The sequence below is a fragment of the Sturnira hondurensis genome, unplaced genomic scaffold (genome assembly GCF_014824575.4).
Source record: "Sturnira hondurensis isolate 20B ecotype Veracruz unplaced genomic scaffold, ASM1482457v3 Scaffold0004136, whole genome shotgun sequence".
Taxonomy (NCBI): domain Eukaryota; kingdom Metazoa; phylum Chordata; class Mammalia; order Chiroptera; family Phyllostomidae; genus Sturnira; species Sturnira hondurensis.
Genome location: NW_028076767.1, coordinates 7,709,466 through 7,781,554, shown reverse-complemented (window position 1 = coordinate 7,781,554; position 72,089 = coordinate 7,709,466).

Genomic DNA, 72,089 nt, shown 5'->3' with positions numbered 1-72,089 from the left:
TTCCAGTAACATTTTTATTTCTGCATTTATCTAAGTTTTCTTTATGTCTTTCAGAAAGGTTGTGCACTTTTCTTCATGTGAGCTCTTTGTTGGGCTAAATATTCTGACTTTGTGTGTTTTTTTTCTGCTAGTCTGAAGAGTGAGAGATGAACATTTTGGCCTGGACTTTTGCTGCTACATACGAAAGAAATTCCCTGCATTATTATAATAGTATTTTATTTCATTTCCTAGCTTTTCTATTTATATAATTATAACAATTTTAAATACAAACCATTTTATTTATTTTCAAGAAATTTGTCTCATTTCTTTTTGGTTTGACCAGAACTTCCAAAACAATGTTAAATAAAAGTGGCATCAGACAGAACCTTTTGTTTTAGATTATTGTTTAATCACAATATATCTAGTATTTCCCCATTCAGCAATTAATTGTTAGTTTTATATTTTAAATATTTTTGTTAAATAATTATCAATCCAATTTGAGTCTGCATGATTTTTTTAATGAAATAATTTTTTTCTGAATACTTGTTTTGGTAACTTTGGAGATACTTATCTCTGTTTTTTCCCTTTCACATGGTGAAATAAAGATTTATGATGTGTGTAAGGGAGAAAGTAGGAGGAAACATGTAGTCTCATCTGTATATTATTTATTGTTTAAGCCCCTAGAGCTCATAAGATTTCAAAAGGATGTAAATGTCATTAGAGCCCAAAAATATTCACTAACATACTGAGCAGTTTTAAATTTACTTCCTTTCCCGATAACATATCACATAATCATATTAATTTTATATATTATAATATCAAATTTAGACAGTAAGCATCAGACAATGCAAATCGTAAAATGAAATAGCAGTTATAAAATATACATGATTTTTTGAAATGAAGAAAAAATAATGTTAAACAGTTGCTAAAATCATACTCAAATTTACTGCTATAAGAGGGTCTGAGAAATTTAAACAGTATTGTGCTTGAAGAAGAAAACATCAAAAACAGGCTGTAACATTAAATGCATTTAAGAGAGAACAGTTTGACTCTCCGTGGATCCAAAGGCCCTTGGAAAATGCATGGTGTCCTGCCGAAAGTTTGCCAGAAGGACCTTTTAACTGTAATTATAAAAATGGGATCATATAATTTTATTGGAGTAATACTTTAAAATTTTAGCATTTGACTTATTTTCACTTTATTCTAGAAACTAGTTCATAGGTTCAATTCCAAGCTACATATTGTTAGATATAAAAAAAGACATTCCACAAATTTATTTCTGTATTTGGGTAAATTCCCAATAAAGTTTTTCAATTTTTAAAAACATCTTACTATATAATTATGTTTCCTGTTTTAATTGAACTTACTTCTAAAGATCAGCTCGTAGGACCCTGAAATAAAGCACTCCTTAGACGCTAATTTTATAACATTGAAGCATCTCTATATTACTGAGATGCACCCTATTTACTCTTGGTATATGTTATTCTTTTAACACTCCTTAGGATACTAGTTGCTAGAAAAATTTTAGTATTTTAAAGGTATGTTAGCACTAAATAATTAATATAGAATATACTAGAATAGTGCATGTTTTAATAGGTATTATATATAGTGTAGCACATAAAGAATCCTTATTTCTTTATTAAAAATGAAATGGGTCTGTAGTTTTTGCTTGTGTGGTATCCTTGTCAAATTTCAGCATCAGGGCTGTCGTCCTGGCTTTGTCAGTTGAGAGGTTTATAACCTTTCGCAATATTTAAACAGCACAGATATTACCTTCGGCATAAAAAATTGGAAATAATTTCTCCAAGAAATCACTACAATCGTTACATTGTATTGCATAGTAAACTGTGCTAACTGTAAACTTTTTCATAATCATTAGATTATTTAAAAGTCTGCTTTCTTTACATCAGTTTTGGAAATTTGTTACCTTATTAAAATGTTACCTTAATGGAGATGAATAGTATTCTATTAAATTTCCAAAAAAATATGTCAGCGGTAAACTCTCTTGAGGCAAATTGTGTGTAATTGTGCTTTCACTAAATTTTTAGTGACTAGACATGTCAGTATGTCGTTTCTTCATGTTCATGTGAACTATCGAATGCATTAAACATACAATTTATGTTTTATACTTTATTTAAAAACATTACTTAGCATTTCTTTAAAAATATTTTAGCATTTGTGTTAGATTTACTATTTTTTAATTTATTTCTTTGTTTAATTCAGTATTCACAGAACCTTTCAAGAATACATTCTTAAGCTTTTAATTTTCCTTTACCTCTGAGTGCGTTGAATATGTCTTCCAAGATTTTTTGCAAAAGAGGACATGGATATTAAATTTGTTGGCTGTGAATTTATCTTACATTGCCTTTATTTAGCCTCCAGAGATTAAATACAGTTTTTTTTAAAAAAAAACAGATTAAATGCAAATGCATTGTGTAATTCCCTTTGGTAACTTTTTTCCCCGTTAAAACTGTTTTCTTGCATTTAGTGTTGCAGAAATGTCTGAAAATAACCTGATTTATTTACCCTCTAGATAATTTTTTTTCTTTCCCTTTGCTCTTGTCTTCTACCTGAATGCTTGAATCTTTTTAAATTGAGTCTCTTTCAACATCAACAACACAGCATTATCATGGCCTGTCTTGCGATGCAAGTGATCTTTCTTGCAAGAAGTCTTTCAAGAAGGATAGAGAGGCCGGGACAGTTTTTGTCCATTCAAACACGTATTGTTTTTGTTTGTTCGTTACCGGTAAATTGGCTTACATTGGTCATCCTTTCTATCACCCCTTGTCATCACTCAGGCCTTTCCTTTGTTTTCCCTGATTCCACACCCGGGCTGCTGAGAACACCGGCCAGGAAAGAGAGGGTAGTTTTCTGATGCCTTACAGTCCGGAATTGCGATGAATTCCTGGGTTCCAAACACAACTGTCTGAAACTTCTTTCTGTTTTCTGCTCATTTCTCTCCTTAACATACATTCCCAGGAATGATCAGCCTCCCAGTTCCCACAGAAAATACAAGCCACCCTATGAAATTCCTGACTTACACACGGCAACCTGATCGAAGAGGCCTTCCTCCTCGCCCCTTCCCGCCTTTGCTGCGGAGGCGTTGCACTTCTCCCCAGAGGCAGCTGCTCCTTTCATCCCCTCTCAGCCCACACCCTCCTTCTGCCTAACCACAGACACCGTGGTGCCTCCGCTTAGGGTCAATGTCATGCCGGCAGTTGTGGAATTTAGAAGACTTGCCCAGCGATCTCTCCAGAGCTTTAGATTCAGGTCTCCAAATACCTGTTAGACATTTCACAGAATATTCAAATTGCTCACATCATAAGTGTAACTCGGCCTCTCCTTACCACTCATCTGATCTTCAGTACCACCGCCACTGAGTTACCCACGCCCAAAAGCCCGAGTTGCCCCTGACTCACCCATCTTCCTCATCATGTATATTACACGATACAAAATATTTTTGCTTCCGCTTCCTGACCGTCAATAAATTCCATCTATTTCTCTCCATTTTTGTATCTCTTAGGCATTGTTTCAGGCCATCACCATTCCCGATGGTGACAACTTCCCTTTATTTGGTCTCTTTGTTCCCATCCTACCTGCCTCTAAATATTTCCTCACGCCTCAGTAGAATGATGGCGCCGAAGTGCCAAAATCCTGCTGCTCTCCTAACAAGTACCTGTGGCTTTAAATTGAGCTCAAGATAAATTATTTTTTTCTTAATGCGTCTCCTGAGGCCCTTCGCGTTGGGGTCCCAGTCGGTCGGTCTCGACTGGGACCTCTAGCACTGCCCCCTTGTCACGCCCACTCACTGCCACCACCCTGTCCACTCCCACTCTGCAAATCCTATCATCCAGACAGCCTGAACTACGGGATTTCCATGTTTTCCGTGTCCAGTCATTATCTTCCTGGATATCTATCCTCTTTTGCCACTTACCAAATTAACCCCTACTTACTCATTAGGTTCCAGTGTGAATGGCACTTTATCTAGGGCCTTATCCCCGACCAAATCATCAGACCTCCTTCATTTGCATTGTGCTTTTTCTGTGTGTTTCTGTAGTACTCTGCAATTCCCCTTTTATAAAATTTACTGCACATTACATAAATGCCTATTTATTTGGCAATATTTCCCCCTAAACTGAACGTTTACGGAGGCAGACATTATGTGGATCCTATTGTTTTTATTATACATCCCAGACATCGCTAATGCCTGATGTACTAGGCACATAATAAGTACTTGTTGAATCAATTAATTTGAACAATGAACTATTTTCCAAACATATACTCGTCCTCTGAGTATGCAAAATGATGTTTTCTTTTTCCTGTTCTACAATATTTTTTCAGAAAATGCATTCTTTCCTCTTTATGAATCTACAAATGAGGTGGGTCACAGCCAGGTGCATTTTGAAACAGAACGCGTAGCTGTCCCTTGCTTAGCTCACCGTCTGCTTAGATGACCCGCACTGTGTCTAGAGAGGAAGCTGCTGTACACTCCACAACTTCAAGTACAACTCCAGGTATCTGTTGGAAATGCTTGCACGCTTCTGATGGGCCAAGTTAGGATTCTCTCCTCCTCTCAGGCCTGGCTCTCTGAGGCCTTAATACACAGTAGGGAATATCAGACCACAGTTCCCTAAATATGTGACAGCCAGGGCTCCCCCCCCCCGAACATAGAACCTTACTTGAGGTGACAGCTTTTCACTCTTCTGCCCTCACTCCCACCTTCTGTCATATTTCCTGCAAGTTCCTGACTCTTTAAACAACATAGGAAAAAATAAGAGAGTTGTAAGGAGAATACATGCGGGCCAATAGCCTCAACTTTTACATGTTTGATAGAAAAACATCTGGAAAATGTCTAAAAAATTAATAAGAACATAGTTCTTTAAACCAAGAAGCCAGATTTCATGGATGGTGGTGTTTGTGGGGGGCGGAGGGGGGGGGAGCTTCTCTGCCTCCTTTTCAGGTAAACTGTGAAGAAAGGAAAGCTGCATGTGTTATCCAACATGTTAAATATGTATNACTTTTACATGTTTGATAGAAAAACATCTGGAAAATGTCTAAAAAATTAATAAGAACATAGTTCTTTAAACCAAGAAGCCAGATTTCACGGATGGTGGTGTTTGTGGGGGGCGGGGGGACGGGGAGCTTCTCTGCCTCCTTTTCAGGTAAACTGTGAAGAAAGGAAAGCTGCATGTGTTATCCAACATGTTAAATATGTATCGTTTCTTCCCCAGAATCCAGCTGCTTTAGTGTCATTTAGTTGAAGTCTGTGCCTGATTCTGGCACACAGCCACTCACCAGCCCTAATTTTTAGTGCTAAGGAAATTTCTCTTTTTCATTCCCTTCTCAATTATTTAATTTTGAAGGTTATGGCACCTAGACAGAAGCTTTTTAGGCTTTCTGTGATATCAGAACAGCATATTTCCTTAGAACACTGGAAGATAAAACTGCATTTAGTAACCTAAGTTTGTTGATAGAAAGAGCACGTCTCCTTTGGCTGTGCCTCTAGGCTCTGGAAGCAGGTTTTCAGGACTCAGAGCAGTGTTGCTGCCTTTTCACACTCCAGCCTCCAATATCAGATCCTCGCGGGCATTCCTTGTCTGAGCAAGCAGGGCACCTTTCCACCGCGACACTGCGGCGCAGCACACAAGGCCTCCTTCCTTTGCACAGTGCCCAACTTGCCGGCGGAAATAGCTAATATTTAGCAACTGACTCTGAATCTTCGAAGGGAGGGCTAGCTATCTGCAACACTGAGATATTATTTTCTTATGGGAAGAGACACCTATGGAGTCCATTTTGCTTCTGTGTCCTGCCATACTTGTATCAATCTACCACCCACAGACTTACTAAGTGTTTTAAACACTATTAAGATATTTCACACATATATAAATTCTTCTGGCCAAAACATTGTTGCCCAATTAAAAAGTAAGGCCATTAATCAATTTCCATGGGACTTGATTGCATTTATGTACCCCATCTTCTAAAATAACTACCCTCACAGACTAGTAAAATGGCCATTCAAGACTCTGCTAAGGTGTCAGATGAATAACCGCTGCCAATTTAAAATACTCTCTTAGAAATGCCAATCAAAGCACAATGAGAGACAACCTTACACCAATCAGAATGGCTACTATCGAATAAGTCAACAAAAAACATGTTTTCAAGAATGCGAAGAAAAGGGAACCCTCCTACAGTGTGGGTGGGACTGCAAATTTGTGCAGCCACCATATAAAACAATACGGAGATGCCTCAAAAACTAAGAATAGAGCTACCATGTGATTCAGCAATTTCACTGCAAGGCATTCTGAATATACTAATTCAAAGAGATATACGCACCTCCATGTGCATTGCAGAACTAGTTACAATAGCCATGAGACGGAAGTAACCTAGGTGTCTGTGAAGAGATGAATGAAGAAGATGTAGTACATGTTTACCAAATGTAATATTACACAGTGGTAAAAAAGATTTAAATTTTGCCATTTGTGATAACATGGATGGACCTAGAGGATATTATGTTGAGTGAAATATGTTAGGCAGAGAAAGACAAATGCAGCATTATTTCACTTATATGTGGAATGTAAACAAAAGAAAACAATACAGAAACAGACTCATATAAATAAGACCAAAGGGCTGGTTACCATAGGGGAGGGGGTAGAAGGATAGGTGAAAAAGTAAAGATGAGTAACCACATATCACAATAATATTGTGATAAGATTCCACAGTGACAGATGATTATTAGGATTAGTGAGGTGACCATATCATACAGTATAAAAATATTAAATTACTGTATTATACATCTAAAACTAATATAACTAATAAAATATTGCATACTAACTCTAAATAAAAAATGATTCTATCTATTGTTCTGAACAAATGTGTAATATGAACGAATATACATTTCTGTTTCTCCCCATACTCCAGAGGAATACCAGTAGAGTGGCATCTCTCATAGTTATAACTAATTATCTATTGACAAAATGTTTGCCTCTTTTTTTTTTGAAATTTTATTTATTTATTTTTAGAGAGAGGGGAAGGGAAGGAGAGAGACAGGGAGAGAAACATCAATGTATGGTTACCTCTCACAGGCCCCCTCCTGGGGACCAGGCCCGCAACCCAGGCATGTGCCCTAGACTGGGAATCGAACCAGCAACTCTTTGGTTTGCAGGCCCACGCTCAATCCACTGAGCTACACCAGCCAGGGCAAATGTTTGCTTCTTGATCTTGGCCAGGCAGGGGGTTGGATTTGACCAGTTCGTCCCACCCAGTAGCTACAGAGACAGCGAAGCTGTGGGGCCCGCAGCAGGACAGAGAGGGCTAGCTGTAGTGCCAGCGACATCTCTGGTGAGTGGCTCAGTGGCTGCAGTGCCGTTTCATCACACAAACTAGACAGTGCCTGTGGGGTGAACTGACGGATGCACTGCGTTCTTGCTGCCTGGCCTCCCTCAATTCTCTGGATTTCTTAGCCCAGCTCTCCAACCTTCTTATCAGTTCAGAAAACTGCCCGACATCCTTCTGATGAGTTATTTTCCTACATAAGTGAGCCAGAGCTGATGTCTCCTGTTTGCAGCCGGGAATCCAGTTTGATGCAAATGCTAAGCACGGGGCCTAGAAAGGATCAGAAAGGGCTCAGCCTGCAGAACCTAGCTGGCAGGAGGAAACTATGGAAGTGGGTTCCGTGTTTGTCACCAGAGTGCCTTCGAGAAAAGCAAACACGTGAATAAAAGCATAGTCACCTCAGGCCATCTCCACATGTTTGCAACCTCCAAAAAAGGCATGTTTCCTTCTCTCATCATACTCTTTCCAAAGGCTTAGCTTTTCTTAACTCTTCTTGTGAAAATCACCACTAGTTTTATGTGTGCTAAGAAGTTGTTCATGTAAACCTGAACTGCTTAAGAAGACCCATTTTGACAAAAAATTGTATGAGATAGTTATAACTGTGACTTTCGAAAAGAGCAGATTTGACTTATTGATTCTGTAAAAGCAAAAACTAGTCAAGAACTACACAACTAGGTGATTCATCTCCCGTAAAAAATATAAGACCCTAAACAAAGTGGGGTGTGTGTGTGTAGTGTTTTGGAAATAATTTAAATTTTCATCTTAAGCAAAGCATAGCCTGTCAGCTGTGATAATATGCAACAAACTTTCAAAAGAAAGGAAGAGTGAGGGGTATTTTCTAGTCATCATTTTATTACCTCTAGAGATAGAAATATGTGAAAATCTGCAAGCTGACTTTTTATAGATAATACAAAGAGCTCCTCATGCAATTTTAACACTTACAATTAGCCACCTTGGAAACTTTCTTTCATCTCCCAGTTCATTAAAGTGACATGTTTTTAAAATGACAAGTAAGTATTTAAAAAAATCTCTTCACCTAAAATATTTAGTTCAACATTTTTTTCAAATTTCTAGTGAAACTTTATTTTGCTCCTTTTTTTTCAAACACACATTATATTATCCCACCTTTTTACTCAGAGGGAAGTTGAAAAATGTATTTTGTATACAAAACTCATCCTGACTATTTTATAATTTTATCTTCATCTTAATTATTTATAATACAATATACAGAATAAGATGTATAAAGGGCATTTGACTAAATATTCAGTTTGGGAATATCTGGGTTCATTTGCTAATGCAATCAAAATATTGAAGCACCAAAGAACGGTCCATTACAATTCAATGACTGTGGTACTCAGGGGCCCCACCCCCACCCAACCTGCACCGTGGGGAATAATTTTGAGGGCTTCTCTGCACTTCATATCAATACACAGGAAGTGTCAGGGCAGCTCAGGGCAGGAAAACAGGCACGATAGTGGCTTGGTGGCAGATAACCTCGTTATACCTAACATTTTAAAGAAAGAATTATCCTGAACCTGGTCCAATATGTGGCACAGGCTTCAGGAATGCACTGCATGCCACCTAAGAGCAAAAGCAGCTGACACCCTCCGGGTAAAGACTGAAGCAGAGTTACAAACGCGTGACCTATGGACAGAGTTTACCTTGTAGGTGCACTTTGCATGGACTGCCCAGGGAGTAAAAACAAGTTAGGCAGTGGAAATACTCTGTAGGATACCATAATGATGGAGACTTATCATTACACGCTTGCCCAGACACACAGAATGTATACCACCAAGAGTAAACCCTAATGGAAACTTACAGACTTTGGGTGATTACAACGTGTAGGTTCATCTGCTGTAGCAAATGTCCCACTCTGGTGGGGATGCTGATAATGGGGGAGGCTATTCCTGTGTGGCGACAGAGGGTGCACAGAAAATCTCTGTCCCTCCTAGTTAGAAAGGATTGCTAACATTTTTAAATCTGCAACTTGTGTTATGGGTTGAATTATATCTCCCCAAAATGCATATGCTGAAGTTCTAGCTTCTAGTACCTGAGAATGTGATCTTATTGAGAAATACACGCAGATGTCTTCTCTTCCTACTCATTAAATCACTAAGATACCTGACTGGAGTGGGCCCCTAATCCGTGGTGATGGATGACGTTATAAAAAGGGGACATTGGGACATCAACATGTACAGAGTGCGAAGATGAAGCCAGAGACTGGGGTGATGCCAGCTTGGCCAGGAAACCAACAGAAGTTCCTTAAGAGTCACAGAACAGATTCTTTCTCACAGTCCTCAGCAGGCACCCTCATCTCCAACACCTGGATCTTAGATTGCAGCCTCCAGCACTGTGAGACACTAAGTATCCGTTGTTTAAGTCATTCAGCCACACAGCCCCAGGAAACTAACACGATTTGCATATAAAAGCTTCTTCGAAAAGTAGCCAGATTTGGCAGCACTCAGCTGATCAAACAGGGGGTAGCTGCCCTTGTCCCCTGGGCATGTCTGCAGCTCACCAGAGCCCCAGCCAGTTCCTGATAATAACTTACCTTATTTTTCAGACTATAAGACACACTCCCCTCCACCCCCCAAATTTGGAAGGAATAATGGTTGTTAATGCTGCCCTTGAGTTCTGTTTACATTTACATTAGTGAAATATTATGTTATTTATGCTATTAAATATTTCACCACATTTTTTGCTTCAAATTTTTTTTCCTATTTTCCTTTTCTAAAACCTAGGTGCATCTTATGGTCTGAAAAACTATGGTAAGTTCCCTGCTTGAGATGCCTGATACCACCTCAAAGGAAAATGGTCAGGAAGTTTGGAAGACCTTAAATAAACATATTGTGACAATACAACCTCTTGTGATCTTTGAAAGCAAACAAAGTAGCAGTGTTTGAGTGTAAAGAAAAGGAAGAAAATACAAGAAAACAAAAAAAAAGGCTATCCAGGGAGTTTTCTGATAACTTCAAGTTTTAAAGAATTCTTGTAAAGATAAAAGGAAAAATGTAAGATCAGAAACAAATATGGATAAGTTAAATGTAACTGTGATAATGATGCAGGGAGGGTCTGCAGACCCCTTAAACTGAAGATTTCTTGGAACAACAGGAAGATATAAAAGGAATCTTAGCTGTTTTGGGGAGTCATTAACACTGAGAAAAAGCTCTGGAAAAGGCACTACAGAGAGGACCCAGGAGAGACCTGCATCTGGTCAGAGGGACTGCTTCTCCACTTCGGCTCCACGTTCAACAAGTGAGCGCCATGAAGTCAAGACAAATTACATCCCCAGATTCTCAGAAATGTGGATTGCAGAGCTGCTGCGGACAGCCCTGGAGGGATAGTAGGGGGTAAGCGAGGTCCTGGAAGACCGGAAATGCACAATCACATCACAGTTTTCAAAGAAGGCAGCACGGAAAATCTCTAGAAAGTGTAGACAATTTGCCTGATAGTAATCCCTAGACAAAAATTAAAGTAATTATGATTCCAAATATGTTTTGGAAATTAAGAAAAAATGATCTGGATTTGGAATTATTTAGAAATAAGAAGTCAGATAATGAGAGGCACCAAGAAGGCGACACACCTCCTTCTACGCTGTACTCCTCTCACTTGTTGAAGGCACTTTGGGTTCTTGGTTGTTGCTGAACACAGCTAGCATGCTCCTGCTTAGCAGCCTCCACGCCATGTGCTCATTTGTTCTGGAATACTCCCCCGAAGGTATCTGCACACCTCTTCCCAGCTTCCTGTAAGGTTCTGTTCCAGCACAGCCTTCTTTGTGAGGCTTTCCAAGTGACCCGATGTAGGTTTGCAGCCCCCACTCACCCTCTCTATGTCCTACGCTGGCTCTGTTTTTCTTCATAGCACTTATCATTATTTTTAATTTATTTATTCAACATTACATGTACTCATTTGTACCAGTCACTGTTCTAGAGGCTTCTAAATACTGAGCCACTGAATCCTCTAATAGTACCGAAAGGGAAATACTAGTGTTATCCCCATTCTGCAGTCGGGAAAACAGAGGCATGTAGAAGTTGTAGTTGTGGTGGGTAAGCAGTGACATTGTGTGTGAACACGGGACGTCTGGCTTTACAACCTGCTCTTCACCGCTCTGTTACGCTGCCGCCCTATATCTTGCATTTATATATTCTATTTTGTCCCCACACAAAAATGGAAGCTCCTTGAAGGTAGGATTTTGCTTTCTTTCTATTTTACTCTTTCTCTTAGAAGAAAGTGTGGCATATGGTAGATGCTCAATAAATATTTTGCTAAGTGAATACAATGTAAATATGAGAAGTTGCAAATGTTAAGAGTCACCCTGTGGAGTAAGATTCTTCTGTTGTTGAGAATAGGTATGAAGGCTGATGATCTGCATGCCAGCCCCTGGCAGAGTGCCTGGTTTATGTAGTGAGAGAATCGAGGGAAGAGAGCTGAAAAGAAGTCGGGAAATGTGGGGTGGTTTGCAGAACATGAGCTGGAACAAGTCAGCATCCCAAAGGCCCAGAGAAAAGTGGTTCATTGGGAATGAGGGAGAAAGTTAAAGACAGGAAATGTCACTGAATTTTGCAGTCACCTATTCCATTTCTGAGCCACAAGAAAAAAACAAAACAGTCTGTCACCAAATATTTATGAAGACTTACCCGTATTTGAGCCACTTTTACCAAGAAGTTTGAGAACCTACCAGCTCTGAAAAGGCTTGCAAAGGAGAATCCAACAGTGAAAGTGGCATTGAGTAGAAAAGACAAAAACAGCAAAAGGGGACAACCCTAATACAAAATACCATCGGGCGCCACATGGTCAGTGTCGAAAGGTAAAGAAAACGCTTTCAGGGAGAGTCTGAGGCCACTGTAAGCTGACAAAATACATTTCCGTCTTCATCAGCACATGTGTGTCTCCATACGTAAAATCAGCTCGAGTCAATCAACAACAGACAGGATTCCTAAACCAAATGAGTGTAAGGAAAATATTAATGACCGGATAGCAATAGACATGGACAAAATCCTACCTAACACCACGACTGTTCGAAGGGAAAATGCTCAGTCCCTAATCTATTGGGGAATATTAGCAGAATGTGGTTTTGAAAATTTTAAAAAGACCTCATAATTAATTTAATCACCATTTTGCATAGCATTCCCACTTGTAATCTGCGTTTTTGCATTGAAACTCTTCCTATATAGCTGTCATTCTGATCTAACGAACGCCTCCTACTTAGGAAGAGAAGACGTTTTCCAGTGTGGAGGCGACAGGGAAGTGAAGGCTGACACACGTCCCTGTCGCTGCAGTTTCACCATGGCAGACAAATTCCAGAGGCCTGTGGGTACGGATTGATGTCGCTGAGTAGTCAGCCTTTACTGCCATCCCTTTCAGGGTAATTTGCATAGCATGGCTCATAGTGTTTTATGATTTTTCCTTTAAAAATAATCCTACTTGTTAGTCGCTAAATCTATTTAACTCTTCTGGTGCTGATGAGCACGTGAGGCACATCTGTAAAGCCGGGGCATGTATCTCTTGCTTGGTGAGTGCCAAGGGAGTTTGAAAAGCGTATCCCAGCTGGTGCTGTTTACATCTTGGGGGAGATTAGCGTGGTAGGTTGGGCCCCGCAGGAAGCAGACCCCATGAGGCAGAGGTGAGTGTTCAGAGGTTGATTGGGGGATGTGCATGGATCAACACCTGTGGAAGAGGAAGAAGCAGAATTAGACAGGGGGGAGTTGGTCTACAGGGCAGTCTCCATAGAAACCTAGACTAAACTCACGGCAATTCTGAAGATGGGACAGTGCCTCAGAGTTGACCCAAGCTGTGGCGAGAGGCCTGAGCTTTTGTAGCCCCTGCAATGATCAGCCACCGGAGGGGAGGGGAGGTGAGATGCTCTAAGAAGGGGACATGACCTTGTGGGATGCAGCCAGCTGAGGGAATCCTCAAAGATGGCTGATGATGGCTGAGGGCTGTCTACCAAGAACGCCCCCTGCAGCTGGGGAAATAAGTTCTTCTTTCCTGGAGGGGGTGGACCTGAGTGGCACAGCATAGTGTCCCCCATAATCATCGTATTTCTCGAAAAACAGACTCAATCAGACACCACCTAAGCAACAGGGTATGACCCTGACTTGTGAGAAGGTCTTTCTGTGGAATAGTTAAGAATCTGTTCTCCAGTGCCTAATAATTCAACGTAGCTGAATCATTGAGATACATTCTGTAACTATAATAATTTAAAGGAAACCTTTGCAAATCTTACTAATTCATCTCACATCTGAGAAAGGACCAGATTATGACTGCAAGTTTATATAGAAATACATAGATTTTTCTATTTCAACCAAACTTAAGTAGTGACGCTTAGTGTTTGCATGAACTTTTTTGATCAGAGACGATGGTTTTCTCGGGACTTACTGGGTCAGTGTATCTGAAGGTTTCCTGGTTATAATGCTTATTTTCCTGGACTGCACTAAAAGTAGTTTCTACAGTGTGAGGTACCTATCCCTGTATAATTTTAGAGTTCTTACTTTTTTAAAGCAATAAAATTACCATTTGCAGGAATTTCTGAAGAAAACAGTGGAAGGACAGTTTTGCGATGATGCACCGGCCGTACAGGCATCAAATCTATACCTGCTGTAGCACATAAAGAAAATCTTCTCACCACCTGGACTCTGCACTTGCGTCAGGGGGAGACACAGAAAGTTAGCTCAGTTGGAGGCTTAGAACATGGCTCAGATTTAAACACAAACAAAGGGTAATCTGGCCTGGCACAGTCTGGCCGCTGCAGCAGTGTATCTGAAGGTTATGTTTTATGTTTATTAGCTCCATCCAGATGGCGTTTTATGTCCTTAATAACTTTGTCCCTGACTAAGCCATGAACCTACCATTTGACAAACACAGTAGGAAATGTCTATCAGCAGAAAAGTCGTATAGTCAGAAACATCATGAACCATTCAGAATACATTTTAAAAAGTTTGATTGCTTTTCCATGTCAATGCCTATAGCTACTTGTTGACCAACACATACAGTTTTTTCAGACTGTACCTAAACTCCACAAGTACCTGGGATGCTTTTTGAAGTCGTACATATTTGTGCTAATATTTCATATGAGTAATAGCTTTCACTGTAGAAGCTCAAACTGCTTCGATGCATATTTATTCATCTTTATACATCCATAAAAATTAGTGTATAGTATGCATTGATATTCCAGTGTCACACACAGAGAGACTGAATGACAGAAGGTCCAAGGTCACCCAGTGAATTTCCTGTAATCCTGGTTTCTCCTGGCTCCCTGCTTGTTACTCGTTATTCTAGCCCAGCCTGCACGCCAAGTGTGCACTGCAGTTGGGAAAGTCATCAGTGGGCTTCTGTGTGACAGTCACGTATGTCACTGACTAAATTCTGCTTCCAAATTTCAAGCTCCATGAGGGGAGCTATTATATTTCATTTATCTGTATCTCTTTTAGAGCATCAGTTTTAGACATTTGATATATATATTCTGTGAATTTTGTTGAAGTAATTCATGCTTTCCTCTTTAAACTAAAGTCTTTAACTCCCTAGTAAAAAGTAAAAAAAAAATATTTTAATGTAAAATAGTTTTCTGAATTATTATATTGAGGATTTCTCAGCAGGAACAAAACTCTTAAATGAATGTATATCAGAAAGGTGGGAAAATAGTGTTATCTAGTTTTTAATTTAGTGTAATTAATGCTACTTAGTTTTTTATTTCAAATCCTTCCCTCCTCTCCTCTCTCCCTTTTTCTCTCCCTTTCTCCCCGTCCTCCTTTCTTTCTCCATTTTTTGACTCAATGAACATTTATTGAAGTCTCTAGTATATATCCAGAACCATGCTGTGTCTTGTGCAGGCATATAATCATTTAAGAAAACTGTGAGTGTCCAATATTTTCTTAAAGCATTTGTTTTTTTTAAAAAACATATATCACAATTGTAAGCATCTATGGCACACCAGACACTCTGATACCCATTCCTTACCTTATGCCTCATCCTCTTTTCTTAGCCTTGGAAGACTTTTTTGGTATATTCTTATATTCCTTCAAAAGGAATGTAAGACCCAATTAAACACTGTGATCACAATCCTGCTAGCTAAATTTCAAATTGAAACACAGTGCAAGGCAAGGGGACCTCAAAATAGGAGATATTCCCCACAGCCCATGGTTGGGGGAAAGGAAAAAGCAGATGAGAAGGCTTAAGATACTGGTCATAACAAAGGCAAGGTGATAGCCATGTGTTTCCTGAAGGGAAGTGGGCGACCACCCTGGGCAAAGGGTGTTGGTGACTTACAGAGAATATTCAGCAGGCGCAAGATAGGCATGGCAGTGGAGGCCTGTGTATCACTGAGTCACTCCTGCCCTGACTAACGATGGCAGCCAAATTAAGGTAAAAATATGGGGGAAATGGCTCATGGTGGGAGGAACTGGATAAGAGGTCACGCAGGAAGCTCCAGGATCTAAAATAAGAGTGGACTGAAAGAGAAGGAGATTCTGCCATGCTGCCTGTAGTGAGGGAGGAGCTATATGTGATCCTTTGAGGATTCGGCCATGCAGCCTGGACTAGTGGAGTAGCCACGAGGAAGGAATCTGAGCCGGGAGGGATGCGGCCATGAGACCTGAGTAAGGAAGCAACAAGCAGCTATGTAGTTTGTAGTCAGGATTCCACTGCGTGGCCTGGTGTAGTAAGGACACAGCCACCAAGAGGGAGGGAATGACCTGCTGCTGCTCTGATTGTGCCTGCTCTAGCTGATTCCCAAGCCACCAAGGATGTGACATGCTACCTCACAGGCCCGGACTCTATCTGGCCTCCCAGGAATGGGGACGTACAGAAAGGACACTCTCCTGGGAAGTGTGCCTTCCTGGACTCCACCATGATGCAGTGCAACACGGCACATGCTTTCTGGCACCGCTGCATGGAGGCCGAGGACAACGTACCCCATATTCTGAAGGAGAGAGCGGCTGTGAGAGGATGGCGACTCTGAATCGCAAGTGTATCTCCCAGAGGGGATGGAGAACGGTTTGTGCAGCCGGCTTAAGAACAGATGAGGAGCTGGGAACTATCGGGCTTGATTCTGGCTTATAGCATGGTGAGGAACAAGGGAAGTGCTGGGTCTTGTGGGAGAACAGAGCTCTGAGCAGGTGTGATCTCAGCCACCACCCCCCAGAGGTTTTACTTCTGTAAATAAAAACCTGTTTCCTCCAACACTATTTATTGGGTCATGTGTCAAGGCACCACATGCATGGGCCCTGCCTTGCTTGGTTACAAAATCATATGGATTCGTTCATTTAAAAATTGCAGAAAACTTGGCCTAGAACCTAAGGCACAAACTCAGAAATCATTTTAAGGGGTTATCATCCTCCTTAGAACAAAATAGAGAACTGTTCACACATTTAATTAGCACTAGCTAAGATGCATTTTTTAAGGGATTGAAGTTCAAGTCTAGAGAATAACTTTCTGCACCCAATTCCCATGCATGTGCGGTTTTTTCCTCACATCAACAAATTCTCTGAACTACAGTTCTGCTCAATTCTTATACTGCCTACCTAGAAGCAGCAGTAAATACCACAGGTGAAGGACTCAGTCCCCAAAGCTGCCTATCCTTCCCCACTTCAGTTGTCAATTGCAAATCCTGGGTTATTGCCGGAGCTTCCAATGACCTGCTGTGAATAGAAGGTTCCAGGGACTCCTTCCCTGTGTTCAGTTACTTTATCAGAGTGTCTCACAGAACTCAGAGAAACATTTTACTGACCATATCAACAGTGTATGATAAAACTTTCTAACTCAAGAACAGCCAGATGCAAGAGATGCACGGGACAAAGTATGGGGCAATGGCGTGGAACTCCCATGTCCTCTCTTCAGATCTGCATGTGCTCACCAACCTGGAAGCTTCTCTGAACCCTGTCTATTTGGGTTTTTATGGAAGCTTCCCTACATCAGAATGACTGAATCAATTCAGGGGTGCACAACCTGTGACCTGTGGGCCACATACAGCTCAAGATGACTATGAATGCAGGCCAACACAAAGTCGTAAATTTATTTAAAACATTCTGAGACCTTTTGGTGATTACATGTCACAGTGTATGTAATGTGTGTCCCAACACAACTCTCCTTCTTCTTCCAGTGTGGCCCAGAGATGCCAAAAGGTTGGTCCCCCTGGATTAAATCATTGGCCATTGGCAGTTGATTCAAACTGGAGGTCAGTAGGGTGAGACTGAAAGTTCCAACCCTCTAATCATGTTTGTTCTCCTGGCAAGGAGCCCCATCCTTCGGGGCAGTAAACGTAACCTCATAAACATAATCAAAGACTCCATTGTTACACTCATCATTCTGGAAATTCCAAGAATTTGAGGAGCTCTTTGTCAGTGAAGACCAAATAGGGATTTATTATTGTAAATTGAAACAACACAGTGATATGAAATAAATATCAAGTGGAATTTTTCTTAGTTAACAATATAGTATTTACACCAAGGTCATTATATCAAAGAACAGCTCAATCTGTCTTTTGAAAACCAGGAATCCTGCATCATAGAGAATAAATTTGATTTTACATACAACTCTGGCCTTATACAAATTACTTAATCCCTCTCCACCTCAGCCTGTACCCCTACAAGTATATGAGTATACCCACATGTCATAAGGTGTGGAGAAATCAAAGCAGATAAGGTCTGTTAGTCACCTGCTCAACATGTGACACAGAGTGAGACCACAAATATTGGTGTTTTCCATCCCTTTGAAAAGGAAGTGGCCTTTCTCCACATGATAAGACCTCTCTGCAGATTGTGGCGGTGGCAAAGTTTGTTACAACGGGTCCTACCAACTCAAACATCGCCTTTAAAGAATGATGCACAGAAAACATCAAGGACTAAAGAAGGGACCAATAAATGAATTGCTGAACCACACTAGTAAAGATATGAGATTATTTAAAAGATATTTTTCAGTTATAATTGATGTTAAGTATTACATTAGTTTCAAGTGTATAGCATAGTGGTTAGATGTTTATATAACCTACAAAGTGATTCCCCATAAGTCTGGTACCCCCTGATACCATACATTGTTATCATAATACTACCGACTATATTCTCTACACTGTATTTAACATCCCGGGACTGTTTTGTAACTATTAATGTGTATGTACATCTTAAGCCCTTCCCTTTTCATACACTCTCCCAAACCTCTTCCTGCCCAGCAATCATCAATTTATTTTCCAAGTTTGTTTCCGTTTTGTTTATATTACACCAAAAATTTCTTCACAGTGAAGAAAGGAAACCATCAACAAAATGAAAAGATAATCTACTGAATGGAAAACGATATTCACCAATGATGTATCTGATCCGAGTTAATATCTAAAACATATAAGGAACTCATACAACTCAACACCAAAAAGGCAAACGATCCAGTTAAAATATAGGCAGAGAACCTGAAAAAGACATTTCTCCAAAGAGGACATATAAAATGGCCAAAAGGCATATGACAAGATTCTAAAATTTCACTAATCATCAGAGAAATGCAAATTAAAACCTGCCATAATGGCTATAATAAGAAAAATCAACACACATCTGTTGGTAAGGATGTGGAGAAAACCCTCCTTTTCTGTTGGTGGAATTGCAAATTGGTACAGCCACTATGGAAAACAATATATAGTTAAAAATAGAATTACCATATGACCTGGCAAACCCACTTCTGGGTATTTACCTGAAGAAAGCCAAAACACTGACTTAAAAAGATGCATGTATTCCTACATTCACTGCAACATTACTTACAATGGCCAAGCTATGGAAGCAACTGTAAGTGTCCATTGGTAGATTGGATAAAGAAGGTGTGGTACACATATACAATTAGGAAATGAGTTTGTTAACAAAAAACACCAAAAAACCTGTAATAGCCCTAAACTTACAGGATCCATGCATCTGTTGAAAACAGGACCCCTGCATCATGTGTCTGTTTTCAGAAAACCATTTTGCAACCGAGTTTGTGTTTAGGTGGAACATAAAAGCAAACAAACAAAGAAAAAGATGAAATGTGAGCTGAGCCCAAACAAGCTGCAGAAAATGTTTGTTAGCTTGGATGCTAGAAATCCCAAAAGGAAGAAAGAAATGGGGGACAGGCAAAGGCCTTCTGCTTGATCTGGAGTTTCTTTCGCTTGAGGAAAATGGAAAAAGCTGGCCTCTCGTCACCCTCTCCCCCTCTCCTCCCGTCCATGCCTTGAACAACCATGAAATGGCAGCTCATTTGCTGTTGTCCAACTCCTTGCATGGAAGGTGAAACCATGAACTAGCTGCAATGAACTCAGCTCAGACTCTTGCTTCTCTGTTTTCTGAGAGACAGTTTGGAAGACAGATGCAGTTCTTATATAAAGAGGGCTGTTTTTATAAACAAAAACAAAAATACAAGGATATATTCTCTGCCCCAAAATAACTGCTCTGAGTCCTCAAAAAAAATGGATGAGAGAATGTGTTAGCATAATAACAGATTTGAACCCTTAAATCACTAATTTGGTCCAATACGCACTACAGAGTTTAATAATAAAGTGATAGCAGAACAACCAAATTATTATGAAGCCATTTGAGGCAGTGGCACAGAAAGATTTCTCACTATCCTCCAAATGAATTAGAATAGGAAAAAGATGTTGATGCCCCATCTGTGCTCTGCAAAGCTCACGTCATTTCCATGGTCCTTTAAGATGCAGATTAGACGAACTTCAAAAATACCCTGTTCAGTGGGGAATGGAGAAGGAGCCCTTTGCTTCTTACCGCTAAGTGTGTTTCCTTGGAGGAGTTAGGAAAACGGAAGTTTAATCTCTTGATGAAATGAACTCCATTCATTTTACATTTGTGGGTTTAAATAAGGAATGGTCTAAAGCTGTTTGGTCATTGCCTCATTATTAAGAAACGCTGTGTTAGACATTTACTGTCAATTTCAATGTAATACAGCTACTAGGAAAGCTATGTTTCCCCAAGAACAAATTATTGTTGAGTTTCTCCCTTTTCACCACCTCGTTGAAAGCAATTTTTTGTTTCTGGATAAAATGATGACCAATATGGATTTTTCCCATAGTATTTCAGTACATTGCATTTAAAAAAATGAATTGATCATACTTTTTTAATTATACATTTTCTGTTAAAATAGGATATGTATTTCATCATTCAACCCATCTAGTGAATTATACCTTATTTGGGATTTACTTTAAATATGATGATAATGAAGCTCTAATGAACTAAAGTTAGTGTGTTTCTGGCTAGATATATGCATTTTTAAATAATCAGAGGGAATAACTATTGAAACTAAAGTCATATTTCATCATAAATACTGTTTTTTTTTCTTGAAGGCTGGCATATAAGAAAGTTATAATGGTCTTTGAAAACCTTCTACTTTTAATTGTACCAATATACCAAAAGCTAACCTTATGGTTACTTAAAACCATTACCTTTGTTCATGCTAAAATATAAAATAAAATTCTGCATGGAATATTCAATAACTGCTGATAAAAACAACCCCCTACATATCACTTGCATATTCTTCCAGGCTTTAAGTTAAATATTTAAATAGAAATGTCACTATTAATTTATTAAGTTCTCAGACAGTGTTTACGTGCTTTTGATAAGGGAATGAAACTGTAAACTTGAAATCAACAAGTTAAGAGGTGAATATACTGTTATTTCATAACAATATAAATATATTATCTATGTATATAATGACAGTATAACTACATGTATGCATGGCATAATATTAAATGTAGAATGTGTAATGTGTATGGAATAATATATAATATATAGTATATAATGTATATTTTACTTAATGTGAATAAAATTTCACTTAAAAATAATGTATTTTTATTTATATACTATATATGTAAATTGTTTGGTAGTTCATATAATTAATTATAAATGCCATCTAATTAATGTTATATGACATTATACTTGGAATATTTAGCAAGTGTGTTAATAGCACTACACCATGACAACAGCCTACCACAGTTGTGATTATATATCCAGTTATCAAGTGTTGCTTAATTCTCAAGTGAAAACTACTGTTAAAATGATACCTTCTATTAAAGGAGAAAGAAATGTACATCAAATGATTTTAGGAGCCCTTAGCATTTCATAGTGCCAGGAATTCTTGGCTTTGTGCTAAACATCTATGACAGCTGAAAGGCAAATATCTCTGAATGATATTTACTCTTTTGTGTTTTATGCAAAGAATAAATTGCCTAAAATTATTAAACTTTCTAGGAGCATTCATCAGCTTTTGTCATGGATTAGAAACACATGAGATTGAAAACCAGATCCTCTCCCTCTGAATAATTCTCTCCACTCACAGGCGTAATAGACAGTACCAGTGCCAGAAGTACTGACATTTGAAGTATCCACCCTCTAATACTGAGCAACAGTTTTACTCTGATGTTGCTCTTTCCGGGGAATGCAAAGAGCTTTTGCATCAGACCCATCCCAGGAGGTCCTGCACCACATGGGCAAAGAGAACTGGTGATCAGTTAGCCAAACAATTTTGCTTCAGACCTGTCTGCCTGAGTCCTAGAGCAGCAGACCTGAGTTGCAGAAGGCACACCTTCACGAGCTGATCCAGGACACAGTGTGCCCCAGCAACTGTTTGTGAGACAAAGTAACCAGGAAGTTCAACTGCGGCTCAGCCCTGCAGAGTTGGCGGCGTGGCTTGTCACAGAGTTTCTTTCAACTTCTGTGATTGCTCGCTCCACATGCTGCCATTTACAGTACACCGTATACAGTAAATCTATTTTTTGTCAAGATGGGCTGGGTTTTCACAGCTCTGCACATGACATCCAGTCACTCTTCTTGGCTCTTAATGCCTAACATGGTGTAGTCTTGATTTTTGGCTGATTGCCTCCAATATGTTCAATTTTGGATGATTTTTAGTGTAGGTTTGTGAAATGATGCCCTAGAAATGTGAAAATGTATAGGTTTGCATAAAGGGCTTGCAGGAATCCGTCTGCCTTTGTGGGCATCGTGTGGAAATTATCATGTTTTCCCAAGCATTTGTAACTTGCCCTCAGTTGGCACTAGAGACCCTTCAGGAGGCAGACAAAAGTAGGTACAGGAAACACCAGTGGTTATTTCCGGGGAATGGAATTAGGCATTGAGGTGAATAGATGCTTAATTTTCATTATGCCATTTACTCATTTATGCAGTTTATTCATTTGTACTGTTTTCTTTTTTAACCTGGCACACACCTCATTTTTATAATTAAGAAGTTTAAGTAAGAGAAAGTGATATTGCCACTGCTATTGCCACTGTGAGAAGTATCTTCTGTCACTCATGGTACAGCACTAAGTCCCATACACACAAATTCCAGGGCAGTACACAGCGTCTCTTCCTGAGCTTTAACTTGCCAATCTCATTTCTAAACATTTTTGCTATTGCCACACAAACATTGTGTTTTAAATTTTACTACCCATTCCGATTGCCTCTTTCAACTGCAGAACTATTTCTTCCTGATATGTAAAATTTACCTGGGTACTATTAATGCACTTTGGGATGACGTAGACTGCTCAGGATAACGTCCCAGGACCCATTCCCAACCAATGCCTTATAGAACTTCCTGGGCAGAAGTGTAGGTCAACCAGTTATGAATCATCCTTGTAGGTGCCACTTTGTCCCTAAAGGAGAGTGACCGATAGTTCAGTTAAAGATGAAATATGGTGGGAACCCTCACAGAGGTATAGCAAGTTTGATGTTTTCATTTTTTTAATTATTTGAAACTACCTATTAAAAATATCTGAAAGAAACCAGAGAAGAGGCATGGGAAATATTCAATACTTAATGCTGGTTCTCTTTTCTCCTTCACCTTTCCACTTCTGTTTGCTTTGTACTTGAATATTTGTGAGGAAATTCTGCATAAAGGTTTAGCTTGGTTCTAGTAGTTCTCTGCCAGTTACTTGGTAGAAGCTATATAAGCATAGACTATTTTTAATGAGCCTAAAGGAAATAAATCCTCCAATTTAAAAAAATAAGTGACAAATCATATCTCAATTTGGGGGGACTTTCTGACTCCCCAGTTGACTAGTGGAACAGAGGCAGAGTGAGGATAGAAATAAAAGGAACCAGGCCAGCTGTACCTGCCCTGGGGTGTGACTAACCCTCATCTGAATGATTAAGGGGTTGGACCAAATGATCTTCAATGTTCTAATTCTCTGTCTGAGGACTGTCTGGGCTCTTAGAACACAGTGCCCAACACAATGGTATTTAATATGGTGCATTAGAAGAATAAACACAAAACAAGGTAAAAATACATTTTCCTCTTGAACAAACCCAGTGTCTGATCTCAGAGACCTTACAGTCTTTGGAGGAAGACAGATGATTCAAAAGAAGTAAAATACCCCAAAATCCTAGAAAAGGCAAAACTACAGTGAAAGCAGAGGAAGGAAATTAATTACAAATGGGCATGAAACTGTGGTGATATAAATGTTCTATACCCTTCCCTGGCTGGTGTAATTCAGTGGATTGAGCACAGGATGTGATCCAAAGTGTTGCCGGTTTGATTCCCAGTCAGGGCACATACCTGGGCTATGGGCCAGGTCCCAGCAGGGGACGCATGAGAGGCAACCATGCATTGATGTTTCTTTCCCTCTCTTTCTCCCTCCCTTCCCATCTCTGTAAAAAGAAATAAACAAAACTTAAATTAAATTTTAAAAAAATGTTCTATACCCTGATTGTTGTAGTGGTCATGAGAATCTAAGTAAATTTGTCAAAATATATAAAAATGTACACTTAAAATACTTAAATTTAATTGTACACAAATTATACTGCCATATAGCTGGCAAAATGTTGCTACCACCTTTGTAATTTTAATACTATTTTAAATTAAGAAGATTTAAAACTTCTAATTTGTTAAAATTTATCATATATACATGGCCATATAAACAGACAGACATACAAGTAATCTTAAAAAATATACCAAATATAAAAATATGTGTATGTAATTATATATGCATGTATATACCTTAAGGCATTTTAAATTTATTGGAAATTATACATAAAGAATTGTATGTATATATGTACATACATATGTATGTATATGCATTTCACATTTTGAACAAATGAAATGTAAAGCTAGAATTTAGGGGCTCTTGAAAAACAAGTTTAATGAGAGCAGTAAATCCCAAATGTATTATTCTTGGGAAAAAAAGCAATAATTACTAACATTTTTTGTTTTGCACTGAGCACTAAAATCATTTAAAGCAGGTTAACTAGTCTGACTTAGAAAACTGATTAGGATCAGCTGTCATGGAATATAACTAATTAAAATATTTAAACAAAGTTGAGAAAAACAAACAAATGAGAACATAATTATAAGTTTTGATAAATTATTTAAAAGGGAAAGACCACATGTCTTTCCTATGAAAGAGTGAAGTAAAGAAATCCAATAATTTATTTTTAAAAATAGAGTATTTTCAGTATCAATGCCTATTTACTTAATACAAGTAAGCTCTGAAAGGAAAATACAAAGTTATAAAGCAATGATTTAGAAATAATCAAATTTGTTTTCTGTGTTAACTTCAGAAGGCTTAAATGTTCTAATTTTGCTTATAATTGATTTCCCGGGAAGATGCTACTCATGTTTTTTTTTTCTCAATAAACTTCCTTTTTACTAAATCTCTTTAACTGGTGATCTCCAAAATACCAACAAATGACCACTTACACTAGCACTAATAATCACGAATATTTTCCACTAGGGTCTTTGTTCCTTGTTATAGAAAAAAATCAAGTTATTACATTTATTTTATAAGAGTTTCCATATTTAAAATAATGTGCTAATAACTATCACAGACGTGCTCAGAACGGTGGTAATGATATGAAGACTCTGGCTTCATCAGACAGTGACGTTTACTGTGGAGGGGACAAGTGCCAATGGCTCGAAAAAGGGTCATGCACCGTGAAAGAGAGCAAGGTGATACTGTGTGATTTTACAGAGAAAAACATTATAGGGTAAAAACATTGACATGTTCAGTTAAAAATAATCCTTCAAAAGGCCAAAGTTAACAGTTAAAACCACTTTTTATCTAGAAATTGGCAAAAGATTTATCTAAAATGTTTATATTTTTGCCACTCCATAAATCAAAATTAGTTTTCCATTAAAAAAATTGGATCAGAGATGATAATCCTCTTGCCAACTTTTAGCTAAATGCAAATGGAAACATCTGAGATTTTAAACTGAAAACTGAAGTTTATAGATATATAGTAAAACTACTGCCTGCGGGTCACATTGTGAGAGGTTATGAATTAGTGATAATTTCAGATACATAAAGGTTTTAATTTCCCTTTACTAAATATATAAACAAAAACACCAAAGCCTTCCTGTGTTATTAATGTCTACTCTATTATATTATTTCTACCCGTAATGTTGGTGGAATGATAATGTCACTTCCTCCTCTTCAATCCTGAGCTCAAAACCCTTCCCAGGATTTCCCAAACGAGGGCAGGGGCTTCCTGGTTACCTGCCCTCCCAACACTGTCTTGTATCTTTCTGTGGCAGGACTTGAATTTTTACCCATTTGACTAATACCTGTTGTATTCCCAAGTCTGCAAGCAGCACAACACATCACCTGCGGTTTTTATTTACCAATTCATCCCCGGGATCTAATAGGATGCTCACGGCCTCACTGACACTTAACAAACATTATTTAATAAATGAAATTTGATTGCCACAGAGTAATTTCTAAGATTTTCTAGAATATGACCATTGATGTATTAATTTCTGTGAACAGTAGGGGTTTTTTGGTGCATTTTCCTAATTTTATCTGTTTTGAATGTTCCGAACCAGCAAACTGCACTTTGTGCCTCAGGCTAGCTGTTTTGTTTTCCCCTCCTCTGCTTCCCATCCTCTTTCTCCAGCCTATGAATGTCACCGTGGGTGACTCAGTGCCAAGCAGTTTTGCCCCTTTTTCCCTATTGCACTGCACACACTTATGTCCAACTTGACTCCGTGACCAGAACCCTGTCCTCTACCTTTCCCAAAGACGTCGAAGTTTCTGGAAGAGGAAGCACCATTTTGAGAGCTTGGAATGCTTATGAAGTGCCCAGAAAACCTTAGATAAAAATGTTTTTGTTTCTCAAGAAACTCTATACTTTCAACATGAAATAGCTGCAGATCACCCTGGTGAACATCTATTAACGTCTATGCAAGCTACAAAAGACTTTCAGAGCAGAGATGGTGTTCTGCCTTTAAATAATTGGTCCTAGAATTGCATCCCTCCAATTAAAATCATCAACTCAGTGGATACACCATGTATGTATTAACATGGCAGGGTGTAACTGGACTGAAGACTGTAAAATAGTCACCAGGAACTAGTATCATAATGGTCAAACCATATTTTATGAGGTGGAAAGTCAATATACTTAGAAGAGATTATTGGCAACAGTGTAACAATGATGCGATTTTGCTCTCTTTACTCGAGAGAAATAGAACGCCAATATGGAAACCAAAATATAGCTTTACTTGGGGCCATAAAGAAGCACCCAGCAATAGAAAAGATTCATTCTTAATCAGTTTCATTTTCCTCATGTAGGACCATTGTGGTAAAAGTTGATTTTTTTAAACCAAAAGACAAACCTTGAACAAATGAGCTCATTTCCATTGTGTTGACAATGTATTAAGTCAAGAGATATGCTAAAGCATGTATCCCAAAACTTCATTATGGAATCATTAAGCTGATTTCCTCATCAAAATATATATTTTTTTCTGTTGAAATTTTAAGGGAGAAGACAGGTGGTTAAAGACTAATACATTTTAAAAGAACTGATGGTATCTAGCCAGCTCCCCCCTCATCACACAACTCTTTGAATGACTAGGGTACTGGCTGCCAAATGTGTTTAAAAACTCATTTGAATGAAGAAAGACTCAGAATAAACAAAAAAAGGAGGGAGAAAATGGATATTTTACTTTTCCATTTTTTCTTGCTTTATTTTTAAGATGAGAAATAAAATTGTTCTTTTATTTAAAAATAGCAAAAGTCGCAATGAGGTAGGCTGAAAACTCACGTTTCAAATCCAAAGTCTGAAGGAATTTTTAACTGTAACTATTGATCTAGAGATGTGAGGTTAGCAAGAGAATAAATGATGTGATTTTTAACATGTATAACATTATGAACTACTTTCTTATACGTTAAGATTTCTACCTAGATGTCTGCAAAAGCAATAGCTCTTAATAAAATTGTGTAAATAAAGTGTGATAGTACTGAAGTCTGAGAAAAGCAATGCTTTTATATGTTTAGTATAAAATATATGCATCAAAAATATATGTGTATTGAAATGTATAATATAAACATGCCAGTGGAGAGGTGAATTCACACACACAAACAAAACTATAGGTGTGTGCTAAAATGCATAATTTAAAAATCGCCTGTGTCTGTTCCAGTATTTTTACTGTCAGTTCAGTAATATCCCAGCTCAGAAGAAAGGGGGATATCTTTCAAGACAAGTTATAAAATATTTTAAAATGGTCAAATTCTTGAGTTTTCCAACAAAGTGAAAAAAATGCTGGTGCTAGGTAAAGGGTATTTTAAAATGGACCTGAGTGTTTACTATTGTTGCTAGTATACGGAGGCCTGTGCCCAAGAGTTACGGTCAAGAGTGTTCTCAGCATCCCAGTGCATAGGACCAAAATCTGTCAGGATTCATTCGAATGGTGGCACTCCTTAAAAAGTAAAGGATGCACTCTGCAATTACCAATCTGCCTGGGCATGTACATAAAGAGAGCTGACAAACGATAAAGGAAATTGGAAAGGTTGAGAGGACAAAGTCAATAATAGATTTATCTCCAGACATTTAGCACTTGAAGTGCATCTGTTATACAATATGTAGACATATTTTACAGCAAATTTGGAGATACTGTGAGCCCACTGGGCAGGGACAATATCTAATTTTATGTTCTATATAATTCTGAGCATAACTTGGTGCTTCATCAGTAGGAGGAGGAGGTACCCCCCGTGTCTACAAAAGGAAAAATGCATGAAAAGGCTGTGGGAACGTAACCCCGGTTTCCGTGTGCAGCGGGTGCAGAAGAGCAGGGAGAAAGAGAGCAAAGCCAAATACAGAATAAGAGAATGATATTTTATGTGAGTATGAGAAGACTGTACTCGGAAAGTTCCTTCCATCATTAAAACTCAGAATTTCTATTTTTCTCAAACTCAAAGCAAGTTATTATAAGTTTTTATTCTTAAAGAGTGCAAAAGTTTAGTAATAAATTGAAAACAACTTTTAACTAGATCTTACTGGAAAGTATTTAGGAAACAATTTCATGCCAGCTTGAACATCACTTTCCCCCAATAATTCATCTTGCTCTTTCGAAGAATTTATTTTCCTTTCATGAGTTCTGTAAATACTACTAAACACAGATATTGTAAAGTATTAGCTTTTATGTTTCCAGTATTTAAAATAGTATGGCCCATGTATAATATGCATGCAAAAGAAACAAATCATACCTATTTATTTATATAAATGTGATATGTATACACAATAAGAAATTTCTCTTTTACTATCCATGTTTTTTCTCCACCTATGATTTTTGTTTCCTCTACCACACACATTTGGAACATACATATCTTCAAAGTTTAATTTTGTGTAAATTAGTCTGCTATAGTTAAAAATCATGTAAAAAGACTAAAGAAAAAACAATACTGTTTTTAAGTATTTTTGCATCATTGCATATTGCCCTAAGGGCAAAAATATGTGTCGTAGCCCTATGGCTACTTTTTCTGTCGTACAAGGTGCTGAATCAACTGGCCGATTTAGCGAAGATATTTTTACCCAGGGAATTACTTATGGTTCTTTAACTGAAACAAGCAGTTGGCTGACTTTTGCTCCACCATCTCCATACACACTTCATTTTGTAGCCACTGTGTGAGTTTCTAAAGTCTCTGTGTTTGTTGTCAATTAAATAGTGGATCATTTCCCTTTGTTGTTGGAAAAGGTGACTTGACTGGTGTGAACAGGACCTGGTACCCAGACCCACATCGTGGGGCAGAGGGTTTTCTGCCACTTCTGAGAAGCCAATTCCTTACTGTTAAGCAGTGTGATATCTTTCTTCCCCCAAAGCACAAGACTCTCCTCTGTGTTGAGAGTTCAAGGATATGCATTTTAAAGGCATTTCACATCAGAATGATCTCTCTTAGATTGTGAGTAACCCCACGATGGAGTGTGGGCTGCAGAGCTTGCTATCTTACCATACTACCCATGGTACACGTGTATGAAAAGTTTCTGATAGGAAGAATGACAAAGTTACCATAACATGATGCATATAATTTAAAAACTTACCAAATTGTAATTATTTATTTTTAATGTTTCCATGAAGTTATATCAATGCATTTGTTTTTTCATACTTTCTTCTTCCAAAAAAATCGAATGTTGTCCATTGCCTAAACAACAAAGGAAAGGCTTAGGAATATTCATTATCTAAACTTTTCACTAAAAAAAAAAAACCCTCAATGTTTCTGATTTTAATATTTAAAATAAGTACATGATCTATAATTGTATTAACATAAATACCTTCTCTGACAAGAATTTTTTAAAAAGAAAACCACATTTTAGCATTATCTCAGCAAAGCTTAAGCTATATTATCGCATCCAGGTAATAATACAGAAGACAGAAAGGGTTGTCAACTTTTTTGTTCTGAAGGTGCATTGCAGCATTCCCTTTGGGACTTTCATGCTGATAAAATCCAGCTACGGTCTAGCACAGTTGTCTGAAAGAGGAGATGCATTGCACTCCGGTCACAGAAACATTTTCTGATGGACCAAGGGCATTCTCTCTTGCATGTAGAAGGGACCCAAGACAACAGTTCTGCCATAGATGAACTGTATTTAATTTGGCTTTCAGTAGCGAAATCATAGTCTTGTGCTTACACTCACACTGCACACGCTGACTCCACTCTGACTAGCTTCTTCTAACCAAGACAAGGACAGTTCCTAAAATTTCCCAGTGAATCATTCTTTGAAAATAGTGTGAAAAGACTAATTTGCAGTCAAAAGTACTATTAAGAAAATACAAGAACCAACAGAATCCTCTCAGATGTCTTTTAAAACGTAATAGATTGCTAATCTTGCTTTAAAAGAAATGTACATGACTTAAGAAACTGAACATAAAGAACAAAACAGTGAACTGAGGAAGATATAACATTCAATTGTCTCCTGAATACTGATGCTACAGCTCTCTACTATTATTTTTAAATAAAACATGAGGAAAAAGAGTCAAATACATACTAGTTCCTGAAAAAAAAATCTATGCAAATTCTATAAGCAGAGAATTTAGTGTGCTTAACATTCAATAAAAATACCCCACTGTGGTTTGGACATTGGGTGGGCAAAAGATTGTCATGTGCTCCCATACATTCAGAAACGGTGTCTAGATTCATTTGTTACAGGTCCCTGAAGTCCACTGGGTGCCTTCTCGTGTGAATATGAAGAAGTGTGAATCAGACACCGTGGGGGGTACCAAAATGGAATGCCTTTTGGATTTATCTGATAAACAAAAATTCAGTCAGAAAAAGCATCAATGTGAATTTTTGTTTTGGAATTGTGAAAGTAGATAAGGGAGAATGAGCCAAAATAGCCACTTCCAGCCTTTTTCACTGATCAATTTATGGTTGCAAATAAAAATGTTCCTCTAGATTTTCAAAATGGCGAAAATCTGTGTGGATATGTGCGTACACTTTGCGTATGTTTCCAACATCAGCAATCACCAAATTGTTTTGAACGTTGCTTCTTCTAAGAATGGAGCTCTACTCCTTTCACGACTAAATATGGGTTTATAACAATTTTCTCTGACCTTTATAAAGTGCTATGGCGGATCATATTGCAATATTTTATTCTTCTACATACAATGTGAAGGTCACTTCTGTTCCGTAATGAGTGAAGGCTCTATTTCACTAATGTTTTCCAGATCACATTTCCCACCTGACCCCCAGCTTCATCCCTACAGTCTGGAAGTCATTGGGTGAACCAATTTCTTGTCTAGGATTAAATGAAAACAATTTTAAGAAAAGGCTACAGTTGAGGAAAATAAGGATTAAGAGAATGATTTAACTTTAACACAAAAAAATCAAGTGTTTAGTTTCCTTTCCCCGTCTGGAGTGTGCATTGGACTATGTGAACCTTTCATAACTGTTTTCCGAGTTGACGATCAAAAAGTTTTTGCCTTTGCTGTTCTATAGTGCCCGTTTCTGTGTTCACTCTCTTCCGTCTCCTTCCAATGTATCCCCACCAGCACTTCTTTCTACTCCATGTATTTCCTTCACTCTTTTCCGCTGCTGTCTTTGATTTCTCTTCCCTTTTTTAAGACGCTCTCTTTGATTCTTCAGACTTCAGACGAATGGAAGAGGACTTCCAGGGTTGCGTGTTGCCCACCCCCAAGCCCAGACCTGCTCAGTGGTATGTCCGAGATGGCCGAGTTTCTCAGCAGATAGGTTTCTGTTCTTCCATATACTCTACTGCATCACTTGTGGAAAAAAAGGGGAGGGGGCAGGGAGGGAAGGGGAATATGTTTTGGAGAAGTTAACAAAACTGAACATGGTACAGTCACGTTTTATAAGAGAAGTTCATTATTGATGGTGTGGTAAATCTTTCAGGGTGGATATTTCATGGGTTCCGTCACAAGAGAATGAGAAAAGAATCTGCATGATTCGCATCATTGTGTAACCTCCTTGGCGTTTGAAATGAAGGAAGTCAGGTGTCCTTTAGAACATATGAGGAGAGTTTATGGTGCAAAATTCTTTTGAGGCTTTTCATTTCAGTTCCAAAACGTGCTTCGAGATATTTCAGAAATCCAGAAACAATGTATCATTTATATTTTGGCAGCCCTTTTTCTAATCAGAAACGAAGGACGACAAAAGCACAGTTACACCCGGGGGGAGGGGCATCCACTTTAGTGAATAACTTATATGCACAGATATGATGTTCATGCATACAACAGTATTTAAACCACATACATTGTACACTGTAGAATTTTCGCAGCAGAAGAGGAGGCTTGCGCAGTTTGGAAAGCTCCCTTAGGGAATATCTGGCCTCTGTGTTTGTGGCAGCTGCCACCAGGGGGCGGTTACTGTAGCTAAGCTTCATTCCACGCAGTTGGTTTCTTTATTCATATATTTATTTTGCACTGGTTGTCCAGTTCAACCACAAATGAAACATACTCACCTTCACATTTATAGTGATTGTGAGTTCATTTTCAGCTTCAAAGGGAAGGTAAATGTTGTTGATGTTAGAGAGAAAAAGAAGGGCATAAAAAAGCTGAAATTTCTTGTGAGCGGATTTGCTAGTAGATTTTTCTGTGACCCATTGCAAGAAGAAAGGAGTGCTGTAGCTGATGATTGGAACTCCAGTGGGCTTCCCCCCACCAGGAGACATTTATTTACTCTGTTTTACTCCCTGGTCTCCTTAGGAGTGACAGAGCAAGTTGTTGCCTATTGCCAGTGGCTTTAAAAGTCATTAATTTTTTTAGCACACTTCCCTTCTCCTTGCCAAGAGACATCTTAGTGAGATATTTTGGATTTGGTCCTAAACATCCTTTCCAGTTTTGTATATATTTTATCTTGGTCTGTACATCAGACTACATAAGCATTTAGCAGCATGGAATGTAACATAATGCAGGCTTTAATACCTGGAGTACAGTAGGCCAGTAGCTTTGAATTATATTACCCATCGTAAACTTCTTTAACCTGTGGCTCATTTTCAAAATAATAAACGTAACTATTCCATAAAAATATCTCAACACAGAAGAGCCAGAAAAGTGAAGGACATGAACAGATGGTACATCAATCTTCTGCATTTATACAATTTGTTTTTTAATGCAAATAGTGTGGGTTGCCTGCTCCTGCCTTGGATATTTGTTCCAAAGATAAGCACATTTTCTTATCTTTCTAGATCAATGTGACATTTGCAGTTATCATAAAGTGGGAGCCCATTTAATGATGTTAATGTTTCCTTAATGTAAAAATCAAATCACCTACTTTCTAAAAGCAAACAGATTAAAAGTCCCAAAGAGGCCATTGGGATCTGCAACATTTGCAGTTATTGGTAACTAGATGACTTGATTATATACAAGTAAAAACATTTTTGAAAGCATTGTTTATAATCATTAATCAGAACATTAAATATGGGTTGTAGGTTCCCCCATGAGCAAATGATTAAATAATATTTTATCGGTATAAAGAAACTAGCAAGTTAAAGACCTCTTTTTAAAAAAGAGCTATAACAGTAAAATGGTAAATTAATGAACATTTCTAAATTTTAAGATAGCTTGCAGATTTTATTCTTTGTGGATCTTTAAAAATAAGTGATAGTAATTCAGAGAGGTAATGTTTTTTTCTGAAACAGAAAACACTTCAAAATAGTAACAGTTTAGACAGTAATAGTAACACAGTTCAGGTGTGGCATTGGTGTTTTGAAATCATAATTCATAGAATGATTCCAGTGTATATCCTTTCCCCTCCTCCATAATGTCACCTTTCATGGAGAAAAGCCATTTACAGAAGAGGACAGTGATGTTTCTGAAGCTCATGCAGTTCCATCTGCAGAGCCCACTTGGCTATTTCATGGCGAGCCTGCTTTGGAAATTCATTTCTTTTCCGTATGTATTGTTGTGTCTGTTTTCGATGTTTCATACACATGCCCAGAGGCCGTCTGGCAGCATCTACACATTTTAAAGCCAATTTGAAAAAGGAAATAATTTTCCTTCCTGCTAAGACAGCTGGCTGTTGCGTACAGCCTTTTCCACCAGAAACGGGCTATGGTCACTAACTAATTCCAGAAGGTCCAAAGAGTTGGCATTTGATGAGAGCAAATTTTGATCACTATCAAATTGGCATGGACTCCACAAATGGACTAACATATGACATGCAGGGCACCGAGTGTCACATAAGAAATGTAAGTCATCCTGCTTAGCTCCTCAAAGAGCATGTGGAGGTGAATCAGCGATGCCACCTCAGGGATGTTCTCGGGAAATAAGTGGACGTATGTCTTATGTGTTTGTGACTTTACAGACCTCACTGCATGCGAATCACAATCAGCTCCCTTCACGGGTAGGCAGGGTCATGTTGGCAGAGGCAGTCTATACACACACTTAGTTTAAGAAATAGAGCTGAGGGAGTGAGGCAAGTTTCAATCTAAGAAACAGAAACTTTATTGCAGCAATGAGATATTTTTTCAGTCTGAGGCCTATGTGCTCAGGGTTAAAATAAAATCACAATGACTTGAAATAATGGAAATATATCTTGAAAAGAAAATAAACACACTAGCTGGGATTTTAGTCTCTGAAGAAGGCTGTTCATCCATTCACTCAGTCAATCATTTATTTACCAACCAATATTTATTTAATCCCTGTTTTGCAAGTCAGGTGGTTACTAAGCATGCAGTAATAAGTAATATGGACATACTTTCTGTCTTCACAGAGCTTATAGTCCAGTGGAGAAAACATGTTAGACCAGTAATAATAATAAAGATAATAAAGTTAATGGCAGATATAAGGTGTTTATGGAGGCATGGTGTTTGGGACATAATCTGGCCTAGAAATCAGAGAGGAGAGGAAAGAAAAGTGTTTCTGGAAGAGAGCATGCTAGCGGTGAGTGGCGGGTGGGTAATGGAGGAACTGAAGGATTTCAAGAAGGCTCCAATGGCTATAATGGAAAAGAGAGAGTGATGTGTAGTACAGATGAAGAGGCCAGCAAGATCCAGACAGTAGAGGGTCTTAAGAAGGAAGCTATTGAGGTGTTTTCAGTGACAATCAGAACAAAAGGAATGGAAAACTAATCACCAGGAATATCTGCAAGGATCTAGGAAAGACCGTAAAATGCTTGGCATGTCTGTAGCGGAAGATTAGGTGGTAAATCTTTACTTTTAGTAGCTAAAGCATGTTCTGAAGTAGCTAAGAGCTTCCTAAATTCTTACAGAACTGACTGAAGTCACATTCCCCTTCACATATTCATAAAACCTTTCACAATGCCAGCCTAGTAATTGGCATGCAGTAGTTGCTCGATAAAATGGTGTGCAATACAATCCTGAGGGTGTATTAGTACTTGTGACTGCCATACCAAATTACCACAAGCTTAATGGCTTAAAACAACAGAAATTATTCTCTCGCATTCTGGAGGCCATAAGTTTAAAATCAAGGTATTGGCAGGGCTGCACTCTCTCCAGAGACTCTAGGGGAGAATCCACACTTGGCTTCTATGAGTTTCTGGCACCTGCTGGCATCCCTTAATTTTGTGGTTGCATCACTCTACTCTCTGTCTGTATCTTTACATTGCCATCTCGTCTGTGTGTCTGTCTAATCCTCTGTTTCTCTCTTATAAATACCTCCATCATAGTATGGAGGATCTATCCCGATTATCCAGGATAACATTCCCATGTTAGGATTCTTGACTTCATCATGACTGCAAAGACTTTGCATATAAGAAGACATTTAAATGTTCCTGGGATTAGGATTTGCCTGATCCTTTAGGGGTTATTTTTTGGCCCATCACAGTACTTATAGTCCATAATGCGCTCAGTATTAAGAGATATACCTTAGCACGCAACTGTTCTTGGGCTGAAGCCTTAAGCTCCAAGTGGAAGGAGTTTAACTTGGTCTAGATGTGACTCTAGAACCATGACAATTCTGTGATGTAAGGGGACATAGGTCTCTGCAGGCTTCCTAGGGACAGGTCTTCATAAAGTGGCTGTGGGTAAGTTAGGGCTCACTGGCAGTGTTTCAGTGGATGGTAAGAAATGTGAGGGCAAAGCCAAAAGCTTTGTTGTGGATCCCACAGGGATTAAGTCCAAAGGCCTCTGGATTTTGTGGTCTCTGGAAGGCCTGGACTTAGAGCAGGGTAGTTCTACTGAGATGGGTTAAAACTTACAAAGTAGGGTCTTCATCTGAACCATAAACCCAGTGCTGGAAAAATAAAGATCCAGTAGAAGTATTTTCTATATGCCAGGCACTGTTCTAAGTTCTAGTTAGCAATTCATAGACCTGTTAGGGGAAGTTCCTAAGGTACGAGTAGCATTTAACACTCTTGGACCTGAAATGTGTGAGTTGCAATCAGGATGCACCCTTTCTAGGACCCGCAGCTTCTACTGCCTCTTGTTGGTTGGTGACCCCAGCCCTGCAGTCCAGACCTGGTATTGTTGGGGGTGTAGATAGGTGAATGAATGACTTCTGTTCTACACTTCATCTTAGCGCTATTGGTCTTCTACCAATAGTGTTATTAACTGTGAAGAAAAAGTAGAGCACAGAGTTATTCTGAGTTCTAGTTAGCAATTTGTAGCTCTATTAAGGGAAGTTCCACTCTAAAAAGAAATAAAATAAGTTCTAGATATTTTCTGGTCTAGCATTATATCATATCCAAATTATATCAGTAACCTGGGAATCATTCCTAGTGCAGAACATGGAAGAATAGAGATACAGAGTGTTTTGGACGCTTTGCATGTACCATAATACTTGATTCTTACAACAACTCTGTGAGATGATATTATCATATTCTTTTAACAAATAATAAATCATAGCTAAAGTATCTAATGTATTTATGAAGTCATCAGCTTATCTGGACTGGGTTTGTGGTTAGAGTTCAAATCAGTCTGACTCAATGCTTATGATTATTTCATCACGGAAATCGCAGTTCTCAAGGGCACAGTCAGAAGTCAGATGTCCTGGGACCCAGTGCAGGGTTTTGCCGTTGTGCTCCACACCCAAGAGCAGTCCTTTGAAAGAAGCCATTTTAGGATAAATTGGAGAATATGTCATTTTACCACTACATTTAAGGAGTTTATTTGCTTAAGGTGGAGTTGTTCCAAAACAACAACAACAACAACAAATAAGTTCAAGTAAACATCAAGAAAATGACCTACTATCTACCTTCTGAGGCTGCTGTCATAGAGAATGGCCATGATCTTACCCCAAATATCCTTGGAGACATCAATAAAGACAACCATCTTTCTGATTTCTTTTGTTTCAGATGAGACATGAGAAATTTGTGCTATTTTTGTCTCTTCTGAGTTTAAAGATAAGACTCGCTAGTATTAGCAGAGCTCAGAACATATTTTTTTCCTGTTTTTTATGGCTTTTGCATCAGTCAGAAGCACGACTACAAATAGTGACAAATTCTTATTAAGTGGTACAGAGTAAGTGTTCTGGGAATGCCAAGGACATGGCTACTGCCTGCCTTCTCTTCAACAATCCTTGGCATCCTAAGGATGTCATATGATTTCTTCCTACAGCGAAGGACAGATTCATGCTGTTACTCTTTTTTTTTTTTTTGAGAAATCTTGGTTGAAAGCACCAACAGTGATACAACTTGGTTCATTTTGTCATTTTTTTACTCCCTTGAATTACTACATAAATATTAATAGCTAAACACATTGCAAACAGGTGGAGCTCATTCTGTCTCTGGAGTGCTGCCACCGTTATGTGATATCTCAGATGGGTGACGAGATTTTCCATGTGGGGAGGGCGGTCTGTCATTCCATGCCAACCCCATTGGACACACCCTTGGCTTGGAGTTCTTTATTTCCTGTGATATCTCTATGACAGCCTTCTTGGTCTTTTAACAGTTCATTCAGTAGAGTAGGAAGAAGGAGCACACTCCATTTAAGAACCACATTCCCTCCACTGTGTCTCTGGTTCCTTTTCTCAGACAGTGGCTGTTACTGATAAGAACGTGGGGGAGAGGCCCCAATTTTTAAAGGTGCACATCAGCTTGTCATGCAATGTGGGTTTGCCACACAGCCATATTTATATATGCTTGATGGGCATTTTAAACTAAGGGAACCATCGATTTATTATGGTGGATGACATAATAAAGTCTCCCCTTTGTCCCCTAATTTTGAAATACAAAACTCAAACTTGTATCCATTCAAGGTAAAAGATGTGTTATCTTACAGTCATCAATATATAAGTGGCATGATTGTTTTCAAAGGCCTTTAGTATGTAGGCATAATATTTGTCTACCTTTTAATGCTAAATTATTTTCTTTATGTTTATTTACCTTCAATGTATAGAAATACTTCAAAGTATAATTCAGAAATCCAGCTGGGCATAATGCTAGATATGGCTAGAATATTTTTCTGGTATCAGTAAAATAATCCACTTAACTCTACTTGTTTTCATAGAAACCAAGCACATTTAGAATTGTTTGGATTATGTTATGTGTATGTGACTTGTTAGGACTAGAAAACGCATGAGGTTCAGTTTACTGGAATTCTTCAACTGGTTTATAACAAATAAATTATGTTCTATTTTGAAACTAATTCATAAGCCCAAATAGCCCATCTTTAAAACCTTATGCATTAGAAAAAACTTCTGCCCATTTTTCAATTGGATTGTTTATTTGGCTGGTGTTGAATTGTATGAGTTCTTTATGTATTTTTGGATATTAACCCTTTGTTGGAGCTGGTTTTTGCAAACTTCTTCTCCCATTTGGTGGGTTGCCTTTTTGTTTGTTGGCAGTTTCTTTTGCTGTGCAGAAGTTTTTCGGTTTGATATGGTCCCATTCATTTATTTCTGCTTTACTTTCCTAGCCTTTGGGGTCAAATTTATAAAATGTTTTCTATGACCCAGGTCCATAAATTTAGTACCTATGTTTTCTTTGATGTAGTTTATTATTTCAGATCTTATATTTAAGTCTTCATCCCATTTTGAATGAAGTTTTATACATTGTGACACACTGTAATCTAATTCCATTCTTTTGCATCTGTGGCTTTCCAATTTTCCCATCAGCTTTCTTTTCTCCATTGTGTGTTTTTGGCTCCTTTGCCAAAAATTATTTGCCCATATACATGTGAACTCTCAATTCTGTCCCATTTGTCTGTGTGTCTGTTCTTTTGTCAATACCATGCTGTTTTCATTACCGTAGCTTTTTAGTATAATTTGATACCTCTGGCTTTATTCTTTTTTTCTCAGAATTTAATTGGATATCCAGGATCTTTTGTGGTGCCACGAAAATCTGGTGATTTTTTGTTCTATTTCTTTAGAAAATGACACTAGAATTTTGATATGTAGTGCACTAAATCTGTATGTTGCTTGGGGTAATATGAACATTTTAACTATGTTGATTCTTCCAGTCCATGAACACAGAATATCTTTGTATTTCACTGTGTCTTTTTCAATCCATTTTAGTTATGCTTTGTGGTGTTCGGTATACAGGTCCTTTATATCTTTTGTTAAGTTTATTCCTAGGTATTTTGTTCTTTTGGTTGCAATAGCAGAGGAAATTTTTCTGCTTTCTTTTTCTTAAATTTTATTATTGTACTGGAAGACAGTGTGTTTTTTATTCTACAACTTTTACTACATTCGTTTACTGTTTGTGGTATATTTGTTGGGGTCTTTAAGGTTTTCTGTTTACAGAATTATATAACCTGCAAGAAGTAACACTTTACTTCTTCATTCCCAATTTGGATGCCTTTTATTAATTTCTCTTGTCTGATTGCTCTGGCTAGGACTTCCAGTACTGTTTTGAATGAGAGTGGTTACTTTGTCTTGTTTCTGATTTAGAGAAAATACTTTCAGGGTTTCACCATGGAACATGGTATTAGCTGAGGGTTTGTCATATATGGTCTTTATTATGTTGAGGTACTTTCCTTCACTCATTTTCTTGAGTGTTTTGATAATAAATGGAGGTTATATCTTATCAAATGAATTTTCTGCATCTATTGATAAAATCATAGGACTTTCATCATTTGTTTTGTTAATATGCTGTAATACATTGATCAATTTGTACATGTTGAAACATCCTTATGCCCCTAGAATGAACCCCACTTGATAGTGATGCATTGCTTTTTAATGTTTTTTAATATTCATTTACTAGTGTTTTATTTAGATTTTTTGCATCTGTATTCGGCAGAGATATTGCTTTGTAGTTTTCTTTTATTGTGTTATTGTTGCCAGGTTTTGGTGTCAGGGTTATGTTGGCCTCATAAAATATATTAGGAAGTATTGCCTCTTCTTCAATTTTTTTGAAGAGTCAAACAAGCAATTCAATTTAAAATGGGCAGAGGACTTGAACAAACACTTCGCCGAAGAAGACATACAAATGGCCAACAGACATATGAAAAGAATATCAACTTCCCTAGCTATTTAAAAGTACAAATCAAACTACAGTGATACACCACTTTATACCTGCTGAAATGGCTATTATCAACAAGACAGATACTAACAAGTGTCAGAGAGGTTGTGGAAAAAAAGCAACCCTTATTCACTGCTGGTGGGGATGAAAACTGGTACAGCCACTTTGGAAAACAGCATAGTGGTTACTCAAAATAATAAGAATAGAGTTTCCATCTGACCCAGCAATTCTTCTTCTGGCTACCTATCTGAAAAACTCAGGAACATTTATTCACAAAGACATGTATATCCCTGTGTTCACTGTAGCATTATTCATGGTGCCCAAGACATTGAGACAATAGAGGATTGGATAAGGAAGCTGTGGTCCACATATACAATGAAATACTACTCAGCCATAAGAAAGGAATGAAATACTGCCATTTGTTTCAACATGAATAGGCCTTGAGAATATTACACCAAGTGAAAAAAGTAGTTCAATAAAAGCTAAGAGCCACATGATTTCACTCATATGTGATATATAAAACCAAAACTCATAGTAAAGGGTAAAGGGAGCCAAATATAGGTGAAAGAAGTTGATTTGACTTTGGGTGATGGGCACATAATGTAATATACAAATCATGTACCATGGAAATGTACACTTGAGACCCATATGACCCTATTAACCAATGTCACTCCAATAAATTTAATAAAGTGTTTGTTGATTAAAAAAAGAAAAAAAAATCTGATTAAGCCCTACAGTTAGATAAAATTTAAATTCTTTAATCTTATAGAGGAGATTTAATCTGGTTCAAATCATGAAGCAAAATTCTATTCCTGATGACATCTCATTGGTTATTTATCGTATGTTAATGAAAATTAAAATGTGGTAAAATCACACCTTTTTTTAATGACGTAGTCAGCAGTAAACATCTTTGACATCAATATTTCTAGTACACATTTAAAATCTGTCTTAAAAATTACTGTTCTGTTAGAGTTGAAACACTTTGGCCAGTTTTTACAGTATTTTTTTTCTCTATTTTCATCTTAAACTCAGCACCGTCCCCCCATGTATCTCTACTTATATTGTTCATGGCCTTGGGCATGGGGCCTCTTCAAGGAGGTTTACATATGTGATTTACTTTAAATGGGGACAGAGCCTGCAACTTCCATCAGTTTGTGTAGGATTTTGAGACAATCTACTTTAGAATTCCCTGTACTTATATAATTCACACTGCAGTAGAAAGTGTGCAGAATGATGAAAAGCAAGTTATGGAAGGAGGGGGATGTAACTTTCATTTTTATCAGCTTTCATTCATAGAAGCTACATTGTTGTAGGGAAGCTGAAAGCATCATTGTGATTTAGAACTCACAGCTCTGAGCACTGCCTTTTGCTCAGGTTATTTATTATAAAGGCATGGGATTATGGAAGGGAAGCCTAACTTCTCCCCCTACTTACTGATATCTCTTAAAAACTGAGTTTTATATTTTAATTCAAGGGCTTGAGTCACAATTATTATACATGAATTTAATATCTGAAGGATAACAGAGAGGTCTCATTTTATGGACTGTTTTTCCATGTTAAAAATAAGATAAACCAGTGGAGAAGTAGGTATCTTCCTAACATAATTATCTGAAACTCCAATGCAAACCTTTTATATTTGTATATTCAAATATGATATACAATATCCATAACTAATAAATAATCAACTGGCCCACTAAAGCAACAATTGAAAAAAATTTTGAAGCAATGTTTCTAGTTTAGTCTTTCAGTTGCTACTTATTTGTTTTTCCAAATTTGCCTTTGAGTCTATAGAATATTAGGACAGTGTCTTATTCATCTTTGAACTTTCAGTTTAGTTAAATTACAAAGAATATATGGCAGTTGCAAAATACCTGCTGAATGTTGAATGAATAAATGTCTACACTTAGCACATGGTGTGTGTGTGTGTAGAAAGTGAAATCTTAGACAAATATAAAAATAATTCTTTTGAGAATTTTTGAATTTCCTTTTTAGATGCTCTGTTTCTAATGGATAGCCTTGACAAAATGTTGAGGGTTATTTTTATTATTAAACACTAAGGAGCCATAAATCACATGTAGTTGTTCACATCCCCTTATGTACCGAGGCCACATGATAAAGATTCAGAGATGTTGAAGCTGGACGAGACCTTGGAACACGTACAGTGTGAACATGGGTATTCTAATCAGGAACTTGGCATCGTTTATGTTGGCTTGAATCAATTGCCCAAGTGGACGAAGTGCTTAACCCTCTCACCTTTTAAAGAGCCTCTGACTGCCCTTTAGAACGCTAAGGAGCAGTAATGAATTTCGAAGCAATCACCCAAATGCCACTTAAGGGTTGGAGCTGGGGCTGGAGAAGCATCCCCTCCTCTCCCCTCACCGTTGAAGAAGCCATGCTGAAGCCACAGTGCAGCAGACCCAGAGTCGGACACTCCCTTGCCGCATGCTGATATCACGTTTCTTCAGAGAGCAAACCCCAGTGTCCGTGTATGTCAGGGGGGTAGGACGTGTAAAGGCGGGTTGGCGTTTTTCTCTCCTAGCGTTTTTCTCTCCCCTCTCTCACATACGCATAGGCTCCATAACAGCCCTCCCTGTTGTCCAGCCGTCACAATGCCATACATCCTTCTCTGAAAGTGACAGCAACATCAGTTGCATGGATACAGTAACGTTCCCCTTTGATTCACTTATTTGGCAGGAACAAGTTTCCATGCCACTATCTGGGCTCACCCATGTGATACCTCCTATACTGAAAAATGGGATACTTCATTGTACTTTTCTGGGAAGAAACTTGGAACAGCATTTTTTTCTTTTTTTTAGCAATATTTACAGAACAATGTGTGCCATTCAACAAGTATTTACTGAACATTTATGATGAGCTAGGCACTGTTCTAGGTTCTGGTAATGTTTAATATATTAAAAATAAAGATTAGAGAAAAGGGGAAGGAGGACATAAAGAGAAGAAGTTTAAAAAGTCATGTTATAATTTATTGAGTTATGGTTATTGGCAGCTCTGTTTCTCTCCCTGTCCTGCCTACTAACAGAAAACGATTTGGACATCTGAAAAACATCTGGAAAATGTTGTCCTTGCTGCTACAAATATATGTAATTTCTTCTATGCCATTGGCAGACCTATTTGAAGATAATAAAGTCCAACACAGGAGAGATGTTAAGCCTTCTGCGAGAAGAGTTTTATTAGATTTCATTTTTGGTATTTATAAAACACTGGCCAAATTCACTTCACTGAATTTTGTCAGCATTAACGAAACATCAGAGATCTGCAAATAGTTTGTCATATATTTAGGAGTATTTCAATTCTCCTTATTCTCATGAATACTGTTAAACTGATCTGATCCTAAATATAAGTTGAACAAAGTTACAGAACAAAACTTTCTCACTTAACACTTGCCCTGTAGCTTCATGGGAGGCCCTCTCAGAAGCAGTGGGTATGACACAGTACTGAATCATTTGTCAGGGAGCCTGGGGTCCAGCCCTAATTCTATTGTGGATTAACTGGTGACTCTGAATAAGTCACCTGTGGGGCCTCAGGTTCCTCATACATATTATGGAGAAGATACTACGAAGTCAGATGGACCTGGAGTCAAATTCAAGGCCTGTCACTTAATACTCTGTAAACTTGGGCAAGGTGCTTATCTTCTTGCTGCCTCAGTCTTCCCATCTGTTGGAAAATATATACAGAATGGGGTTATTTCAAGAATTAAATGAGGTGATGCAGATAATGCTTTAGCATAGGGCCTGATACATGGTAAATATTGCTATTCTTATCCATAAAGGATCATTTAATGGCAGCTCTTCAGAATTAAAGTTCTGTTTTCCTGAGTTATAGTTATCTCAACACTTTATTTTATTCATTAGCTCAAAAAAGGTTAAGAAGCAAAAAAAAAATACCCTTCACTTTTAGTAAGAGATGTTATATCCTTTTCTTTTACACATTGATTTTTCTCCTATTATGTGCAACCCCCCAAAGGGCACTTTCTAAATAAAAATAGACCATGGTCAGAAAAGTGTAAGGAGAACATGGAGTGAAGGGAAACCACGTTACAGGGCAAACGACTGGTAGGCAGATCTGGAGATGCTCAGCTTGAAGAGTCAGTGCCTCAGGGCAAACAGGAGGTTACCACTGAGTGTTTAAAATGATGTTTCACAGAAGTCTCGGGACATATTCCTATGATGCCCAGGGGTAGATGTGTGACAATGTGATTGGAAGCTACACGAGACCAGAATTTGGCACGATCACTTTCGATGTCAGAGCTCACCCAAGAAAGGAACAGATTCTCTCAGAAGCATCAAATGACTCAGGGGCACGCCACGATGCACTGGTGAGAGATCTCGGACCTTGGCCAAATGTTCACTAAAACATTTGTGTTTGGAAGAAAATTTTCTCCATATTTGAAACAAACTGTGTCTTTCTGTATTTTTCTATTCCTTCACTTTAAATTGTTTACCTCTATTTTCTAAGTTAACCACTTGCTTGACTCTTCCTTGCGGTGCCACCAATGACTTTGTGATTCTTGGATCTAAATCAGCAAACGTTCAGTCCCCTTACATATGTTACAGAGCATCATTGACAAAAGTAGCAGTCATGACCTTACTCTGTTCTTTAAGGCTGCAGTCTTGGCATAATTGATTTTTTCACTCAAAACTTAACTTGCGTTTTCACAAATTCATTTGTGAAATCAAGTTTCAAACATCTGGTCCAATCTTTTTTTGTTTGACTGTTCTGTGGTACCTTTGTGGGATTTTCTTTTCCTGACCCTGAAATATGGGAGAACACAGATTTTTCCCCTCACCCAAAGACATTTTTTCATTGCTTAGAGAGAGGGAAGAGAGAGAGAAACATTGATATGAGAGACACATTGATTGGTTGCCCCCTCTATATGCTCGGACCAGGGATCAAACCCACAATTTAGATGTGTGCCCTGACGAGGAATCGAATCTGCAACTCTGCTTATGGGATAATGCTCTAGGCAACTGAGACACACTGGCCAGGGTGGGAGGGCACGGTTTTTAACTCTGCTTCTCCCTCATCCCAGTTAAAGTAGGGCACACAGAGAGAATGAAACCCTGATGCCCTAATTATTCATTGTATGCAATGACTCGATTTTTCTTCTGTGAATCTGGAATGGTACCAGCTATGCACCATGCCTAGGAGAATGGAGAAAGTGGTCACTCAAAGCATTTTATGTAAGACTTAATTCCCTATGGAACTCTGATTGAGAAAGGAAACTTTCCAAAATTGCCTGTTTCCATTGAAAACTCCCATTCTCATAATCCCACTGGTCATTACCCGGGCAGACCAGGGTCTCTCAAACCCATCACTTTTCCCTCCAAGGCTTCTGTTCGTGTTCATGACAGACACCTGTCCAATCACTTGCCCCAGAAGCTCAGGAGGAGTGCTGAGCATGTTCCCCACTAAAACTGGAAGCAATCACATATTCAATGGGTCTTAAATCAGCTGCCTTTTTTTCTATCCCACTGACTAACTTTGTTTTTTTATTACACTTTTTTTGTGTTATTTGAACTAGTATCAGAGGAAAACAGCCCTGTATAAACATGAAATCTCACCTAACCACCATCACCACCACCTTCAAGCTGTCCTTCAGAACTATCAAAATGACCTCTTTCGAACATAAAGAAATTTTTTTGTTCTTTTTGCTCAATCTTGGGATGGCATAGCACCCAGAATTTTGTGTCTTCCAGCCCAGGTTAATGTTCCAGCCCTTCAATACAGTGGCTTCTCTTTATGTACACTACAAGAAGTTCTTCGAATGCACAACATTAAAAAAAATAAACTTAGTTTTTATCTTTGCCATTGCCCTTTCCTAAATACTATTCACTTCTTTATCTAGCTTCTGAACTTTCTCCTTCTTTTACCATTCAAGTAAAGTTCACAATTCCCAGTACAATTATTTAATCCCACAGTTGATTAAAATCTATAGAGTATCTGCAACATACAAATGTTGCCAGAGAAAATAGGATTTTTTCACACTGTCGCAGGAAATGCACTTCAGAGATACATGCATAGGAGAATTTGAGGAATAGTGCAAGACTTGTTGGCTCAGTAACAGAGGACTGCCTCCAGGCCCACCTTGTCCCATGTCTCATCCACAACTATGTGGCTTAGCTACTTCTCACTGTGGAAGAAGACAGCCTCTGGGGCTGCAGGCCTGCACTTGTCCCCAGCAAGCCCAGGAGGAGGGCCGGGACCCACAGCTTCCATGTCATTAGCCCATGTCATTCAATGATGCTGAAAAGAGGGAGTGAGAGACTCTGGCTTTCGTTAAGCTTTGATTGTATTCCCTTGGGCTTTGGAGAGAGGCGGTTTTCTTTCAGACTGTGTGAGCTCTCTCCTAGGCCTCCCTGAGGCTACGCAGGTGCCTCCCTCATCCAATGCCTGTCCGAGATCTTCCAGGTTCTGTGCCCTTCTCCTATCGGGTCTCTTTCCAAGATTTTCCCGAGTTACCCTCCTCCCCGTAAATTCTCTAATTTGGCTCCTACTGCCTGGTCATCTAGCTCCTACTGCACATGCGTATAGTAGAGGGACTTCCCCTTGTACCAGCTTGGCTTCTACTGTGCCTGTGCCCGGCAAAGAAATCGCCCCTGTTTATCCCTCCCTCCGGTTACTGAAACTATCAGGGCGGTGGTTTCCCAGGGAGATTGGAAAGCCAGTCTTTCCTGCCTACTCAGGATTAACATCCGTGCATCTCTCAGTCCGTTTGGTGGAGGAAGCTGGTGTTGTCGGGGTGTCCGTGACGTTGTTTCCTCTTTAATCTGGCTTAATCAGACCTGGATCCCTTCTCTTTTGTTAACATCTAACTAGCTGCCCACCTAAACACAAATAATTAGGAAGTGTTTAATTTTAAATATTTTATTATTATTACATGTTGTTTTATTATTATGTGTTAAAGATGAGAGGCAGTCTGGATAACAGGTCGGACCAACAGAACTCCAGTTTTCTTCCAACCTCTGATTCTAGGGGGTGGCAACTCTGGGACACACTGGAAGAAAAGAAGAGTTGTCTTGGGCCACACATCTAACATACAAACACTAAGAAAACTGCTCAGCAAAAAAAGGTTTTCAGTAAATTTACGGTTTTGTGCTGGGCCACATTCACAGCCATCCTAGGCCCCATGCAGCCCAAGGGCCATGGGTTAGACATCCCCAATCTGGGTCTATGATTATTTTAAAACTGTTTATAAAATCTAATCTGAATCCATTTGTATTTTCCTTCAGTTAGTATTGCAACAACACATTAAGACCTCAGCAGTGTATTGTAATGGACTAGGTTTGACTTCCTGCAAATCAATGTTACAATCCTAGCTCTAAGACTACAATGCCATATTGATATTTCAAAAAAGACATCTTTTAGCTCACTAGCACTTCAACAGAATTTTTTATCCGTGAACATCCCTCATTTATTCTATGCCCAGTATAAGGCATATTTTATATGATTTAAACATTAAATTATATTTTATTACTTCCCTTACCTACTTCTAGAATCTATTTTAAATTTGAACAGTGCAAGTCACATTACCTCATGGAGGAAGAAGCCTGGAGAGAAAACTCCCTAATTTATTTTTCATCAGAATGAGTCCTTAAATCTCTCTCTAAGCCACCACGGTGCTCTGTGTTTTCGCTGTTCTCCTTCCCTCTCCTTCTCTGCTGACATTGGCATGAAAATGTGCTACCCTCACTAAGCAGTCTGTTAACTGATAAGCTATCAGAAAATCATCTGTTATTTTTATAGCTCAAAGGCAGATGCCATTTCAAGAACTAGAGTGAATGAGTAGGATTTGTTAGTGCATTTTAGATTCAATGTTGTAAACTTGAGGTATTTTAAAATGGAATGATTGGAGGCTTAAAATATGATCCCATGAGCAATGAAGCTTCACAATTTTGCTAACCTTAAATTTTGTTTGCATAAAATCATTTCATGTATTGTATCATAAAGAATCTTTGTTGTTGTGTAATGTTTGTACTGAAAATCTCTCCTGCATTAAATTCAGACCAACGTAATTATCCAGGAAAACTCAGATCGGAATATCCCTTTCTGTTCCAGTAGGGGCCCCCTTTGCCATAAGATGCTTTTCAAAGGGTCTCTGAAGCAGCAAACATATGCTTCATAAACAAGTTTCTTAGGCTGCATTTCTCAATTGCTTTGGGCACAGTAAGGTGGCACTCAGGTTGGAAATGGGTCTTTTCTACATCTAGGCTTTAAGATACCCGGGATTGCTTTTAGAGGCTCGGATTAGAAACCAATTTGATTAAAAATCTATATAAAACCAGGAAACTCGGCTTGCCAAGATTCTTTGCTGTTATAAACTGCTTTTGTATCGCAGGAGCTTGTCAATCATTTAAAGGCCACCTGTTGACAGAAAAAGAATCACCAATTTTAGGAAAGAAACTATAGGTCACTCATTTAAGGACTGCCCATTTGCCCCACCCCCACAAAAGAGGCACCAACTGTCAACAGGAAAAGGAAACTACAAATGGTGAAAAGAAAGATGAGCTATTCAATACCAGATATCAAAGCAGTAAACACGACATTTGATCAAGATGTACATGGCTTTGTGTTCCTATATGTTTCATATTGTACAGCCACCCAATAGCGGTTTGATAGCTTGAACCTTGCATATGGTTTAGTTCATTGATCAATAAACTATTCGAAGCATATGATCTCGTCAATTCCTTAAGGCTAGCTTTGTTGTTGCAATCAACATATAAATTTTGTAATCACCACCACCACCATTTTACAGAAAGTAAATTAAATAAATATATGTGTATATTCACAGTATGTTTTCAATGTTGTAAATAAATTCTCAGGAACTGTGACTGTAAGCCAAATGACATAATAAAACCAATTTTACCGTAGTCTGATATAAATAAGAGTTTGTTTCTTCATTTCTGTTCAGCACATTCTGGTCACTAAAACTTCTAAATAATGACCCAAAGTGCTTCTGATAGTAAACACTGAAATAAATGTGCGCTATACATACATTTAAGAAAGAATAGTGAGAACAAGTAGGATAACTACTTTGCAACCCGCTTCATCAAGATGAGGATTGCAGGGGTCAGGAGCCTCCTCCGCAGCTCAGGGCAAAAGGGAAGGACTCAGCCTGAAGAGGATGCCCTTCCACCGTAGAGTACGATCACATCCACGCCCACACTCACTCCGACAGAGACCATGCAGAAACGCCAGCTCACCTCACATGCACATCTCTGGGACGTGGGAGGAAACCGGAGTCCCCAGAGCAAACTCACGCCAGATTAAGGAGGGGAGAACGCGCAAACTCCACACAGATGCTGGCACTAGCTGGGGATAGATTTTTTTCCTCCCGTCAACATTATAATGAAATGACAAATGAAATAACATTATTCAAGGATCTGTTGTATGTGGGCATGGATAATAGTTACATTATTATTTTGAAATTAAATAATTATTTTAAATCACACAATTATTATGACTATATGCTTGTTGTAAAACTTCCAGCCATACAAAAATATATGGGGTAAAAAGACATTCTGTCTCTTCTCATTTATTCTAAAACCAAATGCTATTAATACTTTAATTTATATTCTTTGAGACCCTTTACCATGCATTTACAGTGTCTTCCTACCTACCTACCTATCTATCCCTGTGGAGTTTTAGACATTACATACTTTTATTTCCTTCATTTTGTCTTTGGAGAGGCACCATCTCATACGCACTCAAGACTCGGGAGTCAGAATGGCTGAGTTCAGTACCTTATATGTCTTCCATAAGACACTTGACCCCTGTGGGTTTGTTTCCTTACATTTCTTCATACTCAATATATGCATAACGATAGTACATACCCTAAGTAATTTTGTGAGAAATGTTATGAGTGTGCGTATGTGCATCTGTGTATGTGTGTGTATTCCACAGTTTGGGGTGTGCCATATATTGTATAGATGAAATACTTAAAATTATTTCTAGCACATAGTACACATTACATTAGTGTTATCATTGTATCCTCCAAAACCCTTTTTCATTTAATAGTATATCTTATTATCTTTCCAGCTAATGCCATAAAGACCTACCATACTCATTTTAAAGGCTGCATAGTATTCCAGACTATGGAAGTAATTTAACTATTCTCTTGTGGGTGGACTTTCAATTTTTTTCCATTGTTTTTCAGTTAGCACAGTGTTGTGCTGAGCATCCTGGTGAGAGTGTGCGTCTGCATTTATGTGAGTGTGACTATAGCATAGATTAGTAGGAATGGAATTATTGAATTAAAGGGTATTAGAATTGTTTTTCAGAAACTCCAAATTATCCTGTAAAATGCTTTGGAAATTTGCATTTGCACTGACAGTAAGTACAGAGGTCTTCACAACCTGCACTAGAACCATTACTGAGACTTTTAAAAGCTGTACTTTGGGAGAAAATTTTTCATTTCTCTCAGTGGTGCAATTGTGCACTACCAATAAATAGTTTTTTATGTTTCAAATTTCATGTAATCTAATAATCAAAAATCATACCTTTCTTAGTTTTGTATTTCTCTGCTTAATGGTGTGGTTGGGCATCTTCCTGTAGATCATATGTATTTTCTGTTTTTCTTTATTTTTTTAAGATTTTATTTTTATTTATATTTAGAGAGAGAGGAAGGGAAGGAGAGAAACATCAATGTGTCGTGGCCTTTTGTGTGCTCCCAAGTGGGGACCTGGCCTGCAACCCAGGCATGTGCCCTAACTGGGAATTGAACCAGCAGCACTTTGGTTCACAGCCCGTGCTCAATCCACTGAGCTATACCGGCCAGGGTTCTATGTTTTTCTTTAAATTGATTTTTTTGAGCTAACATTTAATAGATACCAGTCATTTGAATCATATATGTCTAATAATTTATCCTATTCTTTTACCTTTGTATATTTTATTAATGTTTTGTTATAAAAATTTTAGATTTAACATAGTAAAAATTTATTATTCTTATTAGCTTTTGCATTTTGTGTTCTGTATAATGTACATTAATACATTTCCATTTTTGGTAATTTTTAATTTATAACTATTTAACCCATCTGAAATTTATGGTTTTGTAAGATAAAGTGTGAGTTTTTTTTCCATGAGAGGTATCTGTTTTAATTTCCCCAGATGAATAGCCATGTCTCAAATAATCTATCCTTCCTTCATACAATAATAACAATAATAATGATAAACTAACCCAACAATACTACTTACTCTTCGTTAGGTACATTTTCAACTGTTTTACACATGTTCATGCATTTAATACATTCAACAACTCTGAAATAGTTATTATTATTTTCATTTTTAACACAGGAGAAAATTGTCCAGGGTCACACACTGGTAAGCAATAGAGACAGGACTCACACCCAAGATGCGACTCCATTATCTATGTCCCTAAGGACTATTCTGATATTTTATGATTATACTATTATATCACGATTAGAAATGAAAGATGAGCCACTACAATGAGCTCACTCACACCTGTTAGGATGGGCATTATATATATCTATTAAAAAACAGGACAGACAGTAACAAGTGTTGGCGAGGATGTGGAGAAGTTAGAAGAGTTACACACTGGTGGGAATATAGCGTGAGGCAGCCACTATGGAAAGCAGTATGGAGGTCCTTCCCCAAAATTCGCCTGCAAATACTATATGATCCAGCAATCCTAATTCTATATATTTCTCCAAAAGAATTGAAACCCAATTCTTGGGGAGGTGTTTGTACTCCCATGCTCATTACAGCCTTATTCACAATACCAAAGATGTGAAAGCAACACAAATGTTCATCAATAAATGAATGAATAAAGAAAATATGGTATATACACATAATGTAATTCATTCAGTCTTAAAAAATAAAGGGAATCATGCCACGTGCTACAGCATGGATAAACTTGGAGGACATCATGATAAATGAAATAAGCCAGTCACAGAAGGGCAAGCACTGCCTTATTCCACTTTTATGAGGTATAATTGAATAGTCAAAACTTATAGGAGCAGAAAGTATAATGGTGGTTGCCAGGGGCTGTCAGGGGAGAGAAATGAGGCATTACCGTTCATGCAAGTATAGAGTTTCAGTTCATGTAAGATGAGAAAGTTCTAGAGATTTGCTGTAGAACAATGTGCATATAGTTAACGATACTATACTATATACTCAAAAATTTATTAAGAGGCTAGATCTCATGTTAAGTGTTTTTACCACAGGGAACAAAAAGAAAAATAATCAAATACGTATGCTGATTTACTGCTATGTGTTTTTTTCTTTATAACAATAACAGAGTTGTCTGGTTTCAATGGTTTCTTGATAAGTGATTGGCAAACTCTTGCCCATGGGCCAAATCCAGCCTGCCATCTATTTTTTAATGGAACACAGCCACACCCACTTGTTTACATATTGTCTAAGGTCAATTTTGTGCTACAATGACAGAGTTGTATAGGTGTGACAGAGACCACATGGCTCACAAAACCTTAATTATTTACTGTCTGGCTTTTTACCGAAAAAGTTTGCCAACTTTTGCTGCAGATGTGGGAGGGGTATTTCTTGACTAGTGAAATTTGCTATTTCCCATTTAAAGCCAAACATGTCTGGGTTCAATAAATGTTTTTGGACCCTGATGTTGATAATACTGCTCTTGAAAATACTAATTTTAAAATGTAAGCTCTATAATTCTTTGAACACATGAAATTAAAACAAAGAAGTAGCATGGAATTGGAAAATGGAACTGAAATCCAATTTTGCCTGTTCCAATGGGAAGATGAAATGAGGCACAGCAGGGCAAATTCTGAGAATTATTGCTATGGTACAAAGCACTCCAAAATATAGTGGCTTAAAATAGCAACCACTTACTATTCTTATGAGTCTATGGGTTGACTCAGCAGATCCTCTCTCTGGCTGGTGGCTCCATTGATAGCAACTAAGCTTGCTCAAGCATTTGCAATGAGCTGGTGACTTGGCTAAAAGCTGGTTGGTTAGGGGTGATTTCAGCTTAATTACTTAGCTGTCTTCCAAGCGCGCCTGTCCCATTCCCTCAGCAGAGTAGCCTGGACAAATTCTCATAATAATGGGAATTTGAGGGGTTCGTAAGACCTAATCAAAATGCACTTTTTCAGGCCTTTGGTTTCATTAACTTTGTTATTGTTTGCTAATACCAAAGTTAGTCTTAAGCCCATAGTCCATGTGAGTGGGCCCAAGGAGTACGGATACTGGGAATTATGGGAAAGGGGGACCATTAGTGCAGTGACTGCACTGAGTAACTTGTGCAAAACCACAGAGTAGTTGAGCAGCTAGCATCCCTCTTAAGCTCTCTCTATTTAACCAAATAATTATTACTAATGTTCCTTAGTATATAAGTGAAGTGAGAGTAATTCTTTAGATTAAAAAAAGAGTATCAGAGTTTAAATTAAATTTTTATAATCACACACACCATGCTTCTAATAAGTATATAAAAATAATTTACTTAAAAAGTATAAGTCTCAAAGAAGCTATTTGAATTGGCACTAAAAGGTAGAAATAATTTTTATTTATGTGCATATTGTTTTTTCCCCATAAAGAACTGGTGTGATGATTATATAATAAATAATGTGATTAATTAATGGATGAGCCCATGTTTTCCCAGCCTTTAACATGTAAAAGAAATGAGTGTTGCTAGTTCTAGTTTTGTTTTAGATATTTGCGATTTAATAATAAAATAAAAGTATAAAGACTAATATTCAAATATTTGCTCATCTAGAATGTAGAAGTGATTCACAGAAGGTAAAGTGACAGAGAGCCTGGGCAGCCCATAATTCTATTATTCATCTCCATATGCACTAATTGAGTAGTTGCTGAGTGGCTAGCACTGTGAGGTACCATGGGCAGGTTAACACACACATACACAATAATATGTCATTGATTTTTCACTTGGATGCTTACTCTTTAGTTGTTCTGTCTCTTATTCCATTCATGTCAGCATAAATTTCAATAAAAAACACAAAATTTGAAAAAGGCAGTGGACACTCTGATTCAGGTCCCATTTACAGGAGCTCCATACCTTTGTTAGAGCAGATGTGAATGGACAGTGTTTCCGTCCTAGCAGTGTGTGGACCAGTTCAATGCATTAACCAGTTGTTTTGGAATTCTTCCTCCGCTCCTTGGAGTACCGGAGCTTCATCAGGCATCTGCGGGAAGAGCCAGCCTATCAGGATCTGTAAGTGACCAATAAGCATTAGTTTCTGAAAGGAAGAGCCCTAGGATTTATTGAGCATGCTCATTGTGCCAGACATTCTTCCAGGTGTCAAGATCCCCCATTTAACCACTGTAGGTTGCACATTTTGGTTGACATCTACTAAACAGATATGATTCAAAATTCAAAACATTTAAGATTCTAACACAGCAATACAATGCTTATGGAGTATGTAACATCTCCAGGGGGTCTGGGGCCAAACACATGAACTTTTCTGCACTAAATATATGAGTACTGTGTTTACACTAAATGGTATAAAAGGTCTATAAAAAGCAGCACATAACTTTTGGTCATCAAATGGGTTTGCAACAAATTTAAGAAAGAATTTTCAGTGTCCAGGACCTCTTGGATGTCAGAATTCTGAATAAAGGATCATGTCCCACTTTAACCTGTGAGGTTGGTATTGTTTTATTGCCACTTCCGGTTCAAGGAAACTGAGACACAGTGAAATTAAAAAGCTTGTCCAATTTTACGCAGTCACAAAAGAAGCAAGGCAAGGCAATTTGGCTCCAGAGTAACTCGCCGAACTAAACGGCATCAACACTAGATAAAACAGACTGCAGAGTCCGTTGGGAGAGACAGACGTGTGAGTGATGGGCGCAGCACGTGGCAGAGGAGCAGGTGCTGGGGGGGCGGGGGGGCGGGGGTTGCAGACACTGGGACCTACGGGAGGTGCGGACCTGCAGGGGTGGTGAGGCGCGGGCCCACACCTCCAGGACAAACAGGAGTGCCGCGCCCCTGAAATAACTTCAAGTCTAAAATTTAACTTGTGATCCACGGTTTCTTGTGGTATTAGGTTTGCAGAGTTAGAATCTTGACTTCTAAAAGATACTCTATTTGTTTTAGACAAAACCTGGAATTCCACTGCCGAGGAAAGGAGGCCAGAAAAGCCAAGGCATTTGAGGGCAGCCAAGTTAAATATTGTATCTCTTTTTAAGAAGTTAATCCCCCTGGATCTTCGACCTTTGTTCTTTGCTCCCAAAGGCAGCGCCATATGATGTTTATCTTGCCAAAAATAGTTAAAAGTCATCTAGGAGCTCTCTGCTGAGTGGGCCAACCCACTTTGACCTTTCCGACTAGACCAACTCCTGTTACGTTAACCTCTGACTTCAGCCCTCTTAATGGCAATATTCCCCAGCACTGTAATTTCCCTCCCACTGTGTTCTCTCAGGCAAATATTTACTACTGAGGTTTCACAATTTATTTTTCAAACAAAGTGGCAGGGACCACCCCATGCCACCACATCCTCATTCTGTATTAGAACCCATCATTCTTGAGATATAATTTTACCAGAACAAATGTGCTTTAGGGACTTTTGACATGAGATGAAGGCTTGACTTCCTATCAAAACCAAACCGGGCCCTTGTCAGCTTGGAGATGGATATAAACAAGAAATGCAAGCCTGTAATTGGTGATGGAAATCAGATAAGACCTCTTTAAATGCAACCATTGATACAAATATGTGAACTCGAATTACCTTTGATTAAGTCACTTAAGAAAATAAAGCTGGGGTGGGTTTAAAAGAAAGATTCTGAACATGCTTGTGAACAAGATCTTGCAGTTTCAAGCCTCTCAAAAGCAAGCTAAAGAAAATTAAAGTCAGAAGGCCTATGAAATGAAACAGAACTCAGAGAGAGCCCCCCTCAACCCTTAACATTTCTTAGGTCTCAACAATGAGAGGGGTCCAGTAAAGGTTCCTTTGTGTTCTTTCAATGCATTATAAATTTAAATATCTATAGGGGATGTTTGTTATTTATCTTCTTCATGAGTTGTGAGAAATTCAGCCCTACCAGTGACAAATCAACAAACAGCCAACTCTCTACTTAACTGCTTGACATTATTCAACAATAATTGTACTAAGGATAGTTCAGTATCTTTATCCTTGATGAGTTATTGTACAAACAGCCTCTGCTAACCTGGACATGTTACTCTTCTCTCGAAGAAGTGAAATGCAAACAAACGAAGCTCTTTCCTTCCCTATATTTTATTCTGCACCTTAAGATTCACAACTCTATGCAAAATTCCATAGAAATAATTTTTTCATTTACTGATGTGGGTAAAACAATGAAGTATTATACATTTTGTTCAGTTAAAAATCATTCCAAGTTATTTTCTGAGGCCAAAGAGAAGTCTGTAGCAGTGTTTTAATAACTGTCTAAAATGTTTTTGAAAGGAGGCAGGGGTAGGTGTAAATTTAATTGCACTTCAAAACATTAGAGTTTATCAACTAACACATATGTATGCAAACATAAGAAGAAAACAAATATCATAGGAAAACCTGTTTTTTAAATTTTTCAGCACTTGCTTTCCTATTATTACATCTAAAAGCCAAATCTTATTATTTCATTCTCTATCTTAGACAATTTGAAATTCTCTAAAATTTGGAAACATTCTACAGTGTATAGGTAACCTTTCAAAGTCTGCTTCAGGCTTCATAGACAACACCAAATAGAAGTCTTACATATTTAAAAAAAGAAATAAGGAGAGAAAGAAAGAAAGAAGGAAGGAAAGTGACAGTATCTTTTAACAGATGGCAATCTAAGTGTTAAGTTGAAATTTGGGTACTCTATATTATATTTAGTTACTTTAAAAATAGTAAATGCTTCATTATCTAGCCTCACTATTTTAATTACTACTTGTAACCTAAGTTATTACCTATTTATAATTATCATTAGAAAATAATTATATGTTATGCATCAACCCACACACATTTAGGGAGTATATTTTTATCACGATAAAATTGTACTTCCATGGAGCAGTAATGTGAGAACAATTGTTGGGAGGAGTGCAGCACACACTGCATTTGGACATCCCCTGAATTACGTGAGAAAGCGTCAGGTGGGCTCATTTATTACATGCCACTGTGAGCACCGGTGTAAGGAATCACACATTACACACAAATGAAGTTACTTTCTCTAATTCAATAAGTAATAGAGTAAACTGATTAAAGACTATTTCAATATTTACCAAAAAGAGGTAAATATTAAATTTCTTCTTCTACCTTCCTTCCCCCTCCCTCCCTCCTCTCCTTCCTTCCTTCCTTCCTTCCTTTCACTCTTCCTCCCTCCCTCTTTCCACCTCCTTCTCTCTCTCTCCCCCTCTCTCTGTTCTTGTATCTCTCCCTGATCAGAGGTATTATGAAGCCATCATCATATAACAGTCTTCCACTTTTTTTAGGGCTGCTGCTGACACAACTGAAGTAGTACCAGGAGAAAGGATAGAACAGGGGAAGCCCGTGGTCTGGCATTTCTATCTTCCTTGAGATTCTTAGTGGAGCTAAATAGTAATTGTACCAGACTGTTACCCACATCCCCACTGCATAGCACCTCCTGTGCTGAGGGGAGAGGCCAAGGACACGTGGGACCACTGTTTGTGGGCTGCCTTTTTGACACTTTTCTCCTACAAAATGGGGTGAGTTATGAACATGGTGAGGACATCCGTTCCCCAGGATAGAGTTAAAATAAGGTATGAGGACAAATACGGGGGTTATGTTAGAAATTAAAGATGTGCATCTGTTATTAAAATATGTGTGCTTATTTGTTCCAGTGGTGAATAAGTAAGCCTCTAGGTTTAAAAAATTGAACCTCTAACAATATTTTCAAGGAAAGTTTTATTAATCAAACCTTTTCTTAAAAAAGAAGAGCCCTGGCTGTGCTCTCGGTGACCACAACAATGACTCTTACCTGTGACATAACTGGTGTCATGTGCTGCCCTGTGCCACACGCACATCTTCAAATCTAGCCTGCATAAAAATATAGAATGTCTAGGAATTGTAAGGTCACTAACAAACTTAGAGCATAAAGAGGGAAAATTTGTGAAAACAGAATATGAAAGAGGAGGGGGTAAAGTTCTAAATTATCAAAGGAGGCTGCAGATCAGATATATTTTAAAAAGGATTACTGTATATATGAAACTTTCTTTTTAATAAACCTAATCATAACCACACACAAAAAAAACTCAAACTGAGACATATAACACAAAAAAGAGGAACTAGAGGAAAGAGGTGTGGAATACCACCAGAGGAAAACAACAGGGAGAAACACAAAGAAAAAGAACCATGAATGCACAAAGCCACCAGAAAACAAAATAGAAAATGGCTGTAATAAATCCTCATACATCAATAATGACCCTAAATATACATGGATTGAACGCACCAATTAAAAAAACACAGAGTAGCAGATTGGATCAAAAAGTGAAATCCAATCATATGCTGTCTTCAGGGGATATTTCTAAGCTGTGAAGACAAAGATGGACTCAAAGTGAAAGGGTGGAAAATGATTTTCCAAGCAAGTAGCATCCACAGAAACACAGGTGTAGCCATACTTATATCTGACAAAATAGATCTCAAGATAACAAAGGTAACAAAAGACAAAGGTAGACATTTTATAATGAGAAAGGAACACTACAACAAGAAGATATAACACATTTCAATATCTATGCACCCAATCAGGGAACACTGAAATACATAAAATAATTAATAACAGAACTAAATGTGGAGACTGGACTGATGAAACCACAATCATTGTTGGGGACCTAAATACTTCATTGACAACTTTAGACAGATCAAACAGAAAATCAAGAAAAAAATAGCAGCCTTAAATGACACATTAGATCAAATAAACATAATGAACACTAACAGAACCTTTCATCCCAGAACATCAGATTATACATTTTTTGCCAGTGCACATGGAACACTCTCAAGAAAAACCGTATGTTGGGTCAGAAAACTAACCTCAACAAATTCAAGAAAGCCAAAATCATACCCAGCATATTCTCTGACCACAATGCCTTGAAATTAGAAAACAAATTCAAAAAGGAAGTAAAGAAACCAACAAATACATAGAGATTAAACAACATACTACTGAAAAATGGGTCAGAGAAGAAATAAAAGGTGAGAACAAAAGACGTATAGGAACACATGCGGACAATGCAGCATATTAAAACTTCTGGGATGCTGCAAAAGCGTTAATAAGAGGAAAGTTTGTATCACTACAGGGGTATCCCAAGAAACCAAAAATATCCCAAGAACCTAAATTTGCATCTTATAGAACTAACAAAAAGAAGAACAAAAGCAACGACAAGTCAGCAAAAGAAAAGAAATAATAAAAAATAGAGCAGAATTAAATGAAATAGAGAACAAAAGGACTATATGAAAAAATAATACAACAAAGAGCAGTTTTTTAAAAAGAATAATGCAACTGATAAACTCCTTGTTAGACTTACTAAGGAAAAAAAAGAAGAAACTCATATAAACAAAATCAGAAAGGAAAGAGAAGTTACCACAGACATCACAGATATACAAAGGCTCATACTAGAATACTTTGAAACAGTATATACCACCAAATTCAACAATCTAGAAGAAATTTATAAGTGCCTAGAAATATATAACCTTCCTAGAATAAATCATGAAGAATTAGAAAGTCTAAATAGACCAATCAACAGTGAGGAAATTGAAACAACCATAAAAATCCTCTCCAAAAATAAAAATCCAGGACCAGATGGCTTCACTAGTGAATTCTACCAAACATTCAAAGAAGATTTGAAATCTATTCTTCTCAAAATCTTCCAAAAAATTGAAGAAGAGAGAATACTTCCTAACACATTTTATGAGGCCAACATAACCCTGATGACAAAACCTGGCAATGATAACACAAAAAAGAAAACTATAAACCAATATCTCTGATGAATAAACAGATGCAAAGATCACAAACATAACAGTAGCCAATTGAATACAACAATACCTTAAAAAATAGTACATCATGATCAAGTGGGGTTCATTTCAGGGCCATAAATATGGTTCAACATATGTAAATTGATCAATGTAATACAGCACATTAACAAAACTAAGATTAAAAATCACATGGTTTCATCAACAGATACAGAAAAAGCATTTGATAAGATACAACACCTATTTATGATTAAAACGCTCAAGAAAAATGAGTATAGGAGGAAAGTACCTTAACGTAATAAAGGCCATGTATGACAAACCCTCAGCTAATATATTCAATGGTAAAATGAAAACATTTCCTCTCAAATCGGGAACAAGACAAGGATGTTCGCTCTCACCACTCTTATTCAAGATAGTTTTCGCAAGTCCTAGCCAGAGCAGTCAGGAAGGGAAAGAAATAAAAGAAATAAAAGTGTTATGTTTTACCAATTATATAATTCTGTGTATAGAAACCTATAAAGACTTAATAAAATATTATAAACAGTAAACAAATATAGTAAAGTTGCAGTATATAAAAATCAATACACAAAAATCCACTGCTTTCCTGTATAATAACAATAAAATTTTAAAGAAAAAGAGAAAATTTCTTCTGCTATTGCAATCAAAGTAATAAAATACCTAGAAATAAACTTAACAAAGAATATGAAGGACCTATATACTCAAAGCATAACTAAAAGGGATTGAAGAAGACACAGTGAAATACAAAGATATTCTGTGTTCATGGACTGGAAGAATCAACATAGTTAAAATGGCCTTATTACCCAAAGCAATATGCAGATTTAATGTACTACCCATCAAAATTCCAATGTTATTTTTTAAAGAATTAGAACAAAAATAAGCAGATTTTCACGGCACCACAAAAGATCCCGAATAGCCAATGCAATCCTGAGCAAAAAGAATGAAGGCAGAGGTATCACACTACCTGACTTCAAATTATACTATGGAATGATGATGATTAAAACAGAGTGATATTGGCAAAAAAAAAGATACACAGATCAATAAAATAAGTCAGTCAAAGAAAACAAGTTTCCTCTTATATTTTTAAAAAGAACTATTTATAATAGCAAGATATTTTTTAGAAACTCTATTGAAATACAATTATATGCACAACTAAACTCCAGTTGGTCTCTTTGTGCAGATAAAACTAGGATTCCTCTTTTTCTCTCTCCCCAAATTGTTATTGTATTTGTCCCCAAGGATGGATTGTGGGAAAATTGCATTCTCTCCCATAAAAGTAAAAAGATAATATAATAAAACAGTAATTAGTCAATGGTAATTGAAGCAAGGACTTCACAGTGCAAGTCAGACAAGCATCGTGACTGAGCTGTGTATTCTGCTCAAATAAAACAAATCCTACTTGATAAAGTTCTTTTTGTACACCAGCTCCCTTTATCTTTAAGTATGTAATACCAGAAGTTATGCATGCTGCTAAACTTACTCTTTTGTTTTGTAGCACTGCCATCCACAAAAGATTACTCACAGTGCAGGTGAATTATCTGATGAGATAGGCAAATTATTGTAGAAATAGAAAAGTGAGATGTTCATCCCACTTTCATCCCACGTTCATTATTGAGGACATTAAGGCATGCACATGATTAATAAAAAGAACTGGATTATAGAAGAAAAGGCAGGAAACACTTGTGATGAACACATGTTTAAATTTAGCCAACTCAGACAAAGCTAGTTCATTTAAGCCAATGTCTGGGGATTTGGCCTTTGGGCTCATATCTGTAACAACTGTTCTTGCCCATCTCTTCAGAGACTACTTAGGAACAGACCAGCTCTCTCACAATGCTCTGCTCAGAGGGACAGAGAGCCTAAATCCCCACCACAGTGATCACTTTTCTGTTTTATTTACAAAGCTGCTCTATGAAATTTCAAATTTTACCCTGGTAACCTCTTCACTGGCTTCTCTGCCTGAGAAAGAACAGAACCTATTTGTGTTAAATGATGGGATAAAAAAGTAATGAAGATTTAAAAATGGGGCTTGGGGAGCTGCTAGTCTCAAGAACCTCTCCGTTTGGACTGCCAGCATTAAAACAGACATTGCAAGTACTTGGAAGAGTTGTAACTAGCTGACTGATTTACTTTTGAGCAATTGCCATGGAAGAAATGTATAATATGGTTAAGATTAACATGTTTTTTTAGAATGATAAATGTTGAAAATAAACTGGTCTCATGAATTCATTGCTGTATCCTTTACAGCATTGTTTTTCATATAAGTATATAATGAATATTCCTAAATAATAGCATTTTAATTCTAATCATTTAGTTTTATGCACTTTAAAAAGAAATACATTTGCTTTCATACTCCATGCATTTACTCAGCAAATATGTGTTGATATCCATTATGTGAGTAATATAGTTTTGTTTTTGTTTTTGTATTTTAGAAAAAGTAAGCTCCATAGTTGCCTGGCTTCAAATCCTAGCTCTTCTGCTTACTAGCTGTGGGTCTTTGGACAACTCATTTCACCTCTCTGTGCTTCATTTTGATAGTACTGGTACTTATTCCATAGGAACTAAATGAGTTAAGATATGCAAAGCACCTACTATGGTACAAGGCACATAGTAAGCACTCAATAATGGTAGCATTTGTCATAGGATTTATGTGGACAGCAAGGTTTAGGAAGTGATTATCCATCAGGCATTATAACAGGTTAATTGGAAGATATAAAGAAATAACTCACTCAAAGACACGTCACTTATGTTACACTCATAGGCCAAGTGAAAAAAATTGCTAAAGAGTTAATAACTGCAGTGTTCTTGAAAAGCGTGTTCTGAGAGCTTTGTGTGCATGGTTAACTCTAAGCAAAGGTGAGCTATAAGAGACTTTCAGGGATGCTGCTTTGTTTTCTAGAATTATAATTCAGGTCTCAGTGCAAAGAAAGTACTAAATGTGAAAAAAAGAGGAGTCCACTAGAGGACTGGAAACCTATGAGGACCGTTTAAGAGAGGGTTGGTGGGGGCCTGGGATTCAGAAGAGACATTAGAGAATAGGACAGACAGTGAGTGAACCAACTGGGTCTGAAAAGTGTTTTAAAGATGACTCATAGGTTTCTGATCATGTGATATTACTCTTCACTGAAATAAAAGAAACACAGGGATAAGGGCAAAATACGAATTTCAGTTTGCACTTAGGGGTAGATTTACTGGGTAGTGAAAGAGTCGGAGAGCAGGAAAGAGGGAGAAGGGAAGAGAGAGATCAAAAGTCTTAAATGATAAGTCTGTTACACACGTTTTCTCATTTAACTGTCCAATAATTCTGTACGGTCAGCATTAATATGCCCTTATTCAGATGGCAAAAATCCAAGGTATCTATGATTCCAAGCTGTGGCCTGAACCATGATCCTATTCTATTTTTCTGCAACAAACTTGAGGCAGTTGAAAAAACATGAGTCTGAAACTAGTAATATAGAGGCCTACATAAATGCATAAGGTGAACCAACAAGTTAGTGGTAAAAAGAGAGAAAGGACAAGAAGTGGAAGCATGAGGAACAATAACATTCAGCCCCTAAAATGCTGCTGAGAGAAGGAGTTTTCAGAGAGAGAAGGGCGAGGACTGGGTTTTTGGAAAGCAGACGAGATTGGGTGCATTCTGGGCAGTATGGCTGTAGACAGAACTGGGTATTTGGGAAGTGAAAGTCAAAGAGGGAGGAGAGATATGGACCAAGAGAACAAATGAGACAGGAAAAACCCCACAAGTCTGGCCAGCAGTTCATCTGTAGAGGAAAGAGACATGAAGCAAATTTACAGTAGACCAAGGGTGTCAAACTCATTTTCACTGGGGGCCACATCAGCCTCCCAGTTGCCTTCAAAGGGCTGGATGTAATTTTAGGACTGTATAACTGTAACTACTCCTTAACCAGGGATAAGGAGCTTGGCACTGCCACAGGGTAGAAGGTGCAGGCCAGATAAAAGAAAGTGGAGGGCCAGATTTGGCCCATGGGCCTTGTGTTTGCCGCCTGTGCCGTAGACAGAGGACTAGCAGCCATTGAAGAAATGAGGTCTATGAGCGCAAATACCTCTTAGAAGAGGTTTGGCAGGAGAGGGAGGAAAGGTGGCAATGGTTTGCACGGGCCACAGGGAATAGCACAGAAAAAAAGTTAATTGACCTGTTATATACCCAGAACATTTTATATCACTTAATCCCCACAGTGGTCTACAAAGTGAGCATTATTGTCTCCATTTTACAAATGAGAAAACTAGAATTTAGTCATTAAATTAAATAACTTAACCAAGTTCAAATAGGAAGTAAAGGTTAGAAATAAAGGAATGAGGGAAGCCTTCTTGGAGAAAGTGACTTTGCTTTGTTCTTCCAGATTAGAAAGAATTTCCAGCAAGTGGAGCTGCAAGAAAAGGGCACTTCATAAGGAAGGGAGAGAGTCCATAAAGCCCGAAGTGGACAGGGGACCCATGGGTGCAGGGTGGTGCGGCGCACTGAGAGGCTGGACAGCATGCTGAGAAGGGGCGTGGATACTAAATGCCACCTTAGAAAATCCAGGGGAATTGTTCTGAGTGAAAAAAGAACATTGGGGCTATGCTTTAGAACGTAATTTAAATTTTTTAATTTAAGAAATAAATATATATAAAAAAAATAAAGCCCTTAAGAAATTTAAATTTCCAATCCAAAATAATCTTTGGAACAAGAAAGTAACTGCAGAATACTGAGAAAACTATACTAGGTTGACTCATTTGACATGGCCATTTTTGTTTTGTCAAAAATTGTCAACTATTGGTGTCAGTTTCATATGTCTCAACATAATGTAGACATGTGTAAGATTTCTTACTAGTTATATCCAGAGGAAATTTAAATACTTCCATCACTAAATAAGAATGAATTAATGTGCTAATATTAACTTTAAGGAGGTAAAAAGATAGCAAAGATAAATCTAGGTATGAGGAGGAAAAGCAAATTTAAAAATTAAAGAAAAAATGTAAAATGTAATAAAGCCAAGAATTCATTCTTTTATTTTTAAATAAATAAACCTCTGGCAAAATCAACATAGGAAAAAAGAAATACAAATACAAGTACATGGGTGTTGGGGGTTACTGCATTGAACGGCAGGCTGCTGTAGTGATTTCCGTGACACAGTAGCACATAAGATCTTTCACACAGTAGCACGTAAGAGGAGAAAAACGTAGCCATCATAGTATGTGGCTTAGCTTTCTTACCCACAAATGGGGAAAGGATAGCTTTTACCTTCTAAGGCTATCATGAAGATTTTAAGGTGTGTACAGTGTTTAGGTGATGCCTGGCAAATACTATTTTTACTATTATAATTACTAAAATTTTTATTATTATGGGGAAGAAAGAGGAGAATGTAATCAGAGATGGGAAAATTTTAAAATTGTAATTCCTTCCACGTGTAGCTCTAATCATATTGCAATTTCAATGAAATAGTTATTAGCAATGAAATTGAAATTGCCAAAGTAATATAAAACTTAAATATATTAGTTATTACAACATAAATTTCTAAATTGGTCAATAATCATAAAAATATTTTTCAAGTCAAAATGGTTTTATTTCATCAGCAAACTCTTTGGGAGAGAGACACTCACAGAACAACTAAATTCTATTCTGGTTGAGCTGTTTTACAATGTAAATAAAAAATAATAGGGCCTTGGCCAGGTAGCTCAGTTGGTTAGAGCATCATTGTACTACACCAAGGTTGTGGGTTTGGTCCCCTGTCAGGAAACATACAAGAAGAAACCAGTGAATATGTAAATAAATGAACAGCAAATCAATGTTTTTTCTCTCTCTTTGCCTTCCCTCTCTCTCTCAAATCAATAAATAAAAGATTTTTAAAAAAAGAATAAAAGAAATTCCAGGTCATTTGTCAAATTTAACATAACTCTGATCCTAAATGTGAAAATGAAAGCATAAAAATGAAAACTATAGCCAATTTTATCTACAATAGATGTAGAATTCTTAAGTTAAAGTGAAATATAATACTATAAGGATTAGTCTAGGATTTAAGAACTATGTCAATATAAATCATGGATAAAAGGAGAGAAAAACTAAGATAACTGTGGTTGGATTAGCAAAGTTATACCAAATTTGTTAATATTTCTGTCTTTTTCTTGTTTTTTTTTATGGTCATTAAAATATTTCTCTTTGGAAGCATTCATATTCTTTTTCCTGGCAGTATTCTAATGGCATCTCCTTTCTCACCATTTTGACTTTCTTTATTATGGAGTTATTTTTATCAATGCCACATGTCTGAGAAACTTTTCCGTTAAGATTGAGAGCAGAAGCTTATTCAAGTAGGATAGTCATTTCTTACAAAGGCTGGGGAACACTAAAGCAAACCATTTCTATTTAAGTATTTTCTGCCCTTAACATTCTTGCAGGAAGTGAGAAGTGAAAGCACACTGAAATATTAGAAGCGATGAGAGATACATGGGAAGATGAGTGTATCAGCCAGGGTCCCAGCAGGACACAAATGACACATTTACATTGGATAATTTGAAGAGACTTTAAGAAATGCTGTATGTATAATGTGTTCAAGTTACAATTGCACCATCAAGTATAAGGAATTGAACAAGGAATAGTTCATTGATAATCCCCTGAACTTAAAGGGTTAAGAAAAGGGAGTTGGATACTGTACTCAGTTGAATAGTGTCCCCTCAAAATTCATGTGCATCTGACGTATCTTCTATCCTGACTTTATTTGGCAGTAGGGCCTTTGTACATGTAATCGGGTTAAGATGAGGTCATACTGGATCGGGATGAACCCTCCTCCAAGGACTGGTTTCTCTGTATGAAGAGGGAAGTTTAGACACAGACACACAAGGGAGAAGGCAAGGTGAGGACAGGGACAGAGAACGGAGTGGTGTGCCTAAAAGCCAAGGAATTCTGGTGACCATCAAAAGCTAGAAGAGGCAAGGGCTCATTCTCCTTAGAGTCTCAGAGGAAGTATGGCCCTGCCTCAAACTTGCTTTGGACTTCTAGACTCATAACTACAACAGAATAAATGTCTATTGTTTTTAAGACAACCAGTGTGTGGTAATTTGTTATGGTAACCTGAACAAACTGATACAGATGTTGAAGGCAGAAGAGGACAAACAGAACCTGTCCAGCATGGCAGTGGAGTGATGACAATGAGAAATAAGTAACATTGGCTTGGAGTCTTCTTTAGGGTCCATGGACCTATGTGTCTTTCTCCTACTGACTAACTTTTAGAAATGCTGACCATTCAACCCCGGACAACTCAGGACCTCCTGCTTTCTGCAACATCGCCGTACTGTGACCAGTCACCAGTCTGAGCAATAGCTGGGGAGGAGGAGGAATAAATAAGTCTGGAGGGGGCTCATGCTCCTTCCAGGAAAGGAAAGAATTACCCCAGCATGTGTGCTGGTGCTGGTAAAACAAACCCAATAACCCAAACATGCGATTTCATAGATGAATGGGGAACATCCCAAAATGGTGCTGCCCAATAAGAGAATGTATTTGAAATACTAAGAGAATAGGAAACTAAAGCACAGGCTACAGAGCCTGAAACAGAGAGGGTGTCCTCTGAGGGTGTTCAGTGCCTTCGCAGGTGGTTGGCTGGTTGGCAGGAAGAATGGAGTGGTTACATAAACTCAAGAACTACTCTCTCCCAATCTTGAACACCAATTCTGTCACAGAGTTCAGTGTAAAAATTTAGAGAATTCTATTTACCTCATAAAATAGAGACTTAAAAAAGCATGCTTGATTAGAAATTTTTATTCTAGTCTAGAGTTAGAATGAACCAGAAATTTACTTCTGGTCCAGAGCTAAAATGTCACAAAATAAATTCTTTTCTTCACTCAGAGAATGAAACTGTTAAGCTGACGTTGCTTTGCTTTATCTTACTTTAATTTTTTAATTGTTTATTTTAAGTGGCACCACAATAGGTGAAATGAGTATTTCCTTTTCAGAAATGAGTTACAATGAATAGAGCTGCATCTCTCTCACTTACGCTTTGATTTGACGATTTCCAACAAATGCTTAGGACCCGGGATGGATGCATTGCTCCTGGCCTGGCCTGACTGAAAGGAATGGAAAGGTTTTGCTTTGAAAGTGCATTGCTCCGAAGAGCAGCTTGGCAGCAGGCCCTCAGTGCCGCTTGTCTCTGCGGTTCCCACCATGCCCTGCACATGTCCTGGCACATATACTATGCCTGGTGAATGTGCCTTGAGTTGAATCAAGCTAATTTAATGCATGGATATTCAGAATAAGCTGCCTTCCTTTTACCACTGTCTCTGCTTTCAGCCTTTACTCTCAAAACTTAAAGGGCAAAACATATAAATATATGCAAAGCTACTTGTGTTTTCCTTTTCCTGAAGGTATTTATATCATGAGGCATTTAGAGTCATCTGCAATGCTTTGTGAGACATTTAACTAGTACTGCCTTGGTTTCTCACTAATTAAAAATCAAGTTATTAGAATATAAATCTACTGGCAGTATATTTAGGCGAGCACAACGCAGACACAGCACAGAATATAGGGAGGGGTCAGTGCTAAGTTTTATGACTTTGACATGCTGAAAATTCTTGCTTTAAAGTGCAGTGGCTAGCCTATGATTTTCAGGACCCATAAAGTAATTACCCTGTTGGCAATTTTTTTTCTGTACAAAAATATCTTCCATATTTCTGAACATTCATGAGGCTAAGCTGGAGGCCAAAAAAAAAAGAAAAATTTTACCAACACGACTGTGAGAAAGTGGTGTGTGGTGGGCCATTGCTGTATGTAATGTACATCAGGAAGAGATGAACATTTAAAAGAGGCTCCCAACCCCCACACGGCTCACCAGGAGAAGGAGAAGTGTCGTGGTCCCCGGTGAGGTACATAGGTTGTGTTTGCTCAGCATCTTATGATGTGGCTTATCAAAAGATGGCCTTTCACCAGTGACTCTTAAAGACCATTCTGCCAGACTGGGGGCCGTTCTAAATACTAACACGGATTCTGCTACGGTACAGGTGTATGTCTTGGTTGACATTTTCTTTCCTCTACTTGGTTTCTGTCTCAGGGATCAAAACAAAGGACTGAAAATAGATCCCAAATAGCTTCAGAGCAGTTACCAAAGAGTTCGTTACCCTCCAAAGGGCACTTTGCAGTGAGGTTCACCTCTGCCGAGGTTCAGGGGGTATTGAGGTGGATGATAAATTGCAGGCTGAGGTCTTCTAAATGCCTTCTACTCAANTTATGATGTGGCTTATCAAAAGATGGCCTTTCACCAGTGACTCTTAAAGACCATTCTGCCAGACTGGGGGCCGTTCTAAATACTAACACGGATTCTGCTACGGTACAGGTGTATGTCTTGGTTGACATTTTCTTTCCTCTACTTGGTTTCTGTCTCAGGGATCAAACCAAAGGACTGAAAATAGATCCCAAATAGCTTCAGAGCAGTTACCAAAGAGTTCGTTACCCTCCAAAGGGCACTTTGCAGTCAGGTTCACCTCTGCCGAGGTTCAGGGGGTATTGAGGTGGATGATAAATTGCAGGCTGAGGTCTTCTAAATGCCTTCTACTCAACTATCTAACTATATAGATGGAAGAATTGCAAAGATAAAGATAGTTTTACAAGATAGCATGTTCAATGTGTCTGAAACTTTTCAGATCCTTGAGAAACAGCTATTCAGCAATGATCGTGTGTTTTCTGAGTTTTGGGAGGACTATCTACTGATGACAGAGGTCACAGTTGAGACATGGCCAGTAAATGCAACAGGATGAGCCCATTACCTGGAGCTGGCTCCGGACAGCATGAGAGCTCAGGGTTGTGCCTAACTCGCCTGGGTGAAGACAACACCAAGGTTGCATTTGAAAGACAAGTTGGACATTGCAACATAGCTGATGCTGTTCAAAGAAATCTTAGGCAGGAGAAAAATAAGTGCTGAGATACGGAGAAGGGAGAAAGTACAGTCTGTATGAGAAGGAAGTGGGTGTCTCATTACAGCTGCAGCTGCAGGTGCCTTGTGGAAGAGCAATGGGAAAGGAGGCTGGATAGGAAGGACGGGTGTAGGTGAGGTCATGTGCAGCATTAGAAAGCTTGTATTTTACACTGGAAAGGATAGGAAATGATTGAAACATATTAAGTAGGCAAAAATATAACTAGACATAAACTTTGGGAAAAATTGCTATTTCTTTGTGTGTAGAATGGAGAGAAATATATTCCTTCTTTACTCTTGTCCATCTCACTAATGGCACAATTAGCCACTTAGATGTTCGAACCCCAAACCTAGGTGTCATTCCTTATGTCTCATTTTGTCTTGCTCCCACTATCCAAAATACATCTTAAATCTCTCTTCATCGTATTTTCTATCACCACAGTATAAAGTACCATCTTCTCTTACCTGAATTGTTGTAATGGTCTCCTAACACACCTTTCTGAATCAGACTTTATTGTACTCCATGCAAACTCTTCAGGACAGCAAGAGTTAGTTCATTAGAAATTAACTTGTATTTAATAATATAGTGCCCAGCTTAAAACTCTCCAGTATCTTTCCAGTGCTCTTAGAATAAGATCAATATTCCTTTCAATTGCCTATAAAGTAAAGCCACCTGATATGCTGCCGGCCCACCTCTCTATCTCAGCTCATATGACATGTTCATCTTTTCTACTCCCCATCCATGCTGGCCAGCTCTCTGCTCCAGTTTTGTGCCCCTACTTACGGCTGAAGTACTCTCTACCCAGTTTTTCAGGTAGCTGGTTCCTTTTCATGCTTCAATACTCAGATAAATGATCCAAACTCAAAATGCCTTTCCTTTATACCAACCAGTCAGTACCACATCATTTTATCTTTTTCTTTTGTAGTCCATAAAGCTACCTGAAATTATCTAGTTTGTTTTCTTGGTTATTGTCTATCTCTGAGAATCAGAATAAAAACCCTGTGAAAATAGAGATCTTATCTGTACCTTTAGCTCCTAGGGAGCACGGGGCACATAGTTAGTTCTCAGTAAATATGTACTGATTGAATTTAAAGTGCAGATGAATTTGGAGGCCCTTAAAGTAATTCAGGTGAGAGGTGAAGAGTGAAGAGAGTGAGAGGTACTCACTTAGCACAGGAATGAACTAGCCATAAAATGCCCTTTGGGCTCTACTAGTTTAAAGGTTTAGAGAATTTTTCCTAAATAAAAAGGTAAACAACATATGCTGCTGAATGAATGAAAGGATCATTTCTAACAAAAGAGTTACTGAATTATTCATGTTGCATAGGAGAACTTACAAAATACGTATTAAAACTGCACTGAATGCCAGCTCTGTGTAGTATATTCTAGGGGATATGGTAGAGCTAAAAGATGTTGTCCTTGCCCTTTTTTAGTTGATGGTATAAAATGAAGAATCATAAAACAATTAGAGAGCAATCCAAGGTAGCATAAACTGTCAGTTTTGTAAACATTCTATTCACTAGGGCTTCAGGGATCCCAGATCAGACGTGACATCCTAATTCAATGAACTGGAGGGGCAGAAAATATTCTGATTTCACCTCAAATTCTTTCTCTGACTAAGAATATTTTTGGCTTAAGCAAGCTATCTTTTGGGGCTCCAGAAAAAGGGCATTTTGAGAATTAATTTAATAATATTCAGAGAGGAGGGAGCATGCTTCATTCTTTTGAACAGGAAGTGGATTTAATATTTACAGAAAACTACCGGAGTAGCACAAATTGCTCCAATGGTCTATTACTAGCGTAGTCCCAGCTTTGAGTAGGAGGGGTCAAAAAATGAATGGATTGAAATTATTTCAGGAGGAGTTGTCTTATAGTCCATTTGTTCTGCCCTGTAACATCTTATTTAATTTCTCCCCACCACACTGGGATGTCTCCCAGGATAAGCA